Source organism: Crinia signifera, chromosome 5, assembly GCF_055691185.1.
Source record: "Crinia signifera chromosome 5, ASM5569118v1, whole genome shotgun sequence".
NCBI lineage: Eukaryota > Metazoa > Chordata > Amphibia > Anura > Myobatrachidae > Crinia > Crinia signifera.
This window is the reverse complement of record NC_139221.1, coordinates 38269294-38341382: the sequence shown is the minus strand read 5'-3', so window position 1 is coordinate 38341382 and position 72089 is coordinate 38269294. Positions and strand designations below refer to the sequence as shown.

General features: G+C 43.9%; 1 protein-coding gene across 3 annotated transcripts; it reads left to right on the top strand.

Annotated features, from left to right (window-relative positions):
- The first annotated feature begins 20653 nt into the window (after positions 1 to 20653).
- Positions 20654 to 69961, top strand: DPY19L4 (dpy-19 like 4). Of its 3 annotated transcripts, none has more exons than XM_083187035.1 (20): positions 20654 to 20796; positions 22405 to 22565; positions 23508 to 23621; positions 28578 to 28702; positions 29375 to 29465; positions 30002 to 30123; positions 30970 to 31115; positions 32319 to 32442; positions 35118 to 35252; positions 37714 to 37845; positions 39981 to 40079; positions 42230 to 42303; positions 42386 to 42544; positions 44121 to 44240; positions 48442 to 48562; positions 49587 to 49643; positions 56106 to 56188; positions 61142 to 61274; positions 63711 to 63869; positions 67849 to 69961. In XM_083187035.1, the coding sequence occupies exons 2-20, from the start codon at positions 22553 to 22555 to the stop codon at positions 68011 to 68013; spliced, it is 2172 nt and encodes a 723-aa protein (XP_083043161.1). In that variant the 5' UTR covers positions 20654 to 20796; positions 22405 to 22552; the 3' UTR covers positions 68014 to 69961. The 3 variants fall into 3 exon arrangements, with proteins under 3 accessions (XP_083043161.1, XP_083043163.1, XP_083043162.1); XM_083187036.1 differs by having other exon boundaries at positions 20658 to 20708; XM_083187037.1 differs by lacking the exon at positions 39981 to 40079.
- The last annotated feature ends 2128 nt before the right edge of the window (positions 69962 to 72089 follow it).

Here is a 72089-nt window from a genome sequence, read left to right as displayed (position 1 = left end):
CCATTTTGTTTTACCCCTCCTGGTGTGTCTACCCTGTTGCATACCTTTGTGTCATCTGCCAAAAGGCACATTTTACCCTCAATTCCATTTGCAATATCACCAATAAAGATATTAAAAAGCACCGGTTCAAGTACAGATCCCTGGGGTACTCCACTTGTAACCTTTCCCTCCTTTGACTGTACTCCATTTACTACAACTCTCTGTTTTCTGTCCTGCAACCACGCTCTTATCCATTCAACTATCTTAGAATCCAATCCCAAGCTTTCAAGTTTATTTAACAGTCTGCGATGTGGGACAGTGTCAAAAGCTTTACTAAAGTCTAGATAAGCTACATCTACAGCCCCACCTTGATCTATTACTTTAGTCACCCAGTCAAAAAAGTCAATAAGATTTGTTTGACATGATCTTCCCCCAGTAAACCCATGCTGTTTTGGATCCTGTAAATTGCTGGTTTTGAGATATTCTACAACTCTTTGTTTTAAGAGTGTTTTCATCAATTTCCCTACTACTGATGTAAAGGTGCCCACACACTAGAACGATTTTTGGGCCAATTGGCCGATTTTCGATAAATCGGCCGATATATAGTTTACCGATAATCGGTCGAAAATCGGCCGATTTTGGTCCGATGCGCGCTCCCGTGGATCTTTAGCTGAATCTTCTGATCTTACGTGCTGCACAAAAGATCAGAAGATTTAACAAAAGATCCATAGGAACGCACACGGGATCTTAAGAAAAATCTTTGGTAAAGATGTGCGCTTGCCTGAAATCTTTTGTCCAGGATGGCAAAAAGATTTTAAGGCTAATTTATGCGCACATCTTACGATCGCAAATCTTTCTAGTATGTGTGCACCTTAAGGCTGTGAGCTGTGAGTGAAATGTGAAGAGAAGTGGGCTTTGACAACAGGAGGGAAGAGGGCCCTGCTTGGAGGAGCTTACAATCAAGTAGAAAGGGGAGACCGACAGATTACAAGAGGTGCAAGCAAGTGAGTGGTAGCTAGATAGCTGGATGTAAACAGGCAAGGGGTCGGAGAACCAGCTAGTTTATGCAGTGGAAGGGTACGCTTTGATGAATAGGTGAGTTTTCAGTGCCGTTTAAAGCTTTGCAAGGTCGGGGAGAGTCTAATGGAGCGAGGGAGTGCGTTCCACTGAAGGGGTGCAGCACAGGCAAAGTCCTGTACTCTAGCATGGGAAGCAGTGATCAGGGTGGAGGAGAGACGACAGTCGTCAGCCGCCCCCTGTAGAGGGCGGGAGGGTGTATGAATGGAGTCGCCCTGACTCCACAGGGGGGCGGGAGGGTGTATGAATGGAGTCGCCCTCTACAGGGGGCGACTGACAGGGGAGATAAGGTTAGAGATATATGGAGCAATGGAATTAGAGATGGCCCTGTATGTGAGTGTGAGGTGTTTGAAGAGGATTCTGTAGGGGAATGGGAGCCAGTGCAGATTTTGTTGAAGGGGAGTGGCAGAATTAGAGCGGTGGGAGAGGAAGATAAGCCTGGCTGCAGCGTTGAGGACAGATTGGAGAGGAGCCAGTTGGGATCGAGCGAGGCCGGTGAGGAGAACATTGCAGTAGTCAAGCCGTGAGATGACCAGTGAGTGGATGATCAGCTTAGTTGCACTCTGTGAGAGAAAGGGCCTGATGTGAGCAATGTTGCGTAACTGGAACCGGCAAGAATGGGCCAGGGCTTGGATGTGGGGTGCAAAGGAGAGGGAGGAGTCGAGAGTGACACCCAGGCAGCGGAGTTGGGGAACTGGGGAGATGATGGTGTTGTTAACAGTGATAGAGATATTCATAGGGGGGCATAGCTCTGGGTGGGGGAAAGATAATAAGTTCGGTTTTGTCCATATTCAGTTTCAGAAATCGCTCAGACATCCAGGAGGAGATGGCAGAGAGGCAGTTGGAGAGAAATACCACTACCACTGCATACCACCTCCTTACTCCATATCACCCTCCTGCCTGCATACCACCTCCTGCCTGCATACCACCTCCTGCCCTGCATACCACCCCATGCCTGCATGCCACCTGGAAAATAGGGGTGACACATCACCATTTCCAGGAAATGCTGTTTTTTCCCCACGCCCATCCTTCCCCACAGATGCCTCTGCCTGTTAATCAGGTAGAGATGTTCGCTTTTCTGCTCTGCAATTGCAGGACTCGTACTGCACTTGCACAGAATGGTTCCTGCGTGTGTGCAGGACCGCACCATCACGATAATATGTGTCGGAAAGCATATGCGATCCATCCTCAATGTCCCTTTAACATCAAAGTTGCAGAATTGGGACAAGATCAGGAAATTGTTAAATGAATAGCTGCACCCTGAATCCTATCACGTCTTTGCTTGCAGGGACACTCCCTTCTTAATCTTTATTTGCATTCGGCACAGTTTGCAGAAACATTCAGTTACTGGTCACATATGATGGCGTTATTCATTCACAAAGCTTCTGGTTCTAATCATCAATAGAGTTCCAATCTTGGTGATAAGGCTCCGTTACTTACCAAGACAGTAATCAGTTATGTCACATGGCAGCGGGGCCAAGGACATGTGATACTGGCCGGGGAAAGAAAGGGTTACCTTGTGCATGCACAATGGAACTGACATCCCACAATAATTGTAATTTAATTATAAAGCTTTTTTTTTTAAATGTAATCTCTTCCTGAGATTGGGACCAGAACAGGTAATTTGTCTTATTTCCCAGTAGTGCCTATTCATCATAACTAATGGGCCCGTTACACATGTAGAAATGCAATTTCTGCATGTTTTATGTAAGGGCCTATTCATTATCAGGGGACCGATAGGGCACCTAGTATCTATTTTTTTGGAGATTGCTTGTTTGAACTAACGCAGGGTTGCCCACCCTCCCAGAATAGCCGTGATTGGGTCCCCCTCCTGTCCCCCCGTAAAGGCGGGCAACTCTCCCGGACACCGCCAGATACACACACACCCCCTCCCCCAGATGAAGAATGCTGCCTAATAAGATTTTTACAACCTTAGGTATGTTTTGTCTTTATCTTGTCTTTTACAAAGCGGCTACCGGTGCCAGTGGACCTGTAATGCCTACGCATAAATTAAATCAGTTGTGGGTCTGAAAAGAGGGGTTAAGAGGATTCGACTCTCTGAGAATCATGCGCTTGCACCCCCTTTGCCGCCCATTTGACTATGAAGTATGTAGGATGCAAGAGGTTTACTTATTCTATCAGGAGTCCATGGAACTTTCTCAGGGGTGTAGAGTGTTGTAATATGCCTGGTTAATATTTTTTTTTTTATGTTTAAAAGTGCAGAGATTATTATTTATTTATTATTTATTAACATTTTCTTATACAGGTATAGCGCACACATATTCTGCAGCGCTTTACAGAGAATATTTGAACATTCACATCAGTCCCTGCCCCAGTGGGAATCTATATTCCCTACCACATATACACACAGACATTCTAGGGTTAATTTTGTTGGGAGACAATTAGCCTACCAGTATATTTTGGAGTGTGAGAGTACCCGGAGGAAACCCACGCAAGTACGGGGAGAATATACAGTTAGGGTCATGGTGGGAATGGAACCCATGACCTCAGTTCTGTGAGGCAGTAATGCTAACCATTACACCATCCGTGCTCCCCCACAGTAACGGGGCAACTCCAGAGGGGGCGCGATCAGTGTGAGTATTCAATGCTCCCGATTCCCATTTTTTTCGGCGAATCAGGCTGTTTTCACTCCTTGCGGTGAATCTTTTTCACTGAAAATCTGATTCACCCTATTTGAAAGCGAACAGTGAATGCTGGTCAGTTCTCCGTTTCATGTTCGCTGCAAGTCGCTAGTGTATTTCAATGGGGTTTTCACTGTTATTCACCGAGAGTGTATTGAATGCTAGGATGGAGAACTGCTTTCAGTATGATTTTCGCCGTGATTCACCATTTTGCACTCAACATCTTTTTAAGGTGAACTGTAAAGTGATCTTTTAAAATAAAGGGGGGTTTTTTTGGTGTAAAAAAATCAGATTTTTTTTCTGGGAAGGGGCACGCTATTTGTATTCAAATGCAGTACATGAATTATATATTTAATTTGAAATAATTTTTTTTTTGCATTTTTTTTTTTACACATTCGCCAGCAGGGGGCGGTGAGCCGGGAGCAGCTTGTTAAATATTGACTTCACACTGGTCCCGCTCATTACATATGCACGAGCGGGACCAGTGAAGCGGCTCACTGCCGGTGTCCCCTGCCAGCTCTCCGGGGGGGGGGGCAGCTTCTGCTGCCTGTGTCCCCGGGAGCCCTCCTTCTTCCCCACAAATTCTGGGGCAGGCAGGGAGGCTTACATCTCCCTGCCGGCCGCCGTCCCCCGGGTCCCTGCGTGGTTAAAATTCGCCGTCAGGAGCAGCGAGCCCCTGCTGCATTGAATACCCATTTAAATCCACATGTGTACATGATTATGACTTTCTCACCAATGGTAAGTACATGGTCATGGGAGCCCATACAAAACATTACTCCATCCAGTTACGGCCTATTATATATAGTTTATCTATGGCCCCAAACTATCATCCATTAATTCCGTCTGCATACAGTCAGTGGTTCGTCATTAATAATAGACCTGTTAATGTCCTTTTAAAGCGACACTCGCATCTTATAGTCTCCATTCATGAGTACAGAAATAGCTTTTCACTATCATACTGTTGACTCATACACACTTGTATTCACTACTTATTTATATGCCACGTTGTTTACAACACAGTGTCCCGCTTACATCACACTATAATAAGCTCCTGTTATAACAGCTTTCTGAGTGTGTCTGTGGACATAGCATGCCTTATTACTGTATACAAAACTGCTTTATGTCTGTGTACACATCATCTGAAAGCAATACTAGAAAAGGAAGTTAGGTTCCATTGTTAGAAGTTCTGCCATTCCATGTTGCTGAGTAATGACCTTGTGATGACGGCTCGCGCTTCTGGCTGTACAATGCTTGGAATATAAGATAAAAACAGTTACTGGGTGAAGACATAGAGGCTGATTCTGATGAGGGAGTAATGCAAATGTGCAAGTAACTGGAACATACCATGCGGCACTGCTATGCAGGGTCGGCGCCACCACTAGGCAGCTTTCGGTATTTCTGGCCACTGGAGTGCGGAACTTCAGAGCTGGTCCCCCCCACCCCGGATCAAGGTGAGCTGGTCCACATCACCCGCCACCCCCCCACAACCGTGGATCGACATGGCGAGCCTCGCTGCTACACCCGCCAGCCCCCCCCCCCCCCCCTGTGGAGCGATGCGTCGCTGGCCGCAACACCCGCATCCCTCCACGTGGAGCGACGCGGTGGCCGCATCACACACACACACCCCTTGGTGGAGCGGGTGAGAGCTGGGGCACCCCCTCCCCCCCACCTGGGGCGCTCCGGTGCCTAGCACCGTCCCTGCTGCTATGGGTGTGTATTAGGGGTGTGGCCCCTGGGCCATTTTTTGGGTTTTGGGGATCTGATCTTCTTCATGTTTTGGATCTGGATTGATTTTGCCAAAACCAACCTTGAGGGTTTTGGATCTGATTTTTTTTTTTAAATCATAAAAACAGCTACAATCACAGAATTCATTTTTGTTTTGTTCCTACATTATGTGGTTTAGTGAATTGTAGCAATGTGACTGAGCTGTAACTGGGACCTATAGTAAGAATGAAAGTGCAAGTGAAAAGGAATTATCAAGATGTGACTGTTACTGTGAAGCTTATCTAAAATCACATATCTACATAGAGGACGGATCCTGCATACCCAGAATATAAACTCAATGCATATTTCAGCGAAAAAGGTTTTCAGTGTTTTCTGTAAACTAGGTTTCTTGTTTTTCTACTTTTTCTATTTTACTATAACTCTGTTACATTAGATATTTGCTCAATGTGACCAGAACACTGGCAGCAAAGTCAGGTAGAACATTTTGTATCATACACCTAACAAAGTGTACTATAACAAGCACATAGCGTAACTCTACTCTACTTGAGACAGCAGTCAATTTAAAGGGCTCCAATGGCAGGTGGGTCACAGTCAGACTCACAAGATTCAGATGTCTGCAGCATGCAGAATCAGTGTTCATCAGTGGTTCCTATCTCATAGTTCAGCAGCAGCAGAGGGTGGTGCACCTTCTGCTGAACTATGATATTGGAATCACGGTGTCATCGCCCCGCCTCCTTGCACCGGCTAATATTAGCCAACACAAGGCCAAAGAGGCAGTCCATTGGCAGAGGAAGAATGATGAACAACTCCTGAAGACAGAAGATGTCTGGAAGTCCCGGGAGAGGCGGCGGCAATGCAAAAGAGCTCAAAGGCCACCGCCCATTGAGTGAAGAACGAAGAAGGTGCTGTGCCATGCAGGAGTTCTAGATGGTGTGCCGCCTGTAGGCGCGCGTACTGGGTGGGGAGCGTCAGTTTTGAGCCCACCTGTTATACGCACAGCAGCTAGGACAAAGACAAGAGATGTGACTCGCAACAGTGGCATCCCTGTGAAGCCACGCCCTTTTGTTGAGGACACACCCCTTTTTCAGGTGCACAGGTCAAAGTTGAGTCTGGTGTCACTAATCCTGAAAGTTTGCTTTCCATACACATACATTCACAGCCTTGGGTGGTCGGCAAAAATCAAATGATTTCTCCAGCGCTCACAGATCTGAGCTCAGATCTGCAGGCGCCCTGTGTGGGAAGTGGGCGGGCAGCTGAGATTTGCTGATGTCAACTGCCCGCCCCCTGCAGCCGCGTCATCGGGAATTAACAGGAGAACGCCCAGCGTTTTCATGGTAACGCCCATGAAACGCTGGGCTTTCTCATGGGCAAATCCCTCAGCCCGCCGCCCCCCCCCCCCCACCTGCCCGCACTGTTACGTGCGAGCGCCCAGCGAATAATCGATTTGCCCCCTGCAGCCACGTATAAATGCCTAAATTAGAATCACCCCCTTAATTTATAAATTTAACTGTATAAGTGTACCGCGTTCCCTCGCATAGCTCGCTGCGCGCGACAAACTATTATATTCTTACTTTATGTTCACTTGGATAGTAAAGTGTGAACCTTGTTGGTCTAAAAAAAAAACCCCACAAAAAACTTGTTGATTTTTTGAGTGTCGACCTAAGTAGCGATCATTCTTAGGTGTCGAACTAGTCACTGTCGACCAATAGTGGTCAACCTAGTGACTTTCGACCTAGAAATTTTGACACTGGGATCGGATTCCACTACAATCCCTGATAAGACTTTCCAAAATTGATTATTATTATTAACACATATTTGCTTTTTAATAAATTTTCATTTAGATCTGACAACAAGAAATACAGGGAAACAACGGTACTTGTGAGTTATCCGGGCTGCCGATTTTTTCATCGCGCCCGAAATCGTGGGCATCGCGTCGGTCGTGGCCGTTATAAGGAGCCGCGACGCGATGCCCACGTTTTCCCATAGACAGTAATGTTAAAAGACACGATGGACCCGATTTCCGACCCGATTTCCCATAGACAGTAATGTTAAAAGACGCGATGGACCCGATTTCCCATAGACAGCAATGTTAAAATAAAATGACAATGTGAATATGGCCATTTCACATTGGATATGTTTTAAAAAAAAATGTTTCATGGCCCCCCACCACCGTTAACGCCACCCCGCTATTGACGCCAACCCGAAGCGTGGCGAGCGCAGCGACCCCGCGAGGGGCGGCGGTACGCGTCCTCCGACCTTTTCATGCCCTACTATCCACTAGGGCGTGGAGTGAGAATAGAATAGTGTGGCGAGCGCAGCGAGCCACCGAGCCCGAAGCGTGGCGAGCGCAGCGCGCCCCGCGAAGGGACGCGGACACCTTCACAGGTATCCGCGTGCCCTTGCGGGCTTCACAGGTGTCCGCGTCCGCTCGCCACGCTTCGGGCTCGGTGGCTCGCTGCGCTCGCCACACTATTCTATTCTCACTCCACGCCCTAGTGGATAGTAGGGCATGAAAAGGTCGGAGGACGCGTACCGCCGCCCCTCGCGGGCTCGCTACGCTCGCCACGCTTCGGGTTGGCGTCAATAGCGGGGTGGCGTTAACGGTGGTGGGGGGCCATGAAACATTTTTTTTTAAAACATATTGGCCAATTTCACATTGTCATTTTATTTTAACATTGCTGTCTATGGGAAATCGGGTCCATCGCGTCTTTTAATATTACTGTCTATGGGAAATCGGGTCCATCGTGTCTTTTAATATTACTGTCTATGGGAAATCGTGGGCATCGCGTCGCGGCCCCTTATAACGGCCACGACCGACGCGATGCCCCCGATTTGGGGCTAAATCGCGGGCATCGCGTCGGTTGGGTGTCCTTAAGTTAACCAAACTTAAGGACAAAATCGGCAGCCCGGATAACTCACAAGTACCGAAACAACTGTAACATGAAGCAAAAGGAATTTTTGAGCAAATGGTCAGTATAAGAAAAATATATAAATAGCTGTGCAGAGAATCTGTAAAAGAAACACAACACTTTTCTGCCATCTAGTGACCATGAACGGCTGCTGCAAGAACACGTGGAAGAAGCAACAAATCGTCTAAAGAGGACAAGTGGAGATGCTGCCCTCATTAGAGGTGGAACTACCATTGGTACAGCAGGTGCAGTGTACCGGGGCGCCTGAGGACTAAGGGGCCCACTGCTGCCCCTGTCACCCTCCCAGTCACACTCTGCCTCCCCCTGCTTCTCCCTGTCACCCTCTGCCTCTTCCTGTCACTCACTTCCATGTTGCATATTGTGAACTTGCGTTGGAGTGGAGGAGGGGGGCCCAAATGATATTTTTGCACCTGGGCTCACCACCCGCAAATTCCGTCCCCGGCTTTAGGACCCAGCAGTGGCAGATTTAAACTGGGTTGCACATCTGCTGCCCCGGGTTGGGATCGTTCGGTCTACAGCAACTAGGTCGACAAGCATTGGGTCGACACCACTAGGTCGACAGGCAGCAATGTCGACATGGGTCCTTATCAACATGGGTCTAGGTTGACAGGACATTAGGTCGATACAAGCATTATGTGGACATGGGCAAGGTTGACAGTCAAAAAGGTCGACATGGGGGTTTTTCATGTTTTTTTACCCGAATGTCGACACTGTCGACATGGACATAGTTTAAAGTGCACCTAATCGCTTGCGATGCTTCGGCACGGTGCCTCGCTGCGCTCGTCACACTTTTTTATACTCTCACCACACCCTAGTGGATGGTAGGGCATGAAATACCGCCTGTCGGCACATGTCGGCTCAAAAAAAACAGTGAAAAACCCCATATCAACTTTTTGACTGTCGACCTTGCCCATGTCGACCTAATGCTTGTGTCTACCTAATGCTTGTGTCGACCTACACCCATGTCAACCTTGACCCATGTTGACCTTACTAGTGGTGTCGACCCAATGCTTGTCAACCCAGTTGCTGTAGACCCAATGACCGTATCCCTGCTGCCCCACCCTTAAAATCCACCACTGCGGGAGTGAGCTAGATGCAGTCCTTGAGACTGCACTGGCTACACTGTGACCAGCAGTGACTTCCTATAGGAAGAGGTCTGGCTTCCTGTAGCAAGGCGGTCCCTGCTGCGCCATGCTGCCCCAGCCGGCTTCCATGGGCTGCAGCCGATGCAGCCCATAACAGCCAGAGATATGCGAATGTGCAGTACTGTCGACAATACTGCGCATGTACCCTTTTATAATATTACTTGTGGTCAATGCGCATTAATTATGAACGAGCAGCCTGCTATATTCCCATAGGAGGGATAGCGTCCCCCTTGAACTGAATATTTGTATGGTGGAAGTTATGGGATAGCTTGGCGCAAATTCGTAAATAAAAGTTGAGTTGTTTATACTTTAAAAACAACATTTAGTTGCATAATAAAATTACATACAAAATACACATGGACACTTCTTATCCAAACACTGGGTACAATATATACAAGATGTTTGACCTTACCCTATTTGATGGTTGCGGTGGGCTTTCTCTTAAAAGCAAAAAGACCTGCGGCACCACCGCAGAAGGTTTGACGGTAAGGGTCCCAGAGGGAAAGTGCAAATGCATCCTTTCAAAGTGTCCAAGTGTCCAAAGTGCAAGTGCACTGGCAAGTTTAGCAGCAACGCGTTTCGGAGAATGCTTCTCCTTCCTCAGGCTGTATAAAGTGCCTGTGCTGGGAGGGGTGCTTTATACCACTTTCTTACTATCAATTACAGATCAGTAGCCAATGAAGATTCGCGGGAGATTCCCGCGATTTCTGCCGCTACCGGAAGTGTACTCAGTCACTTCCGGTTGCGTTCCACCTCACTTCCGCTTCCGGAATACACATTCTATGCGCGGCTCAATGTAGACAGTTATTATCTTTTACTTTCAGTTTCTTCAACTCCGTCTTTGTCCTCTATGCAACACGGAGGTTTGGGTGCTTCTTTTCTTGTATAATCAGCTTTCATTTTCTACTTTTTGAGCGCTAGATGTTCTGGCCGCCATCTTTACTATGGGCAAAGTGAAAGGCAAATTTTCTTCTGGCTTTTAAACATTCCCAATTTTCTACATTGCTCTCCTCACCTACTATGCCGTACTTAGTATTCCCGCATGGTCCATCCCTTTTACCGGGAGAGCAATGTTACACATTTTCCATTTGAATTCGCTTCCAAGCATACATGAAAAGGAAGATGAAAAAAAACATGTGAGATAAAGTGCATTATTTCTAATAAGTATCCTTCAGAATAAAGTGCATGTTTGGAAGATCTACATTAATTCTCCAAATAATTTTTACACCAAATAATCACTCATTAAAAAAATGCAATGAAGGATTCAATAAAAAGATAAATTCATATATTATTCTTCTAAAAACCATTTGAGTTCGAAATCAACATTGTGACCTTTTGGTAAAAGAGTATCTAAAAGAAAGATCCATTTCATTTCATTTTTTGCAAGATTGATTTCCACATCGCGATTTTTCCAATGTGAATTTACTTGCTGGATGCCAATAAATCTTTTTATGGAACCTTCACACTTTTTGTGGTGTTTAAGAAAGTGCTCAGATAATGGGTGGGTGGTTGCACCTTTGCGGATATTATATATGTGTTCCGCTGACCTCAATTTTAGATTCCTTTTGGTTTTACCAATATATATATTATTGCAGTCACACTCCAGAAGGTATATGACATTTCTACTGTGGCACGTAATGAACTGATTTATTTTGTATTTTGCACCATTGGCTTTAAACATAGTTGCCTTTTTTTCATATGGTTTATGTGCGGTTGCTTTGCACATGGTGCAGGATCCGCATCTGTGGAAGCCCTTATTACGTTCGCTCCCAATTTGTTTCTCTGATAGGGCACTCTTCACTAACAGGTTTTTCATCGAAGGTTCCCTTCTGTAGATGAAGTTCAGTTTTTCAGGAATATTCTTCCCTAAGACCGGATCATCCAATAAAATTCTCCAATTGTTTTTAATAATGGATTCAACTTTTTTGTGATGCAACCCGTACTTTGTAAAAAACGCCCACTCTGTGAAATTTGAATTCTTTTCTTCAGATGTTTTTGTTTTTAAAAGTTCTGATCTTTCTATTTGATCTATTTTTACTCTCGAGTCCTTTAGAAGATTTTCTGAATATCCCTTTTGTCTGAATCTTTCGTTCAGTTCTTCATATTGTTGTTCTAGGACATTTGGTTCAGTGCAATTCCTTTTCAGGCGTTTGTACTGCCCCAAGGGTATGTTTTTTAGCCATCTTTCATGATGCTCACTGTTCATTTCTATATAGGAATTTTAATCAGTTAATTTTCTATGCGTTTTTGTTTGGATTTTTCCAGCATCAATGTATATATTCAAATCTAAAAATACCAGTTCTGTTTTGCTGATATTGAAAGTAAGATTGATGTTAAAAGTATTTGAATTTAAAAACTCACAAAAATTGGTTAAAAACTCATCACTTCCTCTCCATAAAAATAAAATGGCATCTATAAAATGCCACCAGGCTACCAGGCCCGCCCCCTCTGCCAACCCGTTATCAACCGCACCGGTTTCCCAGAATGCCATAAACAGGTTGGCATAACTAGGCGAACTTGGTGCCCATAGCAGTACCCTTGATCTGAATATAAAAACTTCCATTAAAATAAAAATAGTTATTGTTTAAAATGAAAGCTATGGATTCTATAATAAAATCCTGCAGATCTTGAGAAAGTGCTTTACTGCGTCTTGTCCTTTTTCCCACTCTATGATGGTATAGAGGGTACTAACATTTGCACTAATTAAAGTGCAGTCTGTGTCCCATTTCACAGCTTCTAATTTCCTTAGTACATCTCCAGTGTCCTTTAGAAATGAGCGGGTTTTTACAACAAGTGGCTGAAGATAGAAGTCCACAATTGCTGACAGGTTAGATGTAATGCTCCCTGTTCCTGTTATAATTGGGCGACCCGGGGGTTTCGTTTGATGTTTGTGGATCTTTGGGAGTACATAAATAGTTGGGGTTAATGGGTTAGCGATATTAACAAAATCCAGTTCCTCCTTTGATAAAACCCCTTTCATATGGGCTTTTTCACTTAATGTTTTTAAGTTTTCTATTATCTTGGAGGTGGGATCACTCCGTAGCTTTTTATATGTGAATTGATCACCTAACTGTCTATCAATTTCTTTAATGTAGTCGCTCCTATTTAAAATAACACCCCCCCCCCCCCCCCCCTTTGTCAGCTGGCTTTATTATAATGTTTTCATTATTTTTCAGAGACTCAACTGATTGCCATTCTTTTTTCGTGATATTTTTATTTTTAGATGGTTCCACTTTTCTAAATTCTTTTGAGACGATGGAGTTGAAGCATTTGAACTCAAATGGTTTTTAGAAGAATAATATATGAATTTATCTTTTTATTGAATCCTTCATTGCATTTTTTTAATGAGTGATTATTTGGTGTAAAAATTATTTGGAGAATTAATGTAGATCTTCCAAACATGCACTTTATTCTGAAGGATACTTATTAGAAATAATGCACTTTATCTCACATGTTTTTTTCATCTTCCTTTTCATGTATGCTTGGAAGCGAATTCAAATGGAAAATGTGTAAACAATGCTCTCCCGGTAAAAGGGATGGACCATGCGGGAATACTAAGTACGGCATAGTAGGTGAGGAGAGCAATGTAGAAAATTGGGAATGTTTAAAAGCCAGAAGAAAATTTGGTACTTGTGAGTTATCCGGGCGCCCGATTTCAAAATCGGGTCGGATCGGGACATCGCATCGCATCGCATGCGACCATCGGATGCGATGCGATGCGATGCGATGACCCGATTTTTCCATAGGAATCAATGTTAAAATGGACTGAGTCCATTTTAACATGGAATTCAGTGGGAAAAAGGGGTCCTTTTCATACCCCTACTATCGAAGTGGGCATGGAGTTGGATATAAACCTGTGGCGAGCGTAGCGAGCCACCGAGCCCGAAGCGTGGCGAGCGTAGCGAGCCCCGCGAGGGGACACGGAATACCGTCCCCTCGCGGGGCTCGCTTCGCTCGCCACGCTTCGGGCTCGGTGGCTCGCTACGCTCGCCACAGGTTTATATCCAACTCCATGCCCACTTGGATAGTAGGGGTATGAAAAGGACCCCTTTTTCCATAGGAATCATTTTAACATTGATTCCTATGGAAAAATCGGGTCATCGCATCCGATGGTCGCATGCGATGCGATGCGATGCGATGCGATATCGCATCGCATCGCATCTGATTGTATGCCTTAACTTAAGGCATACAATCAAAAAATCGGGCGCCCGGATAACTCACAAGTACCGAAAATTTGCCCTTAACTTTGCCCATAGTAAAGATGGCGGCCGGAACATCTAGCGCTCAAAAAGTAGAAAATGAAAGCTGATTATACAAGAAAAGAAGCACCCAAACCTATGTGTTGCATAGAGGACAAAGACGGAGTTGTAGAAACTGAAAGTAAAAGATAATAACTGTCTACATTGAGCCGCGCATAGACTGTGTATTCCGGAAGCGGAAGTGAGGTGGAACGCAACCGGAAGTGACTGCTGGAACGCAGTACACTTCCGGTAGCGGCAGAAATCGCGGGAATCTCCCGCGAATCTTCATTGGCTACTGATCTGTAATTGATAGTAAGAAAGTGGTATAAAGCACCCCTCCCAGCACAGCCACTTTATACAGCCTGAGGAAGGAGAAGCATTCTCCGAAACGCGTTGCTGCTAAACTTGCCAGCGCACTTGCACTTTGGACACTTGGACACTTTGAAAGGACGCATTTGCACTTTCCCCCTGGGACCCTTACCCTCGTCTTTTACGGTGGTGCCGCAGGTCTTATTGCTTTTTAGAGAAAGCCCACCGCAACCATCAAATAGGGTGAGGTCAAACATCTTGTATATATTGTACCCAGTGTTTGGATAAGAAGTGTCCATGTGTATTTTGTATGTAATTTTATTATGCAAATAAATGTTGTTTTTAAAGTATAAACAACTCAACTTTTATTTACAAATTTGCGCCAAGCTATCCCATAACTTCCACCATACAAATACTGCGCACGTGCCAAGCCTGGTGCCTGTAAGCTGCATTGTACAGGTGCCAGGACAGGGAATGCAGCAAGGAGTAGAAACCAGTGGTGTAGAGCCGACTCGGCGGTGGGACCAGCTGCCTCTGGTAACCAGTTTGTTACAGAATAAAAGGTCAAGATAGACAGTCAAGAAGACGACACCAAAAGGTCGACATAAAGAAGGTTGACAGTGACAGATAGCGGAAGGTCGACATTGACAGAAATTCCACACTCATAAGGTCGACTTTGCCAAAAGATCAACCTGAAGTTTTCACCTTTTTTGAGTGTCAATGTCGACACTTGAACATGTGGAACCAAATTAGTGTAGCACATATGCTGGCTTCGCCGTCATGCTTCGGTCCAGGTTCCGTATAGGGGTCCATGTGGATGTTCAAGTAAGAAAAACTAAAAAAAATTGAGAAAAAAACACACTTTGCTTGTGTTGACCAGTGTCATGTTGACTTTTTGACAGTGTTGACATTTTGCATATCAACCTTTTGGTGATGACCTATTGTGGTGTCGATTGTTGCCCTTTTATCCGGATACCATCACCAGGTCCCGCTCTCCCATTAGGCAGCTGCCTAAGCCGCCAAGATCTGGTGGCGGTGGGGTGGTACCTATACCCCTTTCTCATCGCATTGAAAACTCGGGTTAATGTAGCTGACCCGAGTTGTGGTGTGGTGTGAAAGCTGGGTTGACCAACCTAGCAACGCTGCGCTTTTAAAGTCTCCTCTCCAGGAGAAGCCGGGAGAGGAAACTGTCAGCAGCACTTTTAGGGGGGCGGGGCCTGATGCAGACGTCATCACGCCCTGCCCTCAGTAATGCAAATCTCGCAATTTGGGGGTCTTCGAGGAGGGGGTGATACTAAGAGATGCAATTGCCATCTTTAACCCTGCCCCCTCCCCCGAAAAGCCGTGAATCGCGTGAAATTAACGATGCCGCGGAGGAGGATTGCCCACCTTTCCGGGAGGGGGATTCGATTTTCGGGAGCCTCCCGGCCATTCCGGGCGGGGAGGCAACCCTGGTTTAGTGTGAAAGTGCTGGACTTAGGTTGGTCCCAGAACTGAAATCAGTATTAGTCTGCTTATCACAAAATGAAGGTTCTATAAGGAAGACATCCTTGTTGTACTTAATACTGAATGCTCGTGGAACTTCTACGATGTCACCTCCGGTATTGGTGGCAGTGTGGGATTGAAGTTTTGCTAGGGTGCTTGAAAGCCTTACATCGGCCCAGATAGTAACCAATCTAGTTCTAGGTAATATTTTAAAGTACATTCTATAAAATAATAGCTAGAAGATGATGTTTTGCTATGGGAAACCTCTAGCATCCCTCTTTAGAATGTCTGATATATCTCTCCAGCAAATAGTAATAAAAGTGAAAGGGAGATTCTCTAAACTAAAAATGCGGTAAAAATCCTGTTATCAGGGTTTTTACTGCATTTTGGGATGCTCTAAGCATCCCCCGCTGGGTTACCGCGGCAGGGGGCATCGCCAGAAAAATCACTGAGAAAGGTATTTAAGTCATACCATGGTGTCCTCTTTGGAAATGAGAAACCGCAGGTCCCAAACAGCGTAATAATTATCATGAAGAAGACCAGTAATATATTCCATTGATGCTGAGTAGCACATTTTATTTATTAAAGCTTTTATTGAAGGAGCAGAAGGCAGAAGGCTGCTTCACCTGTGCAATGAGAAGTTTAGCTGTGTTAAAAATATATTTTAAAGGTTTTAATAAATGAACATGATAGATTTGGGTTTCCTTCCATTTACCCCCTTGCCGCACATTATAATTAATAGGTCCCACTGCCTCTACGACATAGTTGCCTACCCCTAAATAACAGCAATCTCTCTCCCCCTCATTAGTCTAGCAATCTCCCTCATGTCACCTAGCCCACATTACACTGTTACATCATAGTTACCTCCCCTCCTGCGTTCTGCAGGAGACTCCTGATATAACAGCAATCTCCCTCTCTCCCCCATTAGTCTAGCAATCTCCCTCATGTCACCTAGCCCACATTACACTGTTACATCATAGTTACCTCCCCTCCTGCGTTCTGCAGGAGACTCCTGATATAACAGCAATCTCCCTCTCTCCCTCATTAGTCTAGCAATCTCCCTCATTTCACCTAGCCCACAATACACTGTTACATCATAGTTACCTCCCCTCCTGCGTTCTGCAGGAGACTCCCTGACATAGCAGCAATCTGCCTCTCTCCCTCATTAGTCTAGCAATCTCCCTCATGTCACATAGCCCACATTACACTGTTACATATTTGGGGAAAAAAGGAATGAGAGACAGATACATTTACATTGAATCATCAGCACCATTTCCCAGCACTTTACCAAGTATAGTAGCTCTTACTAACTGCTTTGGGGCTCATCTACATTTGGATATAAGTCATTTTCACAATCTCTCCATGTATGGAACTAGACACGCCCTTTGGGAGGAGCATGACATGCACCCTCAATGGGGCCCTTTGCAAAATTCAATTAACAACTATAATCTCCCTGAAACTAGTATGCTCTATGACCTCGTAAGAGCCTCGCCACTGGGAATACATTTTACTCTCAGTGGTTGGCACGGGAATAAGTACTCCTGGTTTAAAGGACCGGTTAACTGCATTAACGTCATGCTTACATTTCTGTCACTGCTGAGTACTGTTCATGTGCTCGGTTAGAAGTGGCTCAATTTAGCTTAAACAATCATATAGCTGTAAGACAAACAAAGTATGTAAATCACCCTCTGGCGTAGCAGCTATTCCTATCTCAATGCCTGGTAGAGAGTCTCCACTCTCTAGACTATAGAGAAGAACTCGAAATACAGGTGGAAACAGGGATAAGTGCTTTTACTATACACAAAGCAGTGGAAAACTACTTCCCTTGAGTTTCAAGGGAGAGTCTGAGTTGAAGAGTCTTTCACAAGGTGTGTGTCCTCTTATCTTCATAAACTCTTCACAAACATACATCGTCATATGTAACAAAAGGAGACAAAATACATAGTGTAGTATTTCCACAATAAAATGATTGTCTTTCTTGCAACCAAGTGTCTGATCTTTAATAATTATAGGGGATGTGATGGGGCTTCTTCCACCATAGCAGAACAGATAGATGTTGTTACGTACTCACACAAGTGAAGGGAGAATAATGCCTTCCCAAGTGGCCTATGCGCAGGGGCGTAACTATAGCACCGCAGCCCCCGCCACCGCGGGGGGGGGGGGGCGCTGTGCATGTGGGGGCGCCGGGGGCTGCGGTGCTATAGTTACCCCCCCCCAATCCCCCGCAGACTTACGTATCTCGCTGGTCCCGGCGGCTCCGTTCTTCTGATGAGGACCACCACAAAATGACCGCCCCCATATAGCACACTGTTCTCTGAAACTGTATGCTGTATGGGGGCGGCCATTTTGTGGTGGTCCTCAGCAGAAGAACGGAGCCGCCGGGACCAGCGCAATGGTAAGACTGCGGGGGAGGGGGTTAGCATAGGTGACGGGGCGGCGGCGGCGGGGGTGGGTATGGGCGCCCCCCCCCTAACGGCGGGGGGCGCCCAAAACGTAGCTACGCCACTGCCTATGCGTAAATAAGCATACTACCTCATATAATAGAAGAACAAGTGATGGAGTTTCTTTAATAAGGGAGTACTCCACCCCTTAAATCAAACAGAAACCAAACAAGAAAAAAGAAAAGTGCCAATTCAGAGATAAATGTTAAATTTGATTTTTAATAGCATAAACAATAAACAGCAATCCCCGGTCGATGCAATTTAAAGAAATATAAAGCAAATACACAACATTAATTAAAAGAAAGGATATTCATTTCTCTATAAAATAAAAATCAACTTTCTGTTAATATGGTAAGTAGGCATTAGAATTAGTGTGTTAGTAAATCCAGTTTTTTAGAGGCAAGTCAGCAAGCTCTCTAACAGCTGTTAGATGGATTAGCTTGAATAATGCTTGCATACTAACAAAGACGAATCATTGTTAGTTACCAATATTAGCCAGTCAGATGTAAGTAAGGATAAAGTGCAGAGTGGTGCATTGATTTGAGCCTCAGCTCTAGAGATGGGCAAAACGGGTCACTCAGAAGAGCTGGGATCGAGCGATCAATCAGTGAAAAGATCCGGATCTTTTAGACGAAACTTCGGGTCGCTTTCAAAAAAGTGGTAATTTGATAATAATGAAGCATAATTTGTTTTACAATCATTTATTGCCATTTTTCAAAAAAACTTTTTTTTTTTTTAAAAACAGTGAGCTGAACAAATAAGAACATATATGACCGAGTAAAAACACACATCGATGGCAACCATCAATGGCGTCTGCACCGATGGCCGTCCCTAGCAGCAGCAGCCTTGTTATTCTTTCTTTAACTTGCAGTCGCAGCACTGTACTCAGTCTCCAGAGTTAGTACATCTCAGCTGCCACAGGTGGCAGTTCTGAAATCAGGCAAATGCATTGTAATGAAAAACAAAACTTAAAGTAAAAGAATGACGGATCACCTTTTTTGGTATCAGCTGCTCACTCACTCTTTTATGGGATCTGTCCAAAAGATCTGCTTCGTTCGTGAACGAACCATCTCTACTCAGTTCGCCTGCCTTGCTTCCGCTGTAATAATGTCCTCCGTCTATGCCAGTGGTAGCCAACTACGGTCCTTGAGAGCTACCAACAGTTCACATTTTCCAGACAACCTAGCTACTGCATAGGTGCACTCATTACTAGCTGAAACATTTTCAAAGATCCACAGGTGGAGCTAATTACTTCACTTGTGATTCTGTGAGGAGACCTGGAAAACATTAACTGTTGGTAGCTCTCGAGGACTGGAGTTGGCTACCCCAGGTCTATGCCATGGTGACCCGTGTCATAAGTCAGTGCAACACCCAAAGAAACACATATCTCCCAACATTACCCTCTCCAGGAGGGACACAATGCTTTGTTCATGGACTTCCTTTTTAATGTATGATTGCCATCACCTGTGTTGAGCCTAGTTATGCTGCTTTCAGACCGCAAAACTGGCTTTGACCTGGTATTTTAAAACATTTATAAAAATGGGTCTGCCAGCTTAAACTCCTTTCACACCACATATCTTTAAACGGTATTTCAATGCAGTTTTTGTTCCTTCACAACACTGAACCCGTTTTAACACATAGAAAACAGTGGATGAAAAAAAAAGGGGTCTGAAATGGGTAGGACCCTGCTTTATTACCGTTTAGAAATACCAGTACAATAGAACCGGTAAATTCACTCTGCATCTTTCGGACTGCACAAATTACCGTTTTAAAATGGTAAAAAAATGGCAAAATAACGGGTAAAAATTGCGGTCTGAAAGGGGCATTAATTGATAAGAAAGGTGTTTCTCCACAGGTGATGGCAATCATAAATCAATAGGGAAGTCCAGTTACAGATCGATGTGTCCCTCCTGGAGAGGGTCATGTTGGGAGGTATGGAAACATGATTGCCCCTCCCATTGCCTAACAACCACCAGCCATATGCGCTTATTATTATTATTATTGTATATTTATATGGTGCCACAATGGTTCCGCTGTGCCTGACAATACATTGATGAGCGGGGGAAAAAAACAAAGTAGAAAGTAACAATTTATTGTCTTGATACACAGATCGGGCAAGGGGCACTTGATTGGTCCCTAGGTAGCCCAGCTGCAGCGGCTTTCAGAAATGGCAGAAGATATCAGATATACCCACTGCCCGTCTGTAGTTCTTACATAACTTGGCAATACTAAACATTTATAGTTATGCTGCAAATAGTTAATGAAGAATAAGCCCTTATATAAATATACAGAAGCTATATCTCTGTGACACTACACTGCAGTATTATATTCTGCTCTTTATCAAACTGTTTCTGCATTGTATTTACTTTGTCGCATTAATTTAAAGAAATCAATATTTTTATGTACTTTAATAAAATAAAAGTAAAATTTTAACTCAATAACCAACATGAAACACTGACTGTGCCCTTCTGCAAGAAGAGTCAGTATATTATTAGTATATTGCTGTTGATAAACTCTATCAGCTGGTTTAAAAATAACATCCACCCCAGATCTGCACTCTGCTGGGTCTGAACAGGGGAAGCGAGCCACAGTATAGGTTAATACTGTTTTTTTTTTTTTTTTTTTTTTTTAAGAATGAACAGACTGATCCCTGAATAGGTATTTGATTGAGCTCGACTACTTCCTGCTTTGCATTCATGTGAATGGAGAGAAAGCCGCTGCTGCTGTTGCTCATGTGAGTGAAATCGCCGGGCGCTGTGCAGCAGGACATGAGCTGGGCACAGGGGGTGACCTCCAGGTAGCCGGGGCGCATTGAGACACAGGTGAGGGCATGTGCAGGAGACGGGCACCACTCCTACAGTTATTGTGTAAGCTGCTTTATTGTGCAGTTCCTGTTTTGCATGCTCATGTTTCAGTGTGTTGTTAGTGTTTCCTTGTTTGTAAGATGGATATTTCCATGCATTTCGCTCTGCAACCCCTGTGAGCAAGATTAGAGTATTGATGCGTCTGTTGTGACACTTTAAATGCTCTTTTATCAATGTTATTATTTAAAGGACACCTCTGGGGTTCTGCAGCATTTAGTGAAGTACATAAACAATGAGCCAAACAGGAAACCAATGGCTGTACAGGACAAGATAATGCAGGAGACGTACATGGTATACAAACATTGCTGCACTGGGGGACAGGACACTGATATAATCCTCATGTAGGCAACAACTAAGGAGCCGTTATACAGTGTAAGGAATAGATAATAGCCTAAGGGTAAATCATAATGGGGTGTATTCAATGCGGCGGGCGAGGGGGTTAAATGGCGGGGATCGCAGAAAACAAGCAATCCTCGCTGTTTAGCCCCCGCACCGCTCACCCTATTCTACATTCTGGGGGAATCCTCGCTGTCAGAGGACAGTGAGGATTCCCCCAAACATCGAGGCTAGTGGCTAATGCAGGGACCCCACTGCATTTAGCCGTGAACCTCGCTGTTTTAGTGGCCACACATGCCGTTTCCCCTTCGCTCCTAAAACATAGCGAGGGGGGGAAACGGTGTGTTCAGGGTGGGGGGGGGTCAGTTGAATACTGGCCCTGCGAGCTGTGACAGCGAGCAGGCAGCAGTTGAGTACACCCCCTTGTGCGTGAATAGTACGATGTAATTTTGCCATGGCATTTTAACGCTGGCAGTGGCACCCAATCTTTTGCCCTTTGTGGGCTGAAATCAGCTCGCCTCTGCACAAAAGTGGGGGTATCAAACACTCACATCTTGGGCCTTATTCTAGTTCACTCTTTCTGCCAAAATCCTTCTTAGATGGACAAAACCATGTGCACTGCAGGGGGGCAGATGTAAAATGTGCAGAGAGAATTCGATTTGGGTGAGTTATTTTGTTTCTGTGCAGGGTAAATACTGGCTGCTTTATTTTTACACTGCAATATAGATCTCACTTTGAAGTCAAATCCCACCCAAATCTAATTCTCTCTGCACAAGTAACATCTACCCCACCTGCAGTGCACATGGTTTTGTCCATCTAAGAAGTATTTTGTCAGAGTGAACTAGAATAAGGCCCCTTGGCCGCTGTGAAGTGTGACCACTGCCGCAACTACTTGCATCAGTGAGATAATCACGGACAATAGGATTGACCCCTAAGGAGGAAAAGCACGTGAGGGTAGAGGGCCCTGCTTGTGACAGCTTGTGTAAATAATCCAGTTCCCTTCTGCTACTGTAACTGCACTATGGGCCTTATGCAGAGGTAGTCGCACCCAAGTTGCAAAGTGCAATTGCAAATCTGTGTGCATTATTGGGAAGTCAAATGGTCGACATGAGTTCATGTTTTTTTCTGAACTACTAAAATAAAATGGGCAGGTCAAACTATTGCAATGTGAGACAAAACAAGATTGACACACACACACACTGTGTAAGTAATATTTTTCTTTCTTTGCAGGCTTTCTAGGACTGTACGTACTGTTGTGCCACCTACCCAGTATCCTTTCATATTGTAACATTCCCTCCTGATGATGTGGTGTAGTCTACACATGGCCTGTATGACTCTCCCTGACTGAGCTTTTCAGGATTATCAACGAATTTTCAAAATGGAGGGGGAAGGTAAGCATAAGATGGAGGCAGACATTTTGCAAAAAAGAATCAAATCTTTAAGAGACATATGGCGGAAATCCATAAGCGAAAAATGCGGTAAAAACACGTTATCTGATTTTGGTGTGCACGAAACCCGCACGCTGGGTTTTTGCTGCAGGGATTATTGAAACCCCTGCACCGACGACGCACCCTGCTCCCTCACCTCACCTGAGCTGCCCGGACCAGTGACCTCCTCCTCCCTAGCCCCTACATCCCCTTCCAGGTGCAGGGAGGAGTAGGAGGAGCCCGCAGGATCATTAGCCGGCTGGGTAAGGGAGGGAGGGGAGCCACCGGGACCCGCTGCACATCGCCGGACTCATCGCCGAGCAGCTCTTAACACAAGAACTGTCCTTTCCAATAATTATCGCATATGTTTGTGCTATAATTATCTATTGCAAAGTGGGGCAGTGGATGTTAGTGCATATGCAATAATTATCTATGTGGTAAACGGTGATGTGCGGTGAAGTAGGGCCGTGGATGTTAGTGCATCCCTCCCTTAAAGTGGAAAATTTACCATAGAAACCAGTCCGCTTCTGTCATTTCAAAGACATAGGGGTAAATTTACTAAAGTGTAAGGTTTAAGAAGTTGCTATGGGCAAAACTCAGGGCCAGATGTACTAAGCTTGAAAAGTGATAAACCACCAGCCAATCAGCTCCTACCTGTCATGTTACAGGCTGTATTTGCAAAATGAAAGATAGGAGCTGATTGGTTGCTGGTTTTATCACTTTTTATTTTATCACTTTTCAAGGCTTAATACATCTCGCCCTCAGACTTTTACTCCAGAGACCCAAAATGGCTGCCACTGCCCTGTCACCTAATATTGAATAAGCAATGAAGAGTTTATTTTCCTTTGTCCATATTGCCTCATATTTTGCTCTGTAAATGTATTTATTAAGTATTCTCTTGTTTAGACTCAGCGGAGGTAGAAATAAGGCACAGAAACAAGGCTCCTTCCTCAGACGCAAGGGACACTGAACACATAGAAAGACCCAAAGACAACAGAAAAGCGGGACTGTCTGCAAGATGTAAGTTGTGGTGCGCTACACAGTGCACTTGTGTTGGGAAACCTCTCTTCATTATGGCGCTAAGGACTCGTGAAGACTCTTGAATAAATTTACTAAGATGGGAGTTCTAATGAAGATGGCAACCAATCAGATTCTACCTCTTATTTAGCACCTTCTAGAAGATAATGGAATCTGATTCCATCTTCAATAGAACTCCCATCCTAGTAAATTGACCCCACTCTGTCTAATGAAACTCATAGCAGTAATCTCATGCATACAGTTATATGGAACAACAGGTGCCGTTAACTATTATGGAAGTTAAATAAGATGTCCATCTGCAGGTTAATTAATTTTAACAGGAAATCGAGAGTTGTATGACAGGGATTCCCTGTGTTTTATAGAAGACTAATATCGAATGCCTATTTGTAAGCAAAAAATAAATAAAATGAGTAAAACATCGATGCAGTTGAATGTGGCATATGCGCAACATAAAACCGGCACACATGCTGCTTGTGCAGACCTCATTTTGCTATAGCTGCAACCAGGGGCGTAACTAACTATTCAGCGCCCCCCCCGCCGCACGTTTATTCGGCGCCCCCCACCTAACCTGCCCCCCCCTTCTTACCCGCGGTCTGCGTCGTCTCGCCCGGCTCTCTGTCGGGACCTTTCTGACGTCACGGTCCCGGCCGGCTCCTGCTGCTACAATGAAAACGGACTCTTAGAAAATGGCTGCCCCCATACTGCAGACAGAAAACTGTCTGCAGTATGGGGGCAGCCATTTTCTAATTGTCAGTTTTCTGTGCAGCAGGAGCCGGCCGGGACCGTGACGTCAGGAAGGTCCCGACAGAGAGCCGGGCGAGACGCAGACCGCGGGTAACTATAGCCCCGCAGCCCCCCCCCCCCCCCCCGGCGGCGCCCCCAATTTCTCTGCGCCCCCCCGCCACCGCGGGGGCTGCGGAGCTATGGTTACGCCACTGGCTGCAACCTTACATATGCCCGCAATTGTGACTTTTTTTGTTTTGTTTTGGTGACTGCATATAGGGGTACACTTATAAAATGAAAAGAGTTGATGTTGCCCAATATCAGAGTCTGTCTATTTTCTAGGATGAAATAGAGAAATGACAGACAGAATCAGGTTGCTACGGGCAACGTCGCCTCTTTATTTTTTTCTGTCTTTTTTTAAAACAAATTTTTTTTTGAAGCTTTAGTAAATTTAGCGATGTCCTGGATTATAAAAAAAAAAATGTCAATTGCTCCCTCTTTTTGTAAAAGGTCAAATATCTGGGGCATATATAAAAGTGTCCGGATTTGCTGGGGATGCTGGATACTGGATGATCTGTTAAATGATTATCTGAGGTCAGCCAGCATCTAAAATTTTTATGAAAATTGAACCCCATTACATACGCCCCCTTACGTTCTGTGTTAGCAGTCCGCTCTTGTCACAGGCAGTGCTGGTATAAAGGTACAGAAATGCCTGTGCAGACCACTCATTCTGTAGCATGGGTGTAGACACTTATCCAGTGTGTTCTGATTCATAAGGGCAATTTTCCTGGTACGTAAAATGTCTATTATTTCTGGCGTGGTTTAAAAAACCATAGGCCCTTTATTCAGATCTGATGGCAGTACAAATTTGTTCCCAAAATGGGCAAAACCATGTGCACTGCAGGTGGGGTAGATGGTACATGTGCAGGGAGAGTTTAATTTGGGTGGGATGTGTTGAAACTGAAATCTAAATTGCAGGGTAAAAATTATGCAGCCAGTATTTACCCTGCACAGAAACAAAATAACTCACACAAATCTAACTCTCTCTATACGTGTTACATCTGCCCCACCTGCAGTGCACATGGTTTTGCCCATTTTGAGAACAAATTTCTACTGCGATCAGATCTGAATAAGGGCCATAGTTTCAGTGTGTGCTTTTTTTTGTTTTAAAGCAGTGTCTCATTTCAGCAAATATATAGCCAATGGCATCCGGATGGTAATAAGCAGACTTCTTACTTGCTAAGTACTGGTGTATTTTATTCTAATGAGTGTTTGCTCTGTTTAGAGTCATGCATCATTGTCCCCTTCTGGGTAGTGTGATACTTGTCTCTTGTTTGTTGTGTGCAGATAGTGGGTCTGTAAGCAGGTATTACCAGTTTCTGCAGAGTTTCAGGTAAATACAAGCAAGATACAGACAAAGCAAAAGGGCAGAAGATATGGAAATGCCACAGATAGTGCACAAAATTCACATGCCACAAAACCGTACCTCAGGTTCATATTATGCCACACATTAGTGCAACTTATTCACATTAGGCCTGATTCAGTCATGTAGTTTCCCAATGGTAGGGAAACCGCACAAGACTTTTTCTGCTCATGTACATGATGGGTCCTACCATCACATCGTAGTTTTGCAAGCACCTCTACCTGATTGACAGGTGGAGGCGTCTAGGGAGAGGGGTGAAGGTGGCTGGTGTTTCCGGAAATGGCTGTGTGACATCCCTGTTTTCTTGGAGTGGCCAGACCAAGGACCTTCAGACCAGAATCTTTATGGGACGTACACACTGTTCGATGCAGTGGCCGTCGATACCAATTCGATATCAATGGCCACCGGGACCCGAGGAGGAGGGAGAGACAAATGACACAAGGATGATGTGTGGGGGAAGGGAGGAGGCATAGAGCAGCATGGAACTGCCTTCGATCTTCCAGACAGGGGCGAATTTAGGGGTCATGCCGCCCCTAGGCACAACATTTTTGCCGCCCCCCCCCCCCCCATATGTATGTATACATGTATGTATGTATACGTGCACCCGCGTGGGTATGTATGTGTGTATATATATATATATATACATATATATATATATATATATATACACATATATACTGTATACACACACACACACACCATAATAAAAAAAAAAAAATAGTTATGGTACACCCCTAAAGCACACACTTTTTTTAACATGCAGATTTTTTAGCACTTACGTTTAATAGAAGGTATGGAAAGAGTTAAAATGCTCCAGACACAGTGCAGCATGGAGAGAGGAGGGAGGGCTCGTAACCTGAGTGCTGAGTGTAGGGAGACTGACTCGGAGTTCACAGGTCATCAGCGTCAGGTCAGCGTGTGAGCAGGGAAGGAATCCTTCCTGCATGCACTCACTGCTCGGAAGGAGGGGGGGACGGGTCATTGTACGGCTGGCAGTGCTGATGCTGCTGCCGAGAGAGGGACAGTTACAGCGGCAGCCGACGGACAGCAGCATCAGCGCTGCTGAGCACAGTGTATAGCTGTGGGGATGCAGAGAGCTCCTGGCAGCTGCCGCCCATAGCAGGTGCCGCCCCTAGGCCCGTGCCTCACGGGCCTAGTGACAAATCCGGCCCTGCTTCCAGATGGAAACAAAAATAGACTTATAGGTGCGTACACACATACAGATTTTCTGTCTGATCTATCTGGTGGGAACAAGAACCTGGAAATGTATGGGAGCATAGGAAAATAAAAAATTTCCACCCAAATGCAGGAAAACAGAAAAAAAAAAATATGCTTTGATAAATTTGTTATATCAGAACGATTAAACAATTTGTCTGACTGATCACTGTCTGTTTTCAAGTGTTTAATTTTTTGATTGTCAGTTGCTCCCATACATTTCCAGGTTTTTGTTCCCACCAGATAGATCAGACAGAAAATCTGTACGTGTGTACGCACCTTATCTGCTAAGTCTATTATTCCTGCTTTCGGTTACAGTGCCGTGGGACCGCGCATCAGGTTCGAATCTGGATTGAAAGCAGTTAACACGGTTCTATTTAGATTCCATTTCAATTTGATCCTGCGTGTAAACGCAAAATCGAATCGAAAACGTGTTCAAATCGAAAGTGTGTGTACGCCCCATAACTCTGCAGGCACCCAGCAATAGACTGCCTGGAGAAACCTCTTCAGCCCCAACTGAACACTGAGATTACATATGCTGCAGTGGTAACCGGACAACGGGTCTACACCAAAAAAGGTTGACATGCAAGAAGGTGGATGTTCAAATAGGTCGACACAAGCATTAGTTGAACATGGTAAAGGTCGACATGGGGTTTTTCACTTTTATTTTTAGGAGCCTACATGTGTCGACAGGCGGTATTTCACACCCTACCATCCACTAGGGCGTGGCGGGAGAATAAAATAGTGTGCCGATCGTAGCATGAAGCATGGTGAGCGTATTGAGCCATGTGAGGGGACACGGTGCTACGTTTTTAGTGTCCGTGTTGACATTTTGAACAACAAAAGTAAAAACAACCATGTCGACCTTTTGACTTTCAAACTTCCCCTTGTCAACCTAATGCTTGCGTCGACCGTTTTGCATGTCAAACTAATGGTTGTCAACCTTTTTGGTGTAGACCCCTTGTCCCACACCCGCTGCAGCATCCATTGTGCTGTCATTTGCATGTGGCTTGTGGTCACATGGTGTAAATAGGACGTTTACACAATCAAGCCCCCTAGGTATTCACATGCCCATCAGCATACAGGCTGCATACACAGCATTTACTGGCATCTATTAGATGGTGGAGACAGTCACAACCTATTGGCTGCAGCTTCTCCTTCGATACCCAGACTCCGTATCCCAGTGTCTGTCTGTCTGTGGCAGCACCATGCTCTGGTGTAATGCAATGAGCAAATTAGCACTTGCAAAAGGGGCAGGGGAATTCTCAGCATATACAAAAAGAGACCTGGCATGGTGCCCTACTAATACTGCCTAGTATGGACAATATCCCTGTAGCGTTCCACAGCATCTGTACTTGCTGTACTTCCACTAACACGTCTCCATTCCACAGTCATCCGGACTTATAAGCACTGTACGCTCTTACATGTATACCCCAAACGTTGCACTTCGTCCTGGCTGCTGGAAGCTTCCAGGACATTTTAAGGCTTATTTACCATCATTTCCATGTCGTGCCACCATTTATATAAATGTACCCCATTGTGTTTATTATATTGATTCCGGCATTCTTCTTATGCAGGTGTTGCAGTGCAGCGGTTTGCAAAGCTGTTTGTTGGTTGCCTGGTAACAGTTACGAGTGGCATGATGTACACAGTCTACCTCTCCACCTACCACGAGCGCAAGTTCTGGTTCTCCAGCCGCAGGGTAAGCCTACTGCTTGGTGATTGGTACAGTGTTTGTGTGTTATACAGGGGTTTATGTAACAGGCGGTGTAGAGGGCAGTTGCATGTGACCATATCCTCGGCCATTACCAACATGACCTGTCTTTTGGATCTTGTCATAGGAGCGCTGGTGACAGTGGCAGTGATATTTTGCTAATATACTTAATAAATATACGCATCAAGTGCATTAATAATTATGCAGAGCTCTAAATTCCTCTTCAACTTATGAGCTTCATATACACAGATAATATAAATAAATAAAAAGCTGCTGGGTGAGTACTGCGACCTAGGAGATGGCCATGGCACTGTGCTATCTATAGTGATTGCCGAGAGAAGGTTATGGCTTTACTATGCTACATGTAAACCGGTTCCTGCTTACATTCACTCCCCCCCAAGTCATTTTATTGCCATATGGGATGGACTTTTGCAGAAATATGGCATCAAACATTGCATAACTTTCAAATCATCCTAAGAGGGGGTTTGGTATGCATGAAAAATCAGACATTCTTGCACTCTACAATACTTCTAATTCTGTTGTGTAATGCGAGAATTAGGGTCTGCCTTAATAATTCTATGCTACAATGGTCCATTTCTGTCTGTTTTGAACTTATTTCTTACGCTCCCTTTAACTTGTGTAATGCATTTTCTCTTGTAGGACCTTGAACGAGAAATCACATTTCAGGGGGATGGAGCCGTGTATTATTCCTTTTATAAGGACATGCTGAGGGCGCCTTCATTTGAAAGAGGTACAAGAGGGCTTTGAACACAATAATCCTGCAGACTCCCTCCTAGCTGGGATGCTGAGAGTCATTATTAGTGTTTAATAAGGTGTGCACACAGAGAGACACAGGGAGATTTCATCTATTTTTCTATTTGATTTGATCCCGATGCGCGGCTCCGCAGCATTGAAATCAAATAGAAAAATAGACTGTGCCAGCAAGAATATATAGTCTAGATCTGTACTAATATAGTCTAAATTGAATGTCTACGCGGCGCCCTGTGATTCGATCGGGATTGAATAGAAAGTAAATTGCACTGTGTGTACACTACTTAAACATCCTACAGTACATAGGGCTTTAAAATAAATAATGTATATATACAGTAATTATAGTACATTAAGCGCTTTCAATAGTCAACAACATCATCATCATATTAATAACAAATGAATAAGTCCAGTGATACCATACCCTTATCAGTAAACACAAGGGGTTTGGGACCAGGTGTGCGGACCTCTCCAGCCGTAGCCTACATTTGGGTTACTTTGCCTTGTTGTTCCTTCCAGGTGTATTTGAGCTGGCTTATAACAACAGGACTGTGCCAATGAAGACCATCAATGCTGTACAGCAGATGACACTTTACCCAGAGCTTATAGCCAGCGCCCTGTATCAGATGTCTGGAAGTCAGGTGAGCACCATGTATTACTTTTACTCAGTGGCTGATTAGCCAATAGGCTGATTAGGCTGCAGCCTAATGCACCAGGACTAGCTTATAGCGATCACCCGTCCCTATGTACTGTGTGAGGGGAAGTTATTAAGGTGACTGCGCCAATGTAACTTACTGATGGAACCATTACTTTATGTACATTGTGCTACAGCGCCAGCTGGGCAGCCTAACGGCAAAGTCTCCTTCACACACCACACGCATTAGATCCTACATGCCAGTTGTATGACCTTCATTACGTGCACATGGGCAGTATGACTGGCGAGTACCTGAGCGCCCATACACGTGTGTTCAGCAGCATTACAAGGGGAGCTACATATGTGTTAGCCTGGGGCACCTGAAACCTTCAATCAGGCCCAGATTTTACTACTCAGGGGGGAAAATAACGGCGGGCACCTATTCAATGCAGTAGCTCCCGTTTTTCCAAAAATGCCCATGGATTGTCGAGATCACGGCCGGATCTCCACAATCCGTTTTCATAGACATGCCCCCCTATTCGCCGATCGGCAGGCAGGACATTGAATCCCGCCTGCCGAAAAACTGGGCAGTCAGATTGTATACCCCCCTTACTGTAATAAATTCCCCACCCCAGTTATTAACTGTTAACCTGTTATGGCTTTCTATTCAAATTGACTAAGAGTTCTATTGAAAGGTGCTAAATAAGTAGACGACTGTGGTTGCTATGGGCAACATCCCATCTTCAATAGAATTGCCATCTTAGTAAAGCTACCCCTTAATGCCTGTTCTTATATTGTCTTTAATACCAAGTGCAATTGACCTGACTGCTGTGTATGTGTGTGTCCCTTGCAGGGTGTTGTGGACCCCGTTTATTTCTACATTGGAATAATATTTGGCCTGCAGGGGATTTATATCAGTGCCTTGTTCGTGACCAGCTGGATAATGAGTGGGACCTGGCTGGCTGGGATGCTGACCGCAGCCTGGTTCATTATTAACAAGTAAGAGAAGTGATGAGCTGCAGCACAGGTGACGTCCACTGAACGATCTGTTACAGCACTACAAGGACACGCACACAGAACCTGGCTTCTCTGTCCCACTGTCTAACCCATCACTGCCATATACTTTACATATACTGTATTCCAGGAGTAGTTCTGCACATTACCAAGCACACAATGTAAAAATCACATCACAGCTACTTTTCTCTGTACCCATTGTTATTACTCCCACCCTATGGCTCATACACTGTTCTTCTATTCTGCCCAAGGAGTAGGCTCTATTGGAATTTGGTTGTTTATCAGACATAAGCCTGATTCAGGAACAATTGGTCCCCGGTGTATTCACTCCGGGATGCTACTGTGTTGCTCTGTGCATACTAACACAGTTGTTTGTGAGTGTATGGGGGGGGGGGAGGGGGTCACCAGCTCCGGGAGCACTTGAAAAAAAAAACCATACAAATGAATGGGCAGCCACTGATTGGCTGAGACCTCTTAGCCAATCGCTGATTGGCTTAGAAAGGTCTCAGACAATCAATGGCTTCCTATTCATTTGTATGGGCTTTTTTTTTTTTTTTAAGTGCTCTGCCCGGCTCCTTGTTTCCCTGCGCCGCCACCCTGGTCCCGCTGGCGCGCTGATGGCAGCAGCTTCCTGCCTGCCTGGCTCCCTGCAGCACCAGCGGGACCAGGGTGGCGACGCAGGGAACCAAGAAGCCGGACAGGAGAAGACACTGCCGGGCAGCAGCGGGAGCAAAGCACTTAAAAAAAAAAAAAAAAAAAAATACAAATGAATAGGAAGTCATTGATTGGCTTAGAGAGGTCTCAACCAATCAGCGATTGGCTGAGACCTCTCAGCCAATCAGTGGCTGCCCATTCATTTGTATGTTGTTTTTTTTTGTTTTTTTGTTTTTTTTAGGTGCTCTGCTCCCGCCGCTGCCCGGCAGTGTGTTCTACTGCCAGGCTCCTTGGTTCCCTGCACCGCCACCCTGGTCCCGCTGGTGCGCTGATGGCAGCGGCTTCCTCCCCTGCCTGCAGCGCCCCAATTCTCCTTCTACTTGCAGCATGCCCGTCACTAATGATATCGGCTAGTAGGCTTGGATCAGTTAGTGGGCGAGGTACTAGACCTTTGCTGGCTCATTTTTACTTTAACTGCAGATGGCAGAAGAATTAATATGTTTCTGTATTGCTGCCTCCTGTGTTTTCTTCCAGGACAGATACTACCCGAATGGAAGACTCCATCCCTCTGAGAGAAAACTGGGCTCTCCCATACTTTGCCTGTCAGGTTGCTGCACTCACCGGCTTCCTAAGGAACAACAGCAATTTGTCTGTAGAGGTAAGAGTAAGCCGGAGTCCATCTCGGCACATATCCCTCTGCAACCCCTAGAGTGTCTCCACTAGCACAACACACACAATAAAGCAGAGGATGTGGCTGATCCAATAAAACATGAGGCACATCACCAATTCAAGGAAATAGGAAACATTGGTACTTGTGTATTTTCAGGGTGCACACTAAGCTATTTGCTTAGTGGGCTATTCTACGTAGTTAAATCACATCGCACGTTTTCTTGCCGTGCGATATGATGCAATCTCACTAGTTAATTTATTCACTGCACCCTGACCACCGATCGCATCGCACCACACACAAAATTGCATGCGATTTTGCGTGCGATGCGATTTAGCAAAACACCCCCAGTGTACATGTGATGCAATGGGATTTAGCACACCCCCACTATCCACGTCACTCCGAAGCGTGGCGAGCGCATGCGGTTACGCGTCCTCCCAACCTTTTCATACCCCCACTGTCCACTTCGGCGTGGAGGTGTGTTTCGAGCGCACACAGATAACTTTACATGTATTGCGCGTCCCCTCGCGGTGCTTGATGCGCTCACCACACTTTATAAAATCATCTCCACGCCGACATGGATAGTGGGGGTATGAAAAGGTCGCTTCGGGGTGACGTGGATAGTGTGGGGTGTGCATGGGTGCTTTTAAAATTAAGTGCCATCACATCTCATCGCATGGGTGCTTATACAATGAAGAATCGCATCGCACCACAAATGGCATGCGATGCGGGCAGGGGTGCACTAAAAATTAACTAAGGAAAATCGCATGGCATTGCACAGCAAAAGTGCATGCGATGCGATTTTCCTACGGTGCCGTACGTATGTAAATTGGGTGCCCTGTAAATACACAAGTACCGAAACATTTACTGTGAAGTGCCAGTTATTAAATTAGGTGAGTAATTGTGCCAGCAACATTTACCGCGCACATAGATTCCCTGGTGGTACTTTATTTACCAAGAATGGACATTCTCTGTATATTGAATAGGAGCACATAGGTCCAATACCTTCCCAATAATTGCTGAATAAACCAGAGTGTTTGGCGCACCCTTCCTTCCTTTTGCATTTGCTGTTTTACATTTATCTAGCCACTGAACCTAAAATAAGATTAATATCTCTGTGGTCATGCCCATCATTGTTACATGAATGTAGCTGTGGGTCATGCAGGCCGGTGCCAGAGGAATGATTCACCATAGTGTACATAGTCACCATGCTCCACAGTTGATGAGTAGAATGGTTTATTGATATAAAGGAACCGTTTCAGGTCATGTAGGGTACCACCAAGCTGGGCCGGTAAAGCCTGTGCTGTTGGTAACATAGGGCCTTATTCTAGTTCACTCTTTCTGACAAAATCCTTCTTAGATGGACAAAACCATGTGCACTGCAGGGGGGCAGATGTAAACTGTGCAGAGAGAGTTAGATTTGGGTGCGTTATTTTGTTTCTGTGCAGGGTAAATACTGGCGGCTTTATTTTTACACTGCAATATAGATCTCACTTTGAAGTAAAACCCCACCCAAATCTAATTCTCTCTCCACAAGTAACTTCTGCCCCCCTGCAGTGCACATGGTTTTGTCCATCTAAGAAGGATTTTGTCAGAAAGAGTGAACTAGAATAAGGCCCATAGTGTTGGTTTAGCCTACAATTGTGAGAACCATTTTTACCCCAAAGCAGACACTAGGCTAAAAGTGCTGCTGACAATTTAGTGGGGATCACGTTAATTTTTTAGATTTTTTTGTTGTTATTGTTGATTGCGAGCCCCCACTCTTTAATATTATTTGTCTTGGAGCCAAATCCTAATCTTTATGTATGGGGAGAGGATTAGTGAACCACTACCACTAGGGGCAGAATATTAGGCTAATCCAGTGGTTCCAAAACTGTGCTGTGACACCCTGGGGTGCCTTACTAAATTTGCAGGGGTGCTTTAGGTTGGTGGTCCAGGATTAACGAAATTTATTTATTGTCAAAGTAAAAGCCAAAATCCAGTGCTTGTGGCTTCCGGTCATAAGTGATGTTGACAAAAAGAAGACAAAAATCCTGCCTCTCACCACATAATTAAGCCCAAGAATGATCTACAAATACAAGGGGTTCCTTGTAAACAATCTTGATTCTCTAGAGTGCCATGATTCAAAAAAGTCTGGCAACCACTGGGGCTAATCTGATTATAAACACAGTACTGTCAGCTTCTTACACAGACAATCATGGAGTTAGTTTGTTGTGATGGTGAAGTTGGTGAGTTGTGCTTTTTGTAAAGTATTCAGGGGCAGGTTGACCAATGAGTGTTGCTCTTCTTATCACTCCTCAAGTGCTAAATAGTGCTCCAGCCAATCAGCTCTTGTCATGTCATGTGTCTTTGAATCATTTGAAAATGATTGGTTGGCACACCTTTCAGTTATAACAAGAATATCATTCATTGTTCTCTCTATGGGCCCGATGCACTAAGCTTCAAAAGTGATAAACAGCCAGCCAATCAGCTCCTACCTGCCATGTCACAGACTGGGTTTGAAAAAGGTCAGGCAGGAGCTGATTGGCTGGCTGTTTATCACCCTCCATTTTATCACTGTTGAAGCTTAGTGCATCTGGCCCTATGACTTTCTCTACGTTCTCTTGCTCTTCTGGTAGGGCTGCTGAGGTAATTAATTATCTGGAACTTTTGTTTTCCTTTTACAGAGGTTCTGTTACCTGTTGATGAGCGCATCCACCTATACATTTATAATGATGTGGGAGTACAGCCATTACCTGCTTTTTATACAGGCATTGTCTCTGTGTCTGCTTGATGGCCTGTCGCTTGTCAAGAAAGAGAAGGTAAAACATTCTGAAACAAAGACCCAAACCATGCACAGTAATCCTATCATTAGGCTTATTTATCTGAATAACATAAATATTGTGGAATCTGCTAATGCTACAGAAACTCCTGGCTCCGCAGCACTGAGGGACTGTGTACAAATACACAATGGTGGCTACAGGTCCTTTGATAATTGAACATCAGAGTGAAAGGGCCCATACACCAGTGGAGTGAAACGGGTTTTTTTTTTAGAATACAAAATTGAGATTTCCAAACTGTCTGAGGCGCAAAAGATGCTGATGGTGTTCGGACCGACAAGAAACCAGGGTTTTTTTTTTTGGTCGGTCGCACAAGACTTCAATTGGATGGACCCCTGAAATAGTACTTGAGTTGTTAACTATATGGACAGGGGTGTGCTACCTCTGGACACTGAAATTGAGAGCATAAGGAGGAAAAGAGTGTCCTATTGCAGGTGCACCACAAGAAATGAGTAAAATATAACCTTTATTAGTATTCTCTAAAAGGCTGCGATAATGATTAAAAAACATGCATAACATACAGAGGTGGGATAACACAATTTAAAACAAAGGTGGCAGGCAGGTGTAGCTGAAAACTGTTTATTATGGCGTGTGTCACAGTTATACAGGCAGGTTGGCCCTGAAGAAGCTAAACTGCGAAGCGCGTGCCGGCTAGCGGTGCGCAGGCAGTTGTGCTGTTTTGTTATTTTCTTTACAATGCATTTTGATGTACCACAGTGTGTTGTCTTGAAAGCCCTTGTAAGGGCTACAACCCACACTTGTGCCGCAGTGGGAACATCCCACCTTGGGAGTTCTCACTCTCACTGATACCCCATATTTGGGAGCAATCTCTGGTGGCTGTGTTTCCCTTGATCTACAGACAGGGATACACCCCACCCTAGAGTCCACACTAATAGCTGTTCCCATTTTTGCCACATTACTAGGTCTCTTGGGGTTGAGGTCTCTCTGATATTCTGACAGAGTAGACACCCCATCAGAAACCTATTTGTTACAGCTGGTAGGTGTCTGTGATACACACAGCACGTCTGATCTAAGTGTCAGAGGCGCTACATTTGTGTGTGAGGTTCTGACAATATGTGGAGCAACTAGAGGTCTGCTGACCCAGTTCCTCCTGGCACCCAATAGTTCTGACAGCAGGTGGAGATTTTAGATCCACCGCACGGACGGGGGCAGCCACACTGTACAATCATCACACGCCATAATAAACAATTTTCAGCTACACCTGCCTACCAACTTTGTTTTTAATTGTGTTATCCCACCTCTGTATGTTATGCATGTTTTTTAATCATTATCGCAGCCTTTTAGAGAATACTAATAAAGGTTATATTTTACTCATTTCTTGTGGTGCACCCGCATTAGGACACTCTCTTTTTTCCTCTTTTTCTCCTTATGCTCCCATACACCAGTGTAAGAGATCCTCTGATCCCCAAAACAACCGTTCCGCTGACCTAATCAGTGGTCATCTGTAATGTGCAATCCATCAGGGGAGCGAGAACATTTAGCATGTTCACATTGCCAAAATGTATTGTGTTTTTGACACCACTGAGACAGCATCTGAATCATATCCAAAGACATTAAGGGGGGGATTCATTTGGATTGGGTCAAATTCGTCCACATTCCATTGGTGGGGGGGGGCTGTGCAAGCACATATTGGTGCATGTGCAGTCCCCAGCAACAAATGGTGTTCATTCATTGCAGGGAGGGAGGGACAGCGGTGGACGGCAGCGGGAACGGGGCTCACCCATGGGAACGCCTAGCGTTTCATGGCCATACCGGTGAAAACGCTGGGCGTTCCCAAGGGAAATGCAGGGGCGGGTAGGCTGACATCACAGGACAAATGCCGCCTGCCATGTCTTCGTCCTGTCGTTCGTAAATAAGTCAGTTCAGACTTATTTACAAATGCTAGGACGGGGGGGGGGGGGGGTTGGAGGGGTGGCGTTAAGCCGCTTGGTAAGCATTGAACTAGTGGTTTTGAATCTCGCTCTAAGTGCGAGAGTGCGCAGTGATGTCACAGAAGTGTATTGCCCCATAATATGGCTGTCCTATACAAAAGTCGTTGCTTTGTATATGACCTTTTTTTTTTTTTTTCTATGGGCCCATGTAACATTTATACTGTATAACGTACTGCTCCACTCCATCCGACCACTGACTGCTGTTCTTAGCACCAACACACGTTAGTCACATGTAAGGGTTCTGCTTTTCATCGATCAAAGCTCTTTTTTTTTTTTTTTTTCACTTTTGTTTAAATCTTAAGGACCTGTGCATTTTGAAAAATAACAGTTACACAATTTGCTGGATTCCATGGAATTTGCAGGGTACAATAAACTTGCACTACAGAATAAAATAAATCCCATCTACCTAAGGTTGGTTCTAGTAGCATTTCCCGCAGTAATCTTAGATAACGGTCCAATGTCCATTTCTGATTGTGTTGTTTGTTCCTTAGGTGCACGACGTACATAAGATGTACTTATTCTCTGTGTTTCTGGGATATTTACTCCAGTTTGAGAATTTGGCACTGCTGACCTCTCCCCTGCTGTGCCTTGTAGTAGGGTCAATGATTGCCAAAAGCCTCCAGGTAATACATGGGAAACATTTAGCTGTCATGTGTATATAACCTTAGTACTCTCTTTATAGTAAAGGCTCATTATAAAAAAGAAAAATGTATATAATGTAATGTTTAATCAAAGTACAAAGTCAATTCGCTTACTAGCAAAAATAACTCTGTTTGTACATCCCTTAAGAGAGATTACATAGTTACAGCTTTGCAGGATGTCTGTGTTTTTAGTGTGATCTTTGCGATAGAGCTGCAGATAATATTTGTCCATTTATTTATCTATTTATTAACTGTTATTTATATAGCGCACTTTTACAGATTATAGCGGAACATTCACATCAGTCCCTGCCCCAGTGGAGCTTACAATCTATATTCCCTACCACATGTACACGCACACACAGACATTCTAGGGTTGATTTTGTGGAAGCCAATTAACCTGCCAGTATATTTTTGGATTGTGAAACTGGAGTACACAGAGGAAACCCACGCAAGCACAGGGAGAATATACAAACTCTGCACAGTTAGGGCCATGGCGGGAATAGAACCCATGACCTCAGCGCTGTGAGGCAGTAATGCTAACCATTACACCGTCCGTACTGCCCCAAAATAACACTGTGACCCCTCCCATTTGAGGGTATCAGCACTTTCCACTGTTCTAAAATACTTTTACACCACTATATATTACAGTACACGTTATGCTGGTTACACATTAGACTATTCCCAAAGCCATCCATATCGTTAACTAACTATATTGAGTGTACACACTGCCCGATTTCAATTGTGATATCTGTCAGTGAGAACACCCGGCCCCTGCTCCGTACGTGCAGTCGCTGATGAAATTGTTAGATTGAGCTGCATGTATAGTCGACGGAGGACGGGGTCGTTAATGACCCTCGGCTGTGCATCATCATTATCTGCACACGCTGGACAATATATACATAATATCGGCAACAATATTGTGCATTTCGTTGGCGATCTATCGCCCAGTGTGTACCCAGCTTTCTGTTGGTGTCCGGATGGCGGATCGTGATAGACAATGTCTAGGTCAACAAGCAAAATATCAATGTGGATCTGGTCGACACATGAAAAGGTCAACCTTTTTGGATTTTTTTTTTCTACATTTATTTTGTAACTTTTTACCTCCTTTGGACTCCGATTGGTAACGGTATAGTATGTCGAGCACAGCAAGGCTGTAAGGGTACGTGGTCCAATAATTGGGGGTCCGTTTGCTCGTGTCGACATTGACATGAAAGAAAAAAAACACCATGAAAACTTTGTCGACCTTTTCCATGTCCACCTTTTTCCTTGTGTCTACCTTGTGCATGTTGACCTCTTGGTGTAGACTTTATATCACTAGACTAATCTATCACACCCGGTTAGGTTGCAGGCTGTAGTGTTGCCTATAGCTTGCAGACTCCATAGGGTATATTAAATAAAACTTAAAAAAAAAAAGGAAACGTGTTGCTGTTGCCCATAGCAACCAATCCGATCTTATTTTCTGTTTCCCTATAAGGGTTGTTCAGCAGCCAATGGGGCAGAGGTATTAAAAGAGATAAATGCGAGTGTGATAATCATTCAGCCAATCAGCTACCAACTGTTGTTATAGAATGTTTTTTGAAAAATAGGAGCTGATTGGCTGGGTGTTTATCACTCATTGGGGCAGATGTATTAAGCCTTAACAAGAGATAAATGCAAGGGTGATAAAGAGAGATAAACGTCCAGCCAATCACCTGCTAACTGCCATGTTACAGCCTGTGTTTGAAAAAAGTCAGTAAGGAGCTGATTGGCTGGACGTTTATCTCTCTGTATCACCCTTACATTTATCTCTTGTTAAGGCTTCATACATCTGCACCTTTGGGCCAGATGCTCTAAGCTTCAAAAGTGATAACCTGGAGAGTGATAAACAGCCAGCCAATCAGCTCCTGCCTGACATTTTTCAAACGCAGTCTGTGACATAGCAGGTAAGAGCTGATTGGCTGCCTGTTTATCGCTCTCTATTTTATCCCTTTTTGAAGCTAAGTGCATCTGGCCTTTTATCACCCTCGCGTTTATCTCTTATCCATTGGCTGCTGAACAATCCTTATAGGGAAACCGAACCTACCTTTTCTCTCTTGTTCTTGGGTTTCCTAGTAACATCCACTCCCTGTTTCTCTCAGATCAGTGTGAAAAGGGGGACGTTCCGAGTAAAACTGATGAAGATCATGTATTTTTATTTGGCCTTTACAATAGCTGCATCGCTGCACTTTTTAATACGGGTAAGTGATAGCGTGCGCATTTTGTTTTTGAACACACTTTTATTAGAGGAATGCTACAGATTACAAACAATCATACATCTACACAGTGTATAAAATATATCAATGGACAAAGAAACTGTCATCAATTAGTAATGATACATTAAAAATAATATGTTGTTTTAAAAACACACACACACACCAAAAGATCCTAAATTGCCATAGGTGATATCAAAGGCAGCGAAAAACCTTAAAGGTTAGGATCGAAATGTTGAATTGGTGTATAGCAATAGGATTGGATATAGAAATGGGAATCAAAATGTATATTTAAACCCACACATCCCTTGGGGCGGGGGAGGGCCTGTGGGGAGATCAACCTCTGTAATATAACTTTCCTGGCAACGGTAACTAGAGTAGTGAGTGGTGGGGGAACAGAAGGGGGTTTAGCAGCAGTAGGCCAGGAATTGAAATCTGCTAAAAGAAACGGTTCCCATGAGAAAGGTGCAGACACATTTAATAATTTTTTTTTTTTTTTTGTCATCTCTAAAGCAATGTTAAGTCCTGCTGGAAAAAAGTGCTATATAAATACAATAATTTATCTTCTGTCCATTTACCTGCGAGTTTATGAATCGTGCACACAGCAATACCTGCATTTGTGGATCACAAGAAGTTTTTGCAACGATCACCCCTTTTCTACTAGCCTAAATATCCAAGGTTGTTGCACAGGAGCGCGCAAAACCTGGGATTGCAGACAGGTGAAAACGCTCCAAGTTGAAATGACCCAGGTCGTGAGACCCAGCATTTCAACCTGGGTAGTGAGCAGGGTTGAACACTGGTTTTACCCGGCTGGCTGTGCAGTGTAAACGGATAACCCAGGTCAATGCGACCCGGATCCCATTCACTGCAATGCAATAGTCGGTGCTGGTATATGATCTCTTTTCCCAGCAATGGCTCAGGACCAATGACGTCACCCACCCAGCATTATGCCTGGTGGGGGACGCTGGTGGAAAATGGGGTTTACAAGCCGGGTCGCACCTGGCTTGGAGCCGGGTACAAAATCCTGGGTGCGTCCCGGCTTGTTGTTGGGAAAGGGGTGTAGTTCAGCCTGATCACTGTTGTGCGTTTTCGCCAGTTGTTATTGAACAGCTCATTTTTTATTTGCAAACCGGCTGCAGTTTGATTGACAGGAAGACGGTGATTTGGGGTTATAACTGGATGTTTTCAGGGAGTGTCAGGAAAAACGCAGTCATACCCAGGAGTATTCAGGTTGGGTGTGTGACATCCGTTCCGGCCTCGTAATGGTGACGTGATTTGCTGACCAGCGATCTATTCGCAAACTTGCACAGGGCGGGATTACACTCCGGGAGGGCGGTGGCTAACTGGTCACAGGCGGCTGCAGTTTCACACAGCCGCGATCAGGGCCGAATAACCCCCTAAATGAATGTTACATGAGCAGTGGGCTTGAACCTTTTTGAAAGATTGTTTCTATTATATGTTAGATACGTTACGCTCTGCTGCACAGTTGTATCTAACCAATGCAACAAGTCCAGTAGGAATTCAAATTTGCAAAAACAACAACAACAAAAAGATATTTTGGTATTAAAGCTAATATTTTTTTAATGCCTTTTTATTTAGTGACAGCAGCAATTAAATGGTTAACACAAACCGGACACAGGGCCTTATTCTAGTTCACTCTTTCTGACAAAATCCTTAGATGGAGAAAACCATGTGCACTGCAGGTGGGGCAGGTGTTACTTGTGCAGAGATAATTAGATTTGGCTGGGGTTTTACTTCAAAGTGAGATCTATATTGCAGTGTAAAAATAAAGCAGCCAGTATTTACCCTGCACAGAAACAAAATAACCCACCCAAATCTAATTCTCTCTGCACATTTTACATCTGCCCCCCCCTGCAGTGCACATGGTTTTGTCCTTCTAAGAAGGGATTTGTCAGAAAGAGTGAACTAGAATAAGGCCACTGTGGACTAATTAGATTAATAAAGAAAATCCTCAGTAGGCTATCCAACAGGAATATGTAATAGCCAGGACCAGCCAATGGGAAAATAAAATGAGATGTTTGAACTGCTGCACATCTCATTGTACAAGTGAAGATGGTTTGTGGGCGGGGCATGTACTAAAATCCTCCATAATCTAAGCATGGATTTATATCCTACAGACCGTGATTCCGCAGAAAGAAAACCGTCAAATCCTGAAGTTTCTAGAAGTTAAATTTGGACTGAACATGACCAAGTAAGTTCTGTGTCATTCTGACGTTTTCCAGATCGTGCTGTCAGTTTGTACTTTTGTTCCTAGCTGTGTTCCTGTATTGTAGGAACTTCACAGTGAATTGGCTTCTGTGCCAGGAGTCCTTTCAGCCGCCCTCTCAGGACTACATCTTACGGCTCACGCAGTCCTCGCTTCTGCCGTTTTACATCTTGGTCTTCATTATCTGCCTGTTCTCCATATGCCAGGGAATCGTTAAAAGACTTCAGTAAGAAATAGATTTTTGTCAATAATATTTCAGTTTTTTTCTGCAATCTTTATTTATTTTTTTTAAAGGGCAAACCCATGCTTGTAAATGATTGCCCCTTTAAATAAGTCCAAGTTCGGCCGGCATCCCACACGACCACAAAACTCTGATTTTATTACATCCGGCCCATAGTATCGTAGGAACACTGTGCTGGGTATATGAAAACATCTAAAATAAGTAAACAAAGTAGAAGCCTAAATGTACCTTATTATGTTTACATCATTTTTATTGTTTTGTCTGTGCTTACTTGAAATATCGCAAAAAAAAAAATTATTATACATTTAGGAGGATATTCAATCCCAGGTCATGGCTGTTGACAGCCGTCACCCTGGCCCGTTTTCGTTTCCCTGGACAGCATATCGCCAGGTGGGATTCAATGTCCCGCTTGCCTATTGGCGAAAAGGAGGCATGTCCCCATAAACGGCCGTGGATTGTCGAGATTTGGCCGTGATTGCGACAATTCACAGCCGTTATCGGCAAATCGGGCCGACAGCTTTTAAAGTCTGGCCCGTTCTATTGATCTGACTCTTCGATGCTCTCGGGAAAGACAGTATTGAATAGGCGCACACCTCGACCTGGGACCATACGTCACCAACCCAGCAATAACCCGGGTCTGAGATGGGATACGTTCGCTAGGTCAACACTCTGAAGGATCGGAATTTCGACACAAGCATTAGGCCCACAATGGGAAGGTTGACGGTGAAAAGGTCGTTATGGTTTTTTTTTTTTCGTGTCTGAAGCATGGCGAGCACAGCTTTAAGGTGGCCATACACACGCAGATTTATCTTCAGATCTGGCTGGTTGGAACAAAAACATGGTTATGGATGAGAGCAAAAGACAGTTGACCATTTCTTGGAAATGCTGGAAAACTGCCAAACTGTCACTCATCCATAACCATGTTTTTGTTCCAACCAGCCAGATCTGAAGATAAATCTTACTAGTGTATGGGCACCTTTTACACTGATATGGTGTCCATGGCGACTTGCGTCGTCATTCTCGATGAAAAAAGGGTGCAAAACTCATGTCAACCTTTTGACTATCATCCTTCCCATTGTACACCAAATGCTTGTCGACCTATAGAAAGAAATAAGAATAATAGTAAGTAGTATTTTTCAGCCTAATACATAACCGGTCATTTAATGTACTTAGTGCATGTGCGGCACTGATGGTTTGATGGGTAACATTAACCATGGCCATAACTGTGTGTAGTTTGTATATTCTCCCCGTGCTTGTATGTGGTTTTTTTTTTTTCTCCTTCAGGTACTTTCCAATTCAAATATACATGTGTAAGTTAACCATAGTGTGTGTGTGTGTGTACATGTGGTAGGGAACATAGATTGTAAGCTTCGCTGGGGCAGGGACTGATTTGAGTGTTGAGTGATGTGATGTGAGTGTCTCTGTAAAGTGCTGCGGAATATGTGTGCGCTATATAATTAACTCGGAAGTCAATTTAAAAAAAAATCTCTGTTGATCTTTTTAAAATGTTGTTCTAGTTTTCTCTTTCTCCTTAGTACTAATTGTAGCGTTGTTTTTGCAGGGGTATTCCGATAAGCAGTAATATCCCTCCAGAGGAAGGACGGATCGGGGAGAAGCCGGAGGTCATCTACCACATCATCCAGACTCTTCTCCTTGGCTGCTTAGCCATGACCTTTGAGGGGTGAGGTCTGACGTATACAGAATCTCTTGTAGTCACACTTGATGAGTCTGGGATTGCATAGAATGTTGGTCTAAATCTGTATGTCGCATGACCTGGATGAGATTGCTTGGAGTTGATGAGAATGTTGGCATACATGAACAGGTCTCTGATTCGCTGATCACTGTATCTGCGTGGCTGCTCATTCGCTGGCCTCTCCGCATCTATTTGCTTGGCTGCCTTGTGATTGGCCTGACAGACCCTAGATGCAGTCTCGGTCATCGTGCTGAATGCATGGACAGGGGTGTGTGTGTATACTGACATTATCTATTTCCTGCACCCAAGCCATACAATCCGTTCTTGCTTGTTCCTTACATTATGTGGTTTTGTATTGTGTCATTGCTGAACACTTGGCGTTATCACTGAGTAAGCCTGGAATAAAGTAATTTTTACTCCATTAAAACATCACTTGAGTTAATTTACAGATTCATAGATGTCAGTAAGACTGATAATAATAACGCAATAGCAAACTAGTTGGAAGCTTGGCTTCCCAGCTGTTGTTGTACCACAAGTCCCAGTATGCCCAGAAATGTATTTTTCCACAATGGCTGGAGTGTCAGAAGTTATACTGAGCTTTTTCTGGGCATGTTGTGACTAGGGATGGCAATCGACCATCGATGATTCAAAATCATTGATGGTTTATGGCTGATGTCAAATACTTTTGCCATCGATGGGGGAGTTTCTCTCCATCGATGGCACAGCAAAACCAATTTTTTTTTTTTAATTTAAGGTTTGGGACACGGAGCATAGCTCCGCCCACAGGCCAGCCAGTCAAATAAAATGGAATGGATGACCATCGATAGGTAAAACTATCAATGGTCATCCATCACATAGTTTGTTACTGTTGATGGCTGGTTGCAGTTTCGCCATTGATGGCAACTGCACCGAATGCTGTCCCTAGCTTGAACTAGTTGCCTGCCTGGGAAATATATAGTGCTAACAATGAGACACAAGGGGGAGAGGCTAATTCAGTATAAAAAGAGAACTCGACACTTACTGTGAACTCCTTGCTGCTCGGTCGAAACTGAATAGGATCCTTTTAGATAAGATCAAATTCTCCTACAGAAAATGCCGTAGCAAATACTATAAATGGGGCAACAAACCTGGCAAAATGCTGGCCTGTGCTCTTTTGCGAAAAAAGAGCCATTTCCTTCATATCCTCTATCAGGGATGGGACGGACCGAACTTTCCACGAGACGGATAAGATAGCGGAAGCCTTCTGCTCCTACTATTCCTCGCTCTATAACCTCCCCCCTACAGAATCCTTCCCTGAGGCTGGGGAGAAGCAACGCGCGATAGGTGAAACTTAGTCCAGCCACTATAGAGGAACTAGAAAAAAACATTTTCACTCCTTGAACTTGAGGAAGCTATAAAATCTTCCCCCTCTGGGAAGAGCCCAGGCCCAGATGGTTTCCCCATTGTTTATTATAAGGCCTTCAAGGACAAATTGCTCCCCATGCTCCTGGAAGCCTTCAACTCGATCTCAGACTCGTCCCCCTTTTCCAAACAGTCCCTTGAAGCCATCATTACAGTTATCCCTAAAGAGGGCAAAGACCCGTCCCTCTGCCCCAGTTACCGCCCCATATCACTTTTGAATTCTGACCTGAAACTCTTTGCCAAACTCTTAGCAAATAGACTGAAGTTGCTCCTCCCGAGCATCATACCTAGTGATCAAGTGGGGTTTGTCCCGGGACGTGAGGCCCGAGACAACACCTCCAAAATCCTGGCTTTAGTCCACCACATCTCTAAGACGGGTGCTCCAGCGATCCTGCTCTCTACCGATGCCGAAAAAGCGTTTGACAGGATCGACTGGAGCTTCATGTCAGGTATCCTCCAGCACATGGGATTAGGCCCCACTTTCTCCCAACACATTCTCTCCCTTTACCGTACTCCATCAGCCAAGGTCAAGGTCAACGGCTCCTTATTCACTTCCTTTAATATTAGGAACGGCACTCGCCAGGGCTGCCCCCTTTCACCACTAATATTTATTCTCTGCATGGAGGCCCTAGCCCTCTCTATAAGAGCGAACCCAGATATCTCTGGCTTCACCCTCCTCGGCCAGGAATATAAACTAGCCCTATTTGCCGATGACCTACTCGCAACACTCACATCCCCGATCATCTCCCTCTTCGGGGCCCTTTCCAACTTTAAAATTAACTACACAAAGTCAATTGCACTAAATATTTCCACTCCCCCTAGTATCATCTCCGGCCTCAAATCAGCGTTTCCCTTCACCTGGCACGACTCCCAACTAAAATACCTAGGAGTACTAGGTATATACTAGGTAATACACTAGATGCCCCTCCCGGCTCTTTGAAGCTAACTTCACCCCCCTCCTTACGAAACTGCGGCACGATTTGTGTTCGTGGAGAGCTCGACCTTTTTCATGGTTTGGTAGATTGGGGATCCTGAAGATGAACTTCCTCCCCAGGATCCTTTACCTTCTCCAGACCCTCCCCATTAAGATCCCCCAACATTGGTTTAAAGATATACAGGCCATAATACGTGATTTTGTCTGGGCAGGAAAACGACCGCGTCTGAGATTAGATCTCTTACACAGATCAACATCTAGGGGAGGCTTAAGACTCCCATATATCCAAGGATACTATCAGGCCTCACTACTAACTAGGATCATTGAATGGTCGAGAAGAGATACGACAAAACAATGGGTTCGGATCGAGCAGCAGGAACTACGCACCCCGGTATATATAGCCCCATGGCTCCCCTCCTTACCTACCTCAAGCCATCCCACTATAGGACCCACCATGCAAACATGGAAATCCCTTAGGAAATTCCCCTCCATTTCCTTAAAGACCTTCCCGTATAGGTCCTTTCTTGCACTTAGCTGCTTTCCTCCTGGTGCAGATTTGTCGGCCTTTAGCCGTTGGTTAGACAGGGGACTCTTCCGAGTAGGACAGCTGGTGAGCGCGGGACGTTTTTTGTCTTTTGATGAAGTTAAAGCTGAATGGAGCCTACCAGATGTGGAATACTGGCGGTACCTACAGGTCCGTCACTATTTCCACTCTCTTGGTCCCTCCAACACGCTAACCAGCCCCCCGTCACCCTTTGAACTCCTTTGCGCCAATAAGACCCCCCCACAACACACCATCTCCACAATATACAATCTTATCCTGGCAGATACCAGCCTCAAACCTCCCCACTTTACAGTAGCCTGGGACCGAGAACTGGGAGAGGAGATAGGTGACGCCAACTGGGAAAAGATTCTATGCCTGGCTCACGCATGTTCCACCAATGTGGGTGTCCGCGAAACACAATACAAATTAATATCTCGCTGGTACAGATGCCCAGACACCCTCTCCAAAATGGGCACTGGAGCTCCCAATATCTGCTGGCGTTGCTCCGGGGCCCCAGGAAACCCACTGCACATATGGTGGCAGTGCCCTCTTATCCTACCTTATTGGTCGGAGATATTCAGATTGTCTGCGGTTATCCTGGGAGACCAGATCCCCACAGACCAACTATTCTGGCTATTCCACCTCTCACCAGCCCCCCATATCGAGATACAAAAACTCCCTGCTATGCCACCTGAACAATGCTGCTAAATCGGTTATCCCGGTGAGGTGGCGCTCCTCCTCTCCTCCAACAACAAAGGACTGGTTCAAAAAAATAGACTTTTACATGGACATGGAAGACATCCTATCCTCTGCTGAGGACAGACACGCCCAGTTCAGGAATACATGGTCCCGCTGGCTGCTCTTTAAGGACACCAAGACCTACAAAGAAGCAATAACACCCTAATCCTCTTGGTGCCCCCTCCCCCCCCTCTCTATCGACCGGGGCATCGGTTGTCTCCCCCCTCACGCTTACTCTCCCGCTGACCCTCCCTGTTGGAAGTGGCTGTAGACCCGCGTCCACGACTATACTTTTTATCTTAACTACTGATAACTAAATTTACGAACCGGAATTCCCCCCCCCCCCCCCCCTTCTGATACCCTTTCCTTCCCCCCCCCCCCTTTTTTTTTTTCCTCTCCCTCCCCCCCCCCCCCCCCCCCCCCCCACACACACCAGTTTTTGCATATTCTATTAAGCTAATGTACTGCTCTTCAATTGTCAAATTTACAATAGAATTATACTGTGTTTGCTACACCTAAAACAATAAAAATCTATTTGCATTAAAAAGAGAACTTGCGCGTCTCTGTTTCAGAATGAAGTACCTGTGGACGCCCTATGTTTGTGTGCTCGCTGCTTTTGGAGTTTGCTCACCTGAGCTTTGGATAACGCTTTTCAAGTGGATACGACTGAAAACCGTACATCCTGTTTTACTGGTGAGTAATCCACTTATTGCCAAGCGGGGAATCGTATTGTTATGGGAATAAAAAGGAATAAGCCACTCTTATCCAGGAGAGCCGAATGGAGAACAGTATATTGTTATATACAAGGGTGGGAGGCCGTGACCACAAGAGCAGCCATGTAAAAGTTATTTGCCACAAATCGTGTAGTCTCCCCATGAAGTGGCTTAAACTGCCCGTAAACCTATTTGCCTCTTAGTGAGACTCCGTAATGCTCCACTTACAGTGGTTTGTACTTTTCTGGCTTAATGTTCATTTTTGTAGGTCCTTTATCCATATGTAATGCTTATTCCTACATATTGACCATTGTGATGCGCCCAACATGGCTGCCCCGCCTGGTGCTCTGTGTAGAATACAAAAAAATGCATGGTTCTTGCCCATATTGTTGGTCAGCAGTTGTCGGCACTGCCTGTCCTGCCCTGTGTAATCCTATGCAGTGCACATAAAATGGCATCTGGATCCTTCATCAAGAGGATTTATAATCCTAGCAACTGCTCGCTCAATATGGCTGCCTCACCCTTAATATTAATTCCGTAGTCTCTCATATTTCCTGCTTAGCTAAACCTATTGTGTTTATTGGTTGTGTTTTTTGGTTTTTATCATGTTATGTTTTGTAATATGTTTCCACAGTCTATTTAGAGCCATGGGTCTTAAGGAAGAATAATTTTTTTTTCTGGTTATTCGTGGATGGAGTATGAGAAGCTTGTAAAGTGATTTTTTTTGTGTGTGTTTTTGGGATGCACTGCTTGTATCTTGCAATTCCGGTGTTGACCACAAGGTGGCAGGAGTATACACATCATGAAAATTGAGGGGACATGACTATTTGGTTTAGTGTGCCATTGCTTTATTATAGATTGCCTATTGCACAGTTACAATTGCAGGGATGGTGTTTATCATGCTTAATACAATCTGAGATGAATAACATTGCTGTCCTTCCATGTCCCCCTTTTGGCCTGAGCCTGTAATGCTGGATTACTGGTGTCTCTTATATATGTTACAGGCTTTCATCCTAAGTGCTGCCGTTCCTGCAGTCATTGGCTTCAGCTTATGGAGGGAGGTGAGAGATCTTTCACGGAACACATGTGTCTTGTCTTTTATTTGTAGTGTATAAATGTGACACAACATTTAGGGCTCAGTCCCATCACCCACAATGTTATCGCAGGTGTTATTAAGTGTGGTGTTCGGCCGCACTTACAGCACCTTCTGCTCGCGTATTATTGCTCAAATCCCCATAGGGCTGCAAGCAGAAACCTGCGAGTCGTGCACTAAAAGGGGTGGTGAGAAGTGCGAGTTCAGGTGATGTTGCCGTGGGAATGTTAAGATCCAGTGGCAATCTGACAATCGCTGACCATATGAGGCAGTACAAGTGTGTGACCCATTTATTGATTGACTTACAATGACATACCCTTGGGACTGCGCTCTGTGATGACACAAGACAAAGTTTCTAGTCACAGAAATTAAGGGCCGTCTCCAATGTTCTTTATTTGCATGATAATGTGCGATTATGCAAAAGTGCAAATCCCAGGAGCGAACGGCTTTGGTGAGGTTCACACTCGCCAGGCCATTTGCCTCTGAGAAGGGCGGGCCGGGGGCGAGCAGCAGGGGAACACCCCAGTGTTTTATGGGCATCGCTATAAACACAGGTGCGGCAATGCCTGCTCGGGTTGGGCTGATGTCACATGACACATTTGAAACAAAGAGAAAGAAAAGAAATCAGTTATTTATTTATTTATTTACAGGTTCTTATATAGCGCAGCAGATTCCGTTGCGCTTTACAATAGTAGACAGTGATAAAACAAACTGGGTAACAACATACAGACTTGGAGGTAGGAGGGCCCTGCTGCAAGCTTACAATCTATAGGGATATAGGGGGAAACACAAGGACAGGACGGACGGGACGCACTCCTCACCCACAATGTCTATTTTAGACTCTTTATAAAAACATACCTACAATTAGGTGTATACTTTATTGGTGTATATTTACACATTGACCTAACCGGTCATCATTTATTTTGGAGGTTCTCAATTTTATTAATTGTATGCAACCTTTTTTATATATGTTCCCTTTGCAAGGGATAATAAGTAGCGAAATTATTAAAAACTTTCTTTTATATAATATAAAACTGTAATAATGAGTGATTGAATGATCCTCATTAAAACAAAATATACGATGAGGAACCTCATAATACACTAAGAGTAATTCCCGATTAATAGAAAGCCAAATACAGGCAACACACACTATAGATACACTTAGAACATAATTATTCACAAGCACATCCAAGTGTACACACAGCTAGGATATTATCATTCACTAAACCAATTATATATAGTAAGGAGAGGATCACTTATAATGTAATTACACTGAGGAAGCACAACCCATAATGAAATCTGCATATTCTGCCTATACAGGCAGGATATGAATAATCATCACAACGATGGCACTATTTTCCGCATAGATTCAGTCATAGGGCAGTATTCAATGAAAAAGTTCTCCGTGCATGGAGAGCGTTTTATTTCGCTCTCCATGCACTCTCCGTGTTCCGGAGGGCTCTCTGCCACTCCTGCTCCCTCTATTCAATGTGGCTGATGCTCTCCGCCACCCGCGGAGAGTCTTAACCCCTGCAGGGAGCAGGGAGCTTTCAGGGAGCCGGAAGCAGCCAGAGAGATTAAAGTCTCCCTGGCTGCTCCAGAGGACTGTGGAGGGGAGGGGGGCTCTCCAGGACCCAGGCTGCACCCCCCTATAGCCAGCGGGGGGACCCAGTATTCACTGCACCCGTTTGTGCATAGTTACGTTCGGGTGCAGTGAATATATGAATATCTAATGAGCGGCTCGAGCGCTCCGGCCCCCTGCTGGCTGCACTGTGTAAAAAACAAACAAAAAAATAAATTAAAAAAAATATTTTTTTTAAATTAAATATATATTCATGTGCTATAAGCACATGAATAAAAATAACATGCCCCTTCACAGAAAAAAAAAACTGATTTTTTGACACCAAAATTTCTTAAAAAAACCTTTTAGTTTAAAAGTTCACATTCCAGCTCTCCATCAAAAGATGGAGAATTGCTACACGGAGAGACACGGAGAAAGTCACTTAGAAAGACGGAGAACATTTCACATTGAATAGGGTTGCTCGCTTTTGGAGAGCAAAATGCTCCGTCCAAGGCAAACAAAGCACAAGTTCTCCACAAAACACGGAGAACTTTTCTCATTGAATACTGCCCACAGACTAATTTATATAATAATTTCACACAGCATTAAGCACAGATACTGTAAGTTGCACTTTATATTTTATTTCACTCATTATATTATTATAATTTTTTTTATTTTTACACCAAATGTTTTTGCACTAATAGTTTATCACTATGTGAGGCTGTTTATTAAATATCTATTATCAAATTCATACCATTAAATCAGATGGCATGGACTTGGACATTATAAGTCCTATGAGAGCACCCAAAAATTAAAATAAACAAGAGATAACACATTACCATTTAAAAATAATTATTTGGGAACAACACAATAATAAAATACCATTAAAAGTGTATAAAATATAAAAATATAAAAATGCAGAAATTCATGAGAATCAGTAAAAATAGCAAAAACATAAAACAAAGATGAAAATATTCCCTATCAAATCTGCCGTTAATGCTAATAAAATACTGCTAAAAAAAATATATATAGAGAATACAAGAATAAGCAGCACTGTATATAATAAGGGACAGAGACAGTCCCTTTAAAAATAAAAAAGAAAAAAGAAATAGATATAGTGCAGCAACGGATCAATTTGCAATCTGATTGTTAAATAGAAATTATGGAATGACGACTGAAAACAGCTGGGCATCAGCATACTTAAGCTTATAAAATATTGATATATATGGTGAAAACATTGCTATACATAATATAAACAAATGGGCAGATGCCATAAATAATAGAACCATAAACATTGTCAGTTATCCCTAAAAAGAACTGCAGCCAATAAGACTGTCATGACTAATTTGAAAAATCAAAAGCAAGACCGTGATTGGTCCAACAGTAGAAACGCCCAAGTAAGACAAAATCCCATAAATAGAACCCAGTAGAGGCGGGCCAGATACCTAGGTGTTGAGCCTTTGAAAAAGCTACTGAGCGAAATGCGCATCAGGCATTCACTCTGTGACTCTGTAGCAATTGCTTAAATCTGTATTTATATGTCTGTCTGTTTGGTGTAATCTATTATGTGTAAATAGCCTAAATTGTATACCAGGATACGGGTGCGTAGTGCACGCTAGCTGAAGGGACTTAGTCTCTGGTATAAGAGGCAGTGTGGGACATTACAGTGTGCATCCAAAACGGAGCACATGTTACAAACAAATCCCCACTGCTTAACTACCAAAGTGCAAATATCTGCAAGTGCAGTTTACTGTACTAAATCCGCAACTCTCAGTATTCTGACACCTAGCGGCTAGTGTTTAAAAGGTGAGGAAACACTGTGTTGTATTTAATCACCACCATCCACAGGCAGTGGAAATAACCATTGCTTGAAAACAAGTCCAATTTAGGAACCAATTTCGGGATTGCTCCATGTGTACGCAAGATGTGATGAGATTAATAACATCTATAAAGTGAATCATATTGATCAGTGTGCAGATGTAAGGGGAATTAGTTACTAAGTAAATACCAGTACTAATAAAATCTGCACAACTATATGACACACAACCACGATCCAATCTAGTGATCTCCTTGTGTGTATGCAAAAATTCACACTTTTTTGCTATAATCAATAAAAATGTCTAATATTGATATGTGATACACCTTTGAGAATATAACTCATTTATAGATTGCAATAAAAGCTTCTAAGTATAGTGTCTATACACATGTACATCCCCACTGCTTAACTACCAAAGTGCAAATATCTGCAAGTGCGGTCTACTGCACTAAAAACATCCGCAACTCTCAGTATTCTGACACCTTGCGGCTAGTGTTTAAAAGGTGAGGAAACACTGTGTTGTATTTAATCACCACCATTTACAGGCAGTGGAAATAACCATTGCTTGAAAACAAGTCCAATTTAGGAACCAATTTCGGGATTGCTCCATGTGTACGCAAGATGTGATGAGATTAATAACATCTATAAAGTGAATCATACTGATCAGTGTGCAGATGTAAGGGGAATTAATCACTAAGTAAATACCAGTACTAATAAAATCTGCACAACTATATGACACACAACCGCGATCCAATCTAGTGATCTCCTTGTGTGTATGCAAAAATTCACACTTTTTTGCTATAAACAATAAAAATATCTAACATTGATATGTGATACACATTTGAGAATATAACTCATTTATAGATTGCAATAAAAGCATCTAAGTATAGTGTCTATACACATGTACATCCCCGAATAAAATCACAGTCGTGCACCATTTCGTACTACCATTTATACACACAAGCAGCTGTGACCCTCACACACTGCGTGCACCCCCATGGGAATCTTCCCCGATCCCAAACATTAAATAGAAGAGAGTGCCGGGCTGAACGGCAAGCACCCCTCTCACATGGTGTTTGGGATGCATTACTGTATCTTAGGATACTAGGCATTTAGAGACTTGATGTGTAAGTGAAAATACAAACGTACACTCAGAATTAATACGCCAAAGCTTGAATAGAAATAAGACGATTTATACACAATTAAATACTCCAATGAATACTACATTTGTGTGACATAAAGTGTGTGATCAAAGGAGGAATGTAAAAATCGAATCTAGACAAGAAACATAGCAGACTTGGAAATTCACTTTATTATAAAGTAAATACAGATTTGGATACATTTGCAACAAATTAAGCAAACTAAATACAGCAACAAACAGATCACAGAGATACTTTTAAATCTTTATTAAACCCTTTCTTCTTCTATATCTTCACTTTGTTTTTAATAATTTCGCTACTTATTATCCCTTGCAAAGGGAACATATATAAAAAAGGTTGCATACAATTAATAAAATTGAGAACCTCCAAAATAAATGATGACCGGTTAGGTCAATGTGTAAATATACACCAATAAAGTATACACCTAATTGTAGGTATGTTTTTATAAAGAGTCTAAAATAGACATTGTGGGTGAGGAGTGCGTCCCGTCCAAACTGATATCTTTTCTTTCTCTTTGTTTCAAATGTGTCAATATTAAATCAGGGGGCTGCACCCTAGCAGGTCAGGAATTGTATTTGGATAAAACTCCTGGCAGGCTGACCGTTCTTCCACCCACAAAACAATACAAACTATTACCACTAAACTTATGGTGCGGGTCTCCCAATCCCTTTCCCTGATGTCACATGACGTCAGCGCCCACCCTAGAATCAGCGGATAATAGCCAGAATAAGGATCAGTCTAGACTGACTTTTATTACCTGGGGGAGATGGATCATTCCATGGTGTGCGCCCGCTGAATGATTTCTCTCCTGTTCGGCTGCATGCACGATAGCGAACACATCCCCTCACATGTGCCTCTATATAACCTCTGCATTCTCTATGTAACTACATAAGTCCATTCAAATCCGCCATTAACAGCTCATTCTGTGGAACTGTTTAATTCAACCACAAGGTGGCGCCTTCACTTTATAACAGACAGTGGGCCAGATGCACTAAGCTTCAAAAGTGATGACATTTGAGAGTGATAAACAGCCAGCCAATCAGCTCCTGCCTGCCATGTCACAGACCGTGTTTGAAAAATGTCACAGGAGCTGATTGGCTGTTTATCACACTCCATTTTATCACTTTTGAAGCTTAGTGCATCTAGCCCAGTATAGTTTACTAGCTGTGTGAATACTTATGGAGAATGTGCATCCATCATACAGCACATCTCCTAAGCCGCATTATTGCTGACATTCTGCTTTCACAGTAATACGTGGATTTCTGTGTATGTGTGTTACTGTTGTAGGCACTTTTTATGTAGAACTGTACTTATGTTGCACATTGACTTGTGAATCATGGGAAGGGTTGAGTTCTGGCCTATAGCTGTTGCAGAACCATTGGTACTTCTTTACTTTCACGGCGCCACTAGATTAGGACAGATAGGAAATCGCGGTCATCGCGGGCATTGAATGCACTAAAAAATCGGGTGCGACGCGATGCCCGCGATTTCCCATAGGGACCAATGTTAAATTTCTCAATGGACACGATTTTGTGTTCAATGCCTCAATTGACACGATTTTTCCATAGGAAACAATGTTAAATGGCCCACAGAGGCCAAATAGGCACCCTCAAGTGTGAAATGACCCCCACAATTGTTAACGCCACCCCACGATCAACGTCAACCCGAAGCGTGGCGAGCGCAGCGAGCCCGCAAGGGGCGGCGGTACGCGTCCTCCGACCTTTTCATGCCCTACTATCCACTAGGGCGTGGAGTGAGAATAGATTTTTAGTGCATTCAATGCCCGCGATGACCGCGATTTCTAGTGGCGCCGTGAAAGTAAAGAAGTACCGAACCATTATATGTATGTAGGGATAATGGAGGATTCTAACCAACTGCTTTATATTTGAACAGTTCTTACCTCAGATTGTTAACGAGCTGACGGAGCTGGAGGAGCATTACGAGTCTGATGCTGTAGAGCTCATGAACTGGATAAAGTGAGTGCCCCGGTTAATGGGTCTCTGGTTAGAAGTAACCGGTTACTGCCACTTACACACTTACCGATATTTCTCAACTTGTTTACAATTTTGTCAGCAGCTGGCATATCAGCCGTACCTGGCACTGCCAACATATATGGCAGGTTTACCTGTGAGCCACTATGAGTTACGCACAGGGCCAGATAGGGCTCAGGCCACCCCCTGGACCCGGAGGTTTGGCTCAGCTGTCCCCGCCCCCATGCAGGCCCGTTCTATACTCAGCAGCCAATAGGCTGTGTGTATTCCAATGGGCCCCTAGCAGCAGTAGCTCAGCCTGAGCCAGTGAGCCGAGCTGCGGAGCCTCCGGACCGGGATGCGGGACCATTGGCCCCTTTCACACCAGAAAAGTCCTAATCGTTACGGATCACAGGTCAGACGGCGGGCGCAGATGTCACCGCTCTCCAGCTGCAGTGGGTTAAACCTGGGAACAATCCTGCTCAATAGCAGGGTTGAAATGATTTTGGCCCAGGAACCTTACAAACCTAGTCGCGGGTTGTTCTCGGGCCCAACCCTGGAATTTAGGCTGGTGTGAAAGGGAAAAGACAACGAATGAGTGCTAGGAACACAAAGAGAGATCAATTCCAGCTGCTGGAATCAAGCACACTTGATCTTTGATAAAGCCGCCGACAGACACAGGCGGGGAAATGCGTCCGTTCTCACTTGCCTATCCATCTAGTGCAGTGGTGGCCAACCCGTGGCTCTTGAGCCTCATGCGGCTCTCCCCCTTGTAAAGTGAGGCTCCTGCTCCCACTGCTGCCCGCCGCCCACTGTCCGTCCCAGTCCCCCCTGCTGCCGGTTCCCTGATACCCTTCTCCTTCTGAGGGGAGGAGAGCACGCATCGCGCATCTCTCCCACCCCTTACTGTGCATCCTTGTGACTGGGCCGTCCACCAATCAGAGCTCGCGGGCCAGCAGCCAATCAGGAGCCGGCCAGCGAGCTTTGATTGGTGGACAGCCCAGTCACAGGGAAGTGAGGGGGAAGGAGACGCGCGGTGTGCTGTACTCTCCTCCCATCAGTGACATGACAGGAGGACTGCAGGGGGACACCAGACTGTCCTCTCCCCACCCGGCAGCAGCAGCAACAATGGTGAATGCTGCTGCTGGGAAATTTGCACTGTGGGGGCATAGCAGTTTGTGGCACTGTGGGGGCATACCAGCTTTCTGGCACCATAGGGGCATACCCGGCACCGTGTGGTGCATACCTGGCACCGTGGGGGGCATATGTGTATCTGCCACTATTGGGGGCATATGTATATATGGCACTGCACTATTGGAGGCATATTTGTATCACACCCAACCAAGGGGTCAAAATAAACTACGTCCCTTTTTTTGGCGCATGCGCCTTCGGCGCGCGCATGATGTCGGCTCTTTAGCTTGACTACCAATATTTTTCGGCTCTTTACCTCTGACCGGTTGGCCACCCCTGATCTAGTGTCTGGCCAGCACAGGGGAGCCTGGACTACTAAACTTTGACCGGAGCAAACCACAAGCTAAGGTACTCCGGCTGTCTATCAGCTGTTACAGCTGCGTGTATTACTACTCCCTCATTGGACTTTGGTTCAATATGCACAAGCACTTGAAAGACTAGTGGATTGCACTGCTGGCACTGTGAATAGAAAAATAATTGGTGTCCCCCACCAGGCAAGCCAACAACATTCCTACAAGTTCCATTTTTTTTTTTTTCCAAAACAATTTTATTTGGTTTTGTTGGAGTACAGGTAAATAACAGTCTGTTAACAGTAGAGATCTCGCTTTGCACATGTACATCATATATTCAAAGTATACTGTCTCTTCCCATACGAGCATAATGAACATAAATAAAACATGACGTTTTAACAAGCTATGTTGTTCGGTGTCTTCTGTATTCTTCTCACAAAACATATCGTGACATACGAATATATATAGAACAACATACCCTTAACTAGTTTCCCCAACTTAACCTCCCTTCCCTCCTCCCCTACCCCTTCCCCTCCTCCCCCCCCCCCCTACCCACCCGCCCACATCAGGTCCTGAGTGCAATTCAATCCCTACTAAGAGATCTAGTTAAATACCATGTTGTGCCTTCATATAAAGAATAAATACGTTGTTGGGTTTCCCCATCCAGTGAATCTATGTACACCCCCCATTTGCGCATAAAACCTTTGACTCCCTGCTCTATATGTGGGATTGTGGAACGCCTGTCTAGGTGAAGGATGTCTAATAAACTTTGCTTTACTGAATGCAAAAATGGTGGGGAGGGCACCGTCCAACTTCTTAGTATCGTTTTCCGGGCTACCGTTACCACCATAGTGAGAAATGGCCTAAGTTCGGTTTTCCTGCCCTGCAGGTTCCAGTTTTTAAAATCTGCGCATAGCATTGCCAGAGGATCCTTGGTCAAGTGTAAATGGCATATTCCATTTATGAATCCCATCACCTTATCCCAAAATTTCCTGATGCGTCCACAATCCCACATACTATGAAAGAAGTCCGCCTCCATGCCCTTGCATTTCAAACACCTTCCCGATTCTCCTGGCACAAAGTGTTTCCTCCGTGCCTGGGATATATAGGCCCTATGTAGGGTCTTGATGTGAACCTCTTGCAATTGGGCAGATTTAAGTATTTTAAGAGTCTTTTCCATCGGTTTCATAAAGGTCTTAGCTTCTACAATACTCGGTATGTCTTTTTGCCATGCTTTGACTGCCTCAGTCCAAATATTATCCGGCAATGCCGGCAAAAGATCACTATATATATATTTTAATCTGAACGGTCCTGTTGTGCTGAGTACAAATATCGAGTGTAGAATATCTGGTAATTCTGGATTTAACATGGGGGGTGGTAGCGATTGCGCATAATGGCGCACTTGGAAAAACATAAACATGTCGCTGTTGGGTATCGTGTATTTATCTTTAAGGTCTTGAAAGGACATTACTTTTCCCCCAGGGTCAAATACGTCTTTGATAGATATTATTCCTTTTTCTGCCCATCTGCGATAACCTGCCGAAGCAGTTCCAGCAGGGAAGGCTGGGTTGCCCATCAGTGGGGCAAATTTTGTGACCGTGTGTTTTCGTTTTAATTTCTTGTTGATATCAACCCAGACTCTAAAGGTGTCAGCAAACATTATATTATTCAGGGCCCCTGAAGGAAGTAAGTTCTTTGGCATATGTAGCAATGCCGCTAGAGCATGTGGGGCTACCAGTTCTCCCTCCAAAGCCCTGTGTGTATATAACTGGCTGTTCAACAGCCAGTCTAGGATGTAGCGTAGAAATACTGACTGGGTGAATGCAGCAATATTGGGGATCCCCAACCCCCCCTCGGACTTTCTGATAAATGTCTTATGTCTTGCCATACGTGGCTTCTTTCCCTGCCACAGGAACTGAAAGAAACTTTTATTTAGTCTGACCATATCTTTCCCTGTTAGTTTTATAGGCAGCATCTGGATACAGTAAGAGATTTTGGGGAAAATTATGGATTGCAGTGCAGCCGCTCTACCCATCATAGATAAGGGTATATTGTTCCAGTTGTCTAGTATATTTATAATTTTGTCAACAATAGGGGTAAAATTCAACTGATATAATTTGGACAGGTCTCCCGGAATCTGAATTCCTAGGTATTTAATCGATTCTGTAGTGACCCTGAATTGACTGAGGGTCGGGGGCATCACCTGAAGCGATCCCCGTTTCCCTATCCATAAGATCTCGGACTTACTCACATTTACTGTATATCCCGCAAATGATCCGAAGGATTTGATTACCTTTATTATCGCTGGCATGGATGTTTCTAGGTCAGAAGCAAACAAGAGCATATCATCAGCGAAAAGGCAAATCTTTGCCTCTGTATCCCCTACTCTTATTCCCTTGTATCCTTGACATTTCCTTAATGCAATAGCCAATGGCTCCAGTGCAAGCGCAAACAGGAGGGGTGACAGGGGGCATCCCTGTCTGGTCCCCCTTTGTATTTCAAAAGGGGCAGAAAGGTATCCGTTGCAAGCTATCTGGGTGCGCGGGTGCCAGTACAAATTTTTAAGAAGATCTACAAATGTTGATGGAAACTTAAAACGTTGAAGTGTTTCAAATAAATGATCCCAGGTGACCATATCAAACGCTTTTTCAGCATCCATAGATATAATCGCCTGATCACCTGGGATCTCCCCTCCCTTTACACCCTGAATCACTGCTAATACCTTGCGGACATTTATTGCAGAATGTCTGCCGCATATAAATCCCGTTTGGTCCGGGTCAATCACCGTTGGCAAGATATATTTTAGCCTTTCCGCCATGATTTTGGTCAATAGTTTGTAGTCTACATTGAGTAGTGAAATCGGTCTGTATGATCCTGGGTCTTCCATGTCTCTACCCGGTTTAGGCAGGACTTTAACCACTGCCGAATTAAAATATAATGGCACCCGCTCACCAGAAATGATAGCATTGAACACTTTAGTTAACGTTTCCCCCACCTTTGGCCCTAATATCTTATAGAATTCCCCCGAAAACCCGTCTGGACCCGGCGCTTTTACAAGTTCCATTTTTAACCAATTGTTTACACATGCACACACAATCTACTGTATCGGCCGGTACATTTTTTTGTATAAAATATTAAATGCTATATACTTTTTCTGTATTTAATTATAAAAAAAAAAATGTATGTTTTTTTTTTTTTTTAATGCATCTAATATGTTTTTATTTACATTGAGAAATTAACAAATTTATTTTTCTATACCTCATACGACTGGCATTATTAACTTATTCTTATTGTTGATTAGTAATATTTTAATAATTTCATAATCATTTCAGTTTCTCTGTTCCTAGCGCTACTGTTAGTGTCTTTTTTTTCTGGTGTGAAAGTGGTATTATTAGTGCCATTGAAAAGTCTATAGCTTCTGTTGATTTATATGAGTCCAGTTCTGTTGAGCAATGACGTATCTGTTCTTTTCCTGCAGAGGCCAGGCCCCCATCGCGGCAGTGTTTGCTGGGAGCCCCCAGCTCATGGCTGCTATTAAACTTTGCACCGGATGGATGGTCACAAGTCTTCCAGTTTACAATGATGAAGAGCTGATGAAGAGGAATGAAAATGTAATTATTATAATTTTATTTGGGTATAATATGACTACTGTGAGCCTTAGTATTACAGATATGACCGTTGTGGGATTTGTGTATATAAGGTCTTCTCCGGTTAGTGTATTATTATAACCCATAGCCAACACAAACAATACACATGTTCTTTCTATCAGTCCCCACAAGAGCTTTGTCCCTATCTTTAGTTGGTGACCTTGAGAGATGACCTTGGCACTGGTAGCTTTCTATTCAGTGCAGATGCCGTGATGCAGAAAGTCCGGATTACACCAACACAAAGGATCCCATTCGTATTAATGATTTACATATATAGTGTTCTTCTATTGTAACATGCGCATGCAGGAAACCTTTCTTGTATCTGTTCATTCTTCTGATCCTCTATAACCTGGCCAACCGGTAGCGCTAGCTGTTGTGAAACTACAAGTCCCAGCATGCTGGGATGGGTTGCTTCGCAACAGCTAGAGACCCACAGGTTAGCCAGCCTTTCCCTATACTTATTTATGTGAACAAACCAGGTATTGCATCTACCAGTGTTATTGTACAGTACAGAGTCTGCATCCGTTCTGTAGGCGAAACCAGTGTTATTGTGCAGTGCACATCTACAGTGTCTGCATCCGTTCTGTAGGCGGAGCCAATGTTATTGTACAGTGCACATCTTCAGTGTCTGCATCCGTTCTGTAGGTGGAACCAGTGTTATTGTACAGTGCACATCTACAGTGTCTGCATCCGTTCTGTAGGCGGAACCAGTGTTATTGTACAGTGCACATCTACAGTGTCTGCATCCGTTCTGTAGGCAGGACCAGTGTTATTGTACAGTGCACATCTACAGAGTCTGCATCCGTTCTGTAGGCAGAACCAGTGTTATTGTACAGTGCACATCTACAGAGTCTGCATCTGTTCTGTAGGCGGAACCAGTGTTATTGTACAGTGCACATCTACAGTGTCTGCATCCGTTCTGTAGGCAGAACCAATGTTATTGTACAGTTCACCTCTACAGAGTCTGCATCTGTTCTGTAGGCGGAACCAGTGTTATTGTACAGTTCACCTCTACAGAGTCTGCATCCGTTCTGTAGGTGGAACCAGTGTTATTGTACAGTGCACCTCTACAGTGTCTGCATCTGTTCTGTAGGTGGAACCAGTGTTATTGTACAGTGCACAAATACAGAGTCTGCATCCGTTCTGTAGGCGGAGCCAATGTTATTGTACAGTGCACAAATACAGAGTCTGCATACGTTCTGTAGGCGGAACCAATGTTATTGTACAGTGCACAACTACAGAGTCTGCATCCGTTCTGTAGGTGGAGCCAATGTTATTGTACAGTGCACAACTGCAGAGTCTGCATCCGTTCTGTAGGCGGAGCCAATGTTATTGTACAGTGCACATCTGCAGTGTCTGCATCCATTCTGTAGGCGGAGCCAATGTTATTGTACAGTGCACATCTACAGTGTCTGCATCCGTTCTGTAGGCGGAGCCAATGATATTGTACAGTGCACATCTACAGTGTCTGCATCCGTTCTGTAGGCGGAGCCAATGATATTGTACAGTGCACCTCTAAAGTGTCTGATTTTTTTTAAATCTAAAACACTTGGCAAACATTTTTAGTTCACATGACTCCCCAAATCTCATTTTACTGTTCTCAATTCAAGGGCGGCACGGATGGTGTAATGGTTAGCATTACTGTCTCACAGTGCTAAGGTCATGGGTTCGATTCCCACCATGGCCCTAACTGTGTGGAGTTTGTATATTTTCCCCATGCTTGCAAGGGTTTACTCCTGTTTCCTCCCACAATCCAAAAATATACTGGCAGGTTAATTTGCTCCCAACAAAATTACCCCTAGAATGTCTGTGTGTGTGTGTACATGTGGTAGGGAATATAGATTGTAAGCTCCACTGGTGCAGGGACTGATGTGAATGATCAGATATCCTCTGTAAAGCGCTGCGGAATATGTGTGCGCTATATAAGAAACTGTTAATAAATAAGGGGCTTTTTTTCAGTTGATTGACCAGATTACCAGTACATGAAGCTACAGATAGGGGCTGTTTAACATATTACAACTATATATAATTATTTTTATTTATTTATTTTTTATACTGTCACTGTCCGGAGCACTGCTTGTTACCCAGGTAACAAGCAGTGACACCCCAGTGTGTCTGCTCATCACACATTAATATTTGTTTTCTTTGTTTTGTTTTTACGCCTTTGTTTTGTTTTTACGCCTTAAGCAGCTCTGATTTGGTAGAACTCCAAATGTGACCTATAATTACTAAGTAGTCTTATCTTCAAGTGTCCACTAGAGGGAGCCAGATCACTGCACACTTTTCTGTCTACTAGGCCTAAGTAGCTTTGCACAAGTGAATGTTTTGAATCCTTATCTATGTGTTTCAATACTGTCTATTTTCAGACTATATATAAATGGAATGATTAATATCTTACAGGTTTATCAAATCTATAGCATGAGGTCCGCAGAAGACATCTACAAGATCCTCACCTCCTATAAGGCCAACTACGTGGTGATTGAGGATGCAATCTGCAATGATGTTGTCGGAATGAAAGGCTGCCGAGTGAAGGATTTGCTGGATGTTGCGAATGACCATGTAAGTGTATTGTGTGTATGTCCTGCCTCATATGAAGGGCGCACAGTGTAACCTCTGCAATGGGAAAAGCTTATGAGGAGCCGCCAGGTGATGCCGTCAAAAATATGTCCTACAAATCAATGAAAACTTCAAACTCGGAGTCATAAAAGATCCAACTTCTCAAGCAAATGAACTTGTGTTTTATAAAGAAGTGAACAGATAATGGGATGTGATGTAGTATACTGTATTTAGATTATTTAAGAGCTTTTGCCATTACGGCTTAGGGGCACTTAATGCATAAGGTGGTTGGTCCACCAAATACCATATGTAATTGGATTGGAAGCTGGCTAGGGAAATGTCCGGAGATTCATACTCTATGTGGACAGAGTTGATAACCGGCTCTGAAACGTGTCTGTACTGGTGGAACTGTACTATGTGAGTGTAGGGTGGAGATGGAGAACTGTAGGTAACAGGTGCGCCTACATCTCTACTGGCCCTGGTAATGGGAGGGGGTGTGGCTAATGCAAGAGGAGTGGCCAGGTCCCCTCCCTACAAAATAATAATCACCTCCGAACTGCACATAGGAGTGTGATAGAACATAGAAGACTTGATACAGAAAAAATGACACCAGTTACCCGCGCTCACAAACAGAGATTGCTGCTGGAATTCCCACAAAATTGGGATACCACACCCAAAAGAAATACCACAAGACTACAAGAAATGGATCTTCACAGCGCTACCTCCGGCAGTGTTTCTTGATTCCCTGAGTAGGATCAAGACTCCAAAAATATAGGAAAGAGAAATAATAACAGTACAAATTGATGATTAGTGAGGGTCAGTGTTCTAGATCTCAAAATCTTCCAGCTTCTGAAATGACTCACCTAGTCTAGCTAGGAGATGTTCCCATAAAGGTTTCTTTATAGATAATAAGAAATGTGGACTCACCAGAGGGCAGTGCCCTATATTCATCCAAAGGTATCTTTTATTTTCAATCCAAAGCGACAGGACAATGTAGGTAATCCAAATATAACGATTTAATTCCTTAAAAGACAAGACGTTCACCCTCCCACTTCACAAGAACGGTCCTCTCCCACCCGGAATGGAAGAGATGCAGTCCAAGTGGTGTAGATGACAGCACACCAGTAGGTAGGGGGTCAGTCCAGACAAAAATATTCTTAAAAACTCCAACGCGTTTCGAACTAAAAAAGTCCTTCCTCAGGGTGAAGAGTATCATACTCTTCACCCTGAGGAAGGACTTTTTTAGTTCGAAACGCGTTGGTGTTTTTAAGAATATTTTTGTCTGGACTGACCCCCTACCTACTAGTGTGCTGTCATCTACACCACTTGGACTGCATCTCTTCCATTCCGGGTGGGAGAGGACCGTTCTTGTGAAGTGGGAGGGTGAACGTCTTGTCTTTTAAGGAATTAAATCGTTATATTTGGATTACCTACATTGTCCTGTCGCTTTGGATTGAAAATAAAAGATACCTTTGGATGAATATAGGGCACTGCCCTCTGGTGAGTCCACATTTCTTATTATCTATAAAGAAACCTTTATGGGAACATCTCCTAGCTAGACTAGGTGAGTCATTTCAGAAGCTGGAAGATTTTGAGATCTAGAACACTGACCCTCACTAATCATCAATTTGTACTGTTATTATTTCTCTTTCCTATATTTTTGGAGTCTTGATCCTACTCAGGGAATCAAGAAACACTGCCGGAGGTAGCGCTGTGAAGATCCATTTCTTGTAGTCTTGTGGAACATAGAAGACTGACTGCTGCTGTCTGCGATGGGGAATGGGGGGACAGCGGGACCTGCGCCCCTCCACCAGGCCTGGGTAAAGCATACACACTTCCCCCTTCTTGGCATCACTGGTGAGTTATAGTCATGGCAATAACATATAATACTACTCTGCTGCGTTCACAGCCACCAGGATATTATAGTGTATTGGATGCGGAAAGTTGATCTCTTACAAAGCATTGGCCTCGCAGTCTAGACCCTGGTTTCCTTCATAATAGTGAATGTAAGAAAGGAAGTGCTTTGCTTATATACTGGGTTACGGTCATTACAGTATAAAGGCGTTCGAGTTTGTCGCTCCAAGGGTATGTCCATGTGCCATAATGGGATGTGAAAGGAATCTAGGGCACGTTAGACTAACATTCGACACTGACACAACCCCAATGGTGATCGGGGTAAATTTACTTAAGGTCAACGTTGAATATTAAATCGATCGGCATAATTTTTTTTTTTCAGGGTCCAAATTGCAAGTTTGTTATGTTTATTGCTATGGTTAAAAAAAAAATGACTAACACAAACTCCGCGTTGATCGATTTTTGAATCAAACTTTTATAACTGTCCCGATTTAAGTTCATAATGTAAACACACATAGGGGTACATTTACTAAGATGGGATTTCTATTGAAGATGGCATAAATCAGGAGTAGAATCTTACTGGTTGCTCTAGGCAACATCCCATCTTCAATAGAATTCCCATCTTGGTAAATTTACCCCCATAATGTCAAAATTGTGTTGGTGTAAAAAAAATGCTGCATGTTGACATTCTGGACTTTCCAATATCACCGTCATCATTTTGAATGTTGCTGCTTCATACCAGCAGTCCATGTACAGGTTGAGTATCTATTATTATTATTATTATTATTATTATTATCAATTACAGTTTCTTATATAGCGCACACATATTCCGCAGCGCTTTACAGAGTATAGGTGAACAGTCACACCAGTCCCTGCCCCAGTGGAGCTTACAATCTATATTCCCTACCACATGTACACGCACACACAGACAGTATAGGGTTAATTTTGTTGGGAGCCAATTAACCTACCAGTATATTCTTGGCTTGTGGGAGGAAACCGGAGTACCCGGAGTAAACCCACGCAAGTACGGGGAGAATATACAAACTCCGCACAGTTAGGGCCACGGTGGGATTCAAACCCATGACCTCAGTGCTGTGAGGCTGTACTGCTAACCATTACACTGTCCAAAATGCTCGGCAGCAGAAGAATTTTGGATAACGGATTATTCCGTATTTTGGAATATTTTTATATTTGAATAATGTATCTTGCAGTATCTTGCATTTATGTTGTATAAACACATTAAATACACACAAATATATTTTATTTGTGCATAAAACAAGGTTTTAAAACATGAAACAAAGTTTGTGTACAATCTCCGATCCCGAATTTGAATGCCAAGCAATCATTTTCTTGCAGATATTTAGTGCCAGTTACATATCATGTCCCCAGTAGTGCCAGTTATACCCATTTCACACTGCACTTGTTAAATGGTATATTGCTGTTTTTTCCCATTTCTAAACCTTTAAGGCTGCAGTGGGAGAGCGCCAGAGTTCATTTACCGGTTAAAGATAACCGGTATTTCAACACGTTTAAAAAGCAGAGTCCTACACGTTTCAAAACCGTTTTTTATGCAGTAAGAATGGCTCTGAAACGGTATTTAGTAAAAACAACAGATTACATACCTGTGATAGGCTGTCCCCTGCATTCTGCCTTGAAACGGGTTCAGGGGATTAAACGGGTTGACTGATGTGAATGGTACTTAAACGGTATTTAAAACGGTAATCTACTGCAATGTGAAGGCTCAGACCAGTTTGAAATACCGTTTAAAAATACCGGTTCTTTAAACGTTTTGGCAGTGTGAAAGCTTACATATCATTTCCCCAGTAGTGCTTTTAACAAAAAAAAAAAATTCACTTTCTGAAATGTATGGTTTTTGGAATCATTTGGATAAGGGATACTCAACCTGTATTACAATTCTGTACAAGCTTTACAAATAAAACCTAAAATAATGTAAATAATATTCAAGCATTTTACACCCATTACTTATTTTCTACCCACATTACAGGCAGCTTCAAACTAACTGCATTTTATTTAAACACCCGTTGCCCAGTGACATATATATCTATAGGTTATGAGCTTCTGTACATCTGCCGGAGATCTTCTGACCGTTCGTTCTCTCCTTCCACAGGTGGTGAATGAAAATGGGGATATTTATGTCTACTCGAAATATGGACGTTTCTGCCATGAAATCAAAATGAATTATTCTCCATACGTGAACTATTTCACAAGAGTATTTTGGAACAGGTCCTATTTTGTATATAAAATCAACACCCTTATATCTTTCCAGTACTGAAAACCACACGCATTTCACATGTGTTTCGCAAACGTGCCGGGAGACCTTTTCTTTACTGCAATACTCACTTTATTCGCGTCTCTCCAATATCGGATTCTCGGAGCATCTGGGATGGTGTTCTATTGTAACCATTTGCACAAAGATGCCTGTGCGAAGGCATTAGAACTTGGAGCACAAAGGAGTCCTAATCCAGAGACCTCTCTTACTGCCGTACTCCTCCTATTCTGAGCACATCGCGTTTCTCCAAAATCTGATTCCCAGAGCATGGGATCGTGTTCTATTGTAATTTGCATAAAGCTGCCTGTGCAAAGACATTGGAACTTGGAGCACACGGGAGTCCTAATCCAGATAACTTTCTTACTGCGCTACGCTTCCTCTTCTGAATCCAGCGCGTTTCTCCAACTCTAGGAGGCATTGGATCACGCAAGTCCTTATCCAGATCTATCCAAGAATCGCCGCTGCTCTGGAGCGGGCGTTGATTCACTTTGAGTTTATGCATTTTCAGCTTTACGATATGCAAAAGTGTCAATTTTTTTTGTCTTTTTTGTCTTTTACTGTTCTAAAGTTTTATTGTATTAGGCAGGCCTGTTCTAATTTTACATGTGATGTGTTTTATACATTTCCTAGTGCATTATGTAACTTTTAATGTTTTGCTTTGGAGAAAGCGTAGAACCAGGGGGTGTGCAAAGGACGGGATTCAGGCGTCCTCATTGCAAACAAAAAAAATGGCCTTTACAAGCAGCATTTTTCTTTGTATTTTTTATTTTATTCTTTCTTATATATAATTTCCAACCCATTGCCCTGATTGTGCCTTTTGCTTTTATAAGCTCGCAGGGAAAAAAAAAAATCGATGATGATCTTTCATTTTTAAATCAAAGCTGCTCAATGAATGAGAACCTCCAGCGTCAAAGTCAACCAACATACTGCATTAAATGTGCCGCCGGTTGGCCATTATTCCTCTGATCGCTAGGCAGTGACCCAACAACACAGCTGCCGGGAGGGAATGCAGTGCAGAATGTGTCTTAACGCATGCTGAGAGTCCTCCTCATTTGCATACAGGAGGTGCCGTTGTATAGATGTACGTCTGCATACCCTGCTCCCTGATTGGCTGTAATGTCCTACATCGAGCGATCAGTCTTCTAGATGCTTTTCGTCTACATCCGCTACCAGGCCAGCCAGTGGCCTACAATGATAAAATGTACATACTTACCATTGGAATATACAGTGTGTGCAATGTTAAGTATGTGTGAGTCATACCTCAAATCCGCTGTCTACACTTTGCACAGTCAATGGCTACTTTTAAAAGGAAACGTACGGTTTCCCACAATCATATAAGCTGGTCTTTTCTGCACTGACATGTAGTTCACAATGTTACCGTTTCCCATTTATTACCTAGAGATGCATTTGATTTTATGGGGTAGATGTATGAAGCAGTGACAAGGGAGGAGAAGTGAGCCAGAGGAGAAGTGGCCCATGGCAACCAATCAGCTGCTCTGTATAATTTTATATTATGCAAATTATAAATATTACATCAGTGCTGATTGGTTGCCATGGGCCACTCCTCCTCTGGCTCACCTCCTCCCTTATCACTGCTTCATACATCTGCCCCTTTGTCTGTTACTCTTGTGATCGGCATTGCAGGCTTTTATTTAATAGGTGTCCGTCTCGCCACTTGACTGGTGTGTTTTATGTATGATCTGTAACGTGTGCGTGAGGTTGCGGTAAGGTTTTTATGACAAGTGGACTTGCTGTATATTGGTCTGTGAACCAAACTTTTCTGCCAAAATGAATACTGTGCGATGTGAGTTATATATGACGGGGGAAGGCGGGGAACTTGTGAGCACTTCCAGGGAAATGCTGTGATTGGTTCTCACAGAGGAGTCGGCAACCTCTGCTTTTGAAAAAGGTATAAGATGTGTAGCGATTATTAATAAATCAGCATCTTTTATGCATGATGTCTGTTTTATTACACACACGCACGTATATATAGAGCAATTTATGCACCGTTTTTGTTTATCGGGTCTTCTCTGAAAGTTTTCAAAATGTTATCTGTACTATTAATACTTCTGAAATGTTTCCAGCAAGCATGTGATTCATTTATAAGAAAATTGATCTGTTAACACATTTTATTTGGCTTTACTGACCTTTTATAAAAAAGGTCTCCAACAATTGCTCAAGGCCCCCATACACTACTGCTATTACACTATAAGAGGATGGTGTATTTTCCAGTGGATGGAGAAATGATCTGCAGACTAGCTAGCAAGCAAGTGTTTCCAACTCCAGTACCCAAGGAACCCTGACAGTGCATGTTTTCCAACTCCAGTCCCCAGGAAACACCGTGACGGTGCATGTTTTCAAACTCCGGTCCCCAGGGAACACCGTGACGGTGCATGTTTTCCAACTCCGGTCCCCAGGGAACACCGTGACGGTTAGGGTTACCAACTCATCCCTTTAATCCGGGACACATATTAATTACACAGGTTCTGTGGCTGGCTTTCACCTGGTTTTAAACTGCCACACCTCAAGACTCCATTTCACCTGGTTTTAAACTGCCACAGAACCTGTGTAATTAATATGTGCCCAAGATTAAAGGGATGAGTTGGTAACTCTAGTGACGGTGCATGTTTTCCAACTCCGGTCCCCAGGGAACACCATGACTGTGCATGTTTTCAAACTCTAGTCCTCAGGGAATAGCCTGACGGTGCATGTTTTCCAACTCTAGTCCTCAGGGAACCCGGACAGTGCATGTTTTCCAACTCCAGTCTCCAGGGAACCTGGACGGTGCATGTTTTCCAACTCCAGTCCTCAGGGAACACCGTGACGGTGCATGTTTTCCAACTCCAGTCCCCAGGGAACACCATGACACTGCATGTTTTCCAACTCCAGTCCACAGTTTTTACTGACATGCATGTTTCCCAGATTCAGCTCTGGAACACAGGTTTATTCATTACTGACCAACATACTCCAGAAGATGTATTGGTGGTAATAATTTATTCACTGGCTCTCGGTGAGATGTAATAAGCCTTGAAAAGTGATAAAATGGAGAGTGATAAACCTCCAACCAATCAGCTTCTATCTGACATTTTTCAAACACAGTCTGTGACATGGCAGTTAGGGGGCCAGATTCTCTAAGCTTCAAAAGTGATAAAATGGAGAGTGATAAACAGACAGCCAATCAGCTCCTACCTGCCATGCCACAGACTGTGCTTAAAACATGGCAGGTAGGAGCTGATTGGCTGGTTGTTTATCACTCTCTATTTTATTACTTTTGAAGCTTAGAGAATCTGGCCCAGGAGCTGATTGGCTGGTTGTTTATCTCTATCATTTTTTAAGCTTAGTACATCTGGCCCTCTGTGTGAAGACCTGGAAAAAGTACGATTGACGGAGGACTGGAGTTGAGAAACTCCTGTAAACTAGTGGGAATTATTGTCTATTTTGAGTGATCAGAATCGCTGGCTGTTACTGGATGTCATTTTGTGAGGCTCTCCGAAAAGACCATATTAGAACTAAAGCCCCGTACACACGGGGGAGATAGATTGCTCAGTTTCTCCTTTTCATCAGCGACGAGAGATGGTCGCTGATGAAATGGTACCTCTGCCGGTGGAACAGCAGAGGTAATCAGCTGGTTACAGGAGCAAGCTCCTGCGACCAGCGATTAGAATGGGGCTGAAAATAGGAGCGCGCACCCGGCAATTTATCGCTGGTGCGCACTCCAATCACTGGTAATATGGTCGCCAGCGACCATATTTCCAGCGATTTCAGCCCCTATCTCCCCCGTGTGTACACAGCTATTGTCTTACAATTACTTCTTTGCACTATGCCTCCTGCCTCACACCGCCGCACGCTAGACACCCGCTCAGTGGGTGTCCTAGATCAGGGGAAGCGCTATCCCCTGCAATAACGCACGGGGATAGTGCATATTCCCCTGATCGACCTTTAATAAATCTACCCCTCAGTGGGGTAAATGTACTAAACCAGGCATGTCCAAACTATGACCCTCCAGCTGTTGTGAAACTACACAGCCCAGCATGCCTTGCCATAGTTTTAGCATTCTCTAATGCCAAAACTGTGGCAAG

What these genes read in the sequence shown, in the direction of transcription:
- DPY19L4 (XM_083187035.1), top strand. An exon ending in GCCTGGTTCATTATTAACAA is followed by an intron (nt 31,116 to 32,318) that starts GTAAGAGAAGTG and finishes GTTTTCTTCCAG; the next exon opens with GACAGATACTACCCGAATGG. An exon ending in TTTGGACTGAACATGACCAA is followed by an intron (nt 42,304 to 42,385) that starts GTAAGTTCTGTG and finishes CCTGTATTGTAG; the next exon opens with GAACTTCACAGTGAATTGGC.